The 72089-nt window shown below is 51.4% G+C and overlaps 3 protein-coding genes across 3 annotated transcripts; 1 reads left to right on the top strand and 2 right to left on the bottom strand.

Annotated features, from left to right (window-relative positions):
• Nucleotides 1-8824: 8824 nt before the first annotated feature.
• On the bottom strand, nucleotides 8825-10292 carry LOC123482106. Its single transcript, XM_045208417.1, has 2 exons — nucleotides 9715-10292; nucleotides 8825-9623 (listed from the first exon to the last, which is right to left on the bottom strand). Exons 1-2 carry the CDS (start codon nucleotides 10244-10246, stop codon nucleotides 8884-8886), a joined length of 1272 nt encoding a protein of 423 aa, XP_045064352.1. The 5' UTR covers nucleotides 10247-10292; the 3' UTR covers nucleotides 8825-8883.
• A 79-nt stretch (nucleotides 10293-10371) lies between these two features.
• On the bottom strand, nucleotides 10372-12269 carry LOC121561456 (uncharacterized protein DDB_G0271670-like). The gene is made up of 3 exons (XM_045208347.1): nucleotides 12133-12269; nucleotides 11012-11965; nucleotides 10372-10546 (listed from the first exon to the last, which is right to left on the bottom strand). The coding sequence occupies exons 1-3, from the start codon at nucleotides 12267-12269 to the stop codon at nucleotides 10372-10374; spliced, it is 1266 nt and encodes a 421-aa protein (XP_045064282.1).
• Nucleotides 12270-14791: 2522 nt separating this feature from the next.
• Nucleotides 14792-45425, top strand: LOC123482107. Its single transcript, XM_045208418.1, has 3 exons — nucleotides 14792-14880; nucleotides 42971-43552; nucleotides 44504-45425. Exons 2-3 carry the CDS (start codon nucleotides 43286-43288, stop codon nucleotides 45332-45334), a joined length of 1098 nt encoding a protein of 365 aa, XP_045064353.1. The 5' UTR covers nucleotides 14792-14880; nucleotides 42971-43285; the 3' UTR covers nucleotides 45335-45425.
• Nucleotides 45426-72089: the final 26664 nt, after the last annotated feature.

Consider the following 72089-nt stretch of genomic DNA (forward strand, 5'->3'; position numbering starts at 1 on the left):
AGTGTCTCTGGTAGACCTGACAGAGCTCAGCTTGGAACCTCTCTGGATGATCAAGGGGAGAGTCCAGCTGTACTCGAAACATCAGTGTGCCACGATTACCATTGACGATCACTTGATTGAGCACTGCTTCCTGGACACTCAGTCTAAGCTGCTCGTATCTCAGCCCAATAGAAACTGGACAGAGGAATTGCTGACATTGGCAAAGGAAGGTCTAACGGGTCATGATCAGGAGGAGAGAGACAGCGACAACAGTGATGATTACCAACAGGGTGGTGATGATGATCACCACTCAAACAATGATGAGCAAGAGGAACCGTGCAAGGATTACAACGAGGACAGGCTGCGAGCTATACGAAAGCGCAAGATGTGTAAAAGCAACGACGGAGACGTATCCAACACCTCGGTGTCACGTAAGAAACGTAAACCCCTGCCCAAGGATTCTCATGCGAGCCTAGGCTCTGAACCGGAGGAGCAAGGATACAAAGAAGAGGACAAAGAAAGATGCAATGTACACACAACTTTTAATCGTGGAATGCAAACAAGGATGCAATCGAGACAATGTCAACATGTCAAAAGAGGAATGAACACCATGTACAATAAAATGATGAGATCACGTCGTCACTACAGCAATCCAAACCCGGGCTCCCTTCACCTCAAAGACCAGGGACAATCGCCTCCGTATCATTCGTGTGTCCCCAGATGGCACCCGCAGCAAGCGCCGGCCGCTCATGAGGAGATCACGTCCCATGTAGAACCTTCTGCTGTTGCAGCTGCTTCTTCTTCTCCCGATCACCATCGGACTGAGCAACGGAGCCCCGATGAGTTGACGAGCCCTCGCGTCTCTGCTGTAGCGGAGCGTCGTGTCGGCCACCCCGACTCAGCGTCTGCCGCCGCGGTGATCCCGTCTGCAGAGATCTTGCCAATTGTAAACCCAATACCTCCTTTGAGATCTCAGGTCGGCGAGCCTCAACAGAACCCCGGTCCTCGCCGACAAACGGCCGAGGGCCAGATGAATCGGGGTTGCTCGCTGATGTAGCCGAGAGCATCTCAACATCCACCTGATCCTGCTCCTGGTCATTGTTTGCATCTTCACATTTAACATCGGAAGGCCTGAGACCTAGCTTGTTGGCCAATAGTAACCCATACGCCATGGGGTGCAGAGAGTCACGCGTGAGCATAATGTCATTGACCGTGAGCGAAGTGTCCGGCTTTCTCCCAGATAAGCTGTCTGCGAATGTTATCCCGGAAGTGTTCAAAAGTGTCACCAGCATACAGTGGAGAACGTGCACCGGGGACCCCGATTCTAGCTCTCTCACCGTATCCCTGTTGTTGTACTGGATGGTATTGTGTCTCCTATTGAACTGACTGAATCCAGACAGAGCGCTCCTCCAGAAATTGGTCCACATGCTCAACGTCTCCTCCAGGTGGGCCACGCTGACAGAGGACGGATAGTTGCACAGGACCTTAACGTCTGATCCGAGCTCTGTGACGGGCTCTGAGGAGTTGTTGTCACAGCCCTCTCTGAGTACGTGTTCCATCTGCCTCGTGACCCTCTCGGCCATCCGCAGCAGGCCCCGGTCCTTACAATCATTCTTGAGCCGTTCCAAGGCCAGGCTAGGGTGCCTGGTCACCTCCCCGATAAACTGCCTAACCAACAGAACCTCCTTGCCTTCGGATATCATCGAAGCCATCATTTTGCTTAGGCTGTGCGAGACGCTGGCGGACTTGTGCTCGGAAACCGTTGTCCCGACCCCGGATCTCAGAAACACATCTGGTAGCTCGGCAGTGTTCAAGCCAAACATATCGGGCTGCTGGTCGCTGGCCATGAATCGGGACAGGTTGTCGAGTAAAGGTTTGCCGAACGCGTTGCCCGCCACAGAAGGTCCGGCACGCTGCTGGTCGCCTCGGGATGAAACCATCACGTCGGCCAGGTGTGTCAAAGAGGAGCGGTCCACGCCTGTGCTGGTGTATATGTGTCTGGTAGAGGCCATGGTAAGCCCCTGAATGATCTTTCGAAAGAGAGTAGCCCAGCTCTTGACCGTAAGATGAGCTCTCTTGGACAAGGACGAAAGATCGGAACCCCCTGACCAGCAACTGTCCCACATGGAGATGTGCCTGTAGAGGACCCCGTCCACGGCGGTGGTAACAAGGTCCGTTTCCGTGTCGTAGAAGGCAAGACAGGTCGAAGCTCTGCACTCGGGTATGACTGGGCACCGGCCGTGCTCGAAGGTCTTCATCACACCCCACAGGGCCACGGTTGCCATTTTCAGCTCTGTTTCCTTGATTGGATCTCGCTTGAGCGCCACATCTCGGTCGACCCAGTCTCTGATGATCTTGCACACCACGGCAACCTGCGTCTCAGGGACAGAACGGCTCATCAGCAGTTTCAGCGTGTCGGCAAGTTGATCGAGCGGCACTTCCAACAGCGAAGGCAGAGCCCTCTCGTGAGCCTCTCGTTCCTGCACGGCTTCTGACGCGGCGTCCGGAGGAGTGAGACCGTCCCGCACAGTCCTGAGGCAAGGTTCGCCGTGTTGCTTGCGGCTGCTACCCTTGCCACAGCCGACGTGATCCCCTAGGGCTACGTGACCAGACCTCCGTTGTCTCTCGGGCCTCTCAGTTCTCCTCACTTTACTTGGGTTATACCTATCATCATCATGCTCACAATAATCATTGTCATCCCAATGCTTCTTGTGAGCCTCCCTGTGGACCGCGGGGTTTGAAGATACTAGGTTGGTTACGGTTGCTTTCCCCGATAAGCCCAGGCCGAGAAGTCTGACTTTCTTCCAAGGCAAGAAAACGCAGGGCACAAAGCCCGCCAACACAGTCCAGCGGATCATGTTCCTCAGGGTTGTCTTGATGTGTTTGCACACGTGGTTGGAGGTGTAGTAGTTGATGAGGTACCGCACCAAGCAAGTGGCACTCTCGCTGTTGCTCCCCAATACGTTGTAAAGGAGCAGCTCCACAGAGAGAGCCGGGCTGAATGTGTTGACAATCTCCTCTATCACTATGGCCAGCTGTGGATCGTCACTCACATACACCCAGGAGTCTACATCCCGGTGGATAGGGATCAGGCCGTAACGCTCGTAGTCGACATTGTCTGACCGATCCCACCTTTCGCGATGACAGCACTCTCTTTTTCTGAACATCTCTACTCCGTAGGAGCTCACTCGGTCTTCCAAAGCAGCCTCAGCCAGCTCCTTTTCGCAGCGGACCAGATGCTCTCTGGACGCGCTAGTCACAGCTCTCTTCATCTCCCTTATGTGGTCAGATCGGGCAGCGCAAAGACTCTATCCTATCAGGCGTTGACGTCTGGTTAACGATACCAACGCGCTTTCTCTTATACTTACAACGTTCCCAGCCGCATACGGGATGAGTCTCGGAGATGTTGTGGATGATGTTTAGAACATTCTGTTGTCTGTGTAGCAACAGACAGAGCCTGAGTAACCTGAACCGAGGCGGTGGTTATTACCACTACTACCAGGACGACAGCGACAACGACAGCAGCAATGACGAAGACGACACGGACGGCAAGGTCCGGGCACGTGTGGTAAAGGCCTCCAATCTCAAACGCAACGCCATTGACGTGACCACAGATGTGATTGTCGCGGAAAACCTGCTGAGAAGACACGGCGACCACCCGAGTTTACTAATGTACCACGAAAGGTGCTCCAACGAGATGCAGCGAGCTCTCGATAAGCTTCCGGGAAAGTCGAACAGAGCTCAGGTCAAGAGGCCTCCTAGGCTGTGCCACAAGGATATGCATTACACTGCAGACATTGTGTAACTCTAAAAAATAATAATCTTAACACTGCACTCTGTGTGTGTTTTTGTCTTGAGATTTGCTCTATCTCGGCTATAATTCAATTTACTGGAAAGGTCCCGACATTGGCAGCATCATGAGTGTGGTAACCATGGACCCGAGCAGCTACACGCTGAAACCACTAGAGACGGTCGCGCGTTTGGTGAAAGCTCCCAACTTCCTGGTCGCTCCGAACAGCACATTCGCTGAGTACATGACAGATAACATAATCAGAGCCTCAGCCACCAACAGTTCCATCTCAGCCGACGCCACGGTCGTGATATCCCAGGCTCACATGGGAGTTACCCTGTTTAGACAACAGAGAGAGACGAGTCGCCTACTCGCTGGCTTTGTGTACAAGATGCTGGTCCCCGACGAAGCGGTTCCCAGTGGGGCGAGATTCTGCAGGCGCTACAGGATCACGGACCAGCGCGAGGCTCAGCAGGGCACGTACGACACAATCAGCAATGGAGTGCAGACCAGGGAATACAGCCAAGTGTTCCAGCATACATCCAAGGTGGTCACGATGCAATTCGGAAGCCTCCTGAGTGTTACAGTGCCCTCGTTGGCAATGGATCTGATCAGAAGAGAGTTGGACAGGGTCAGCACTTCCTGGGAGCTAACTAGGACCATTGAGGTGCTCAGATATTGCGCCGCTCAACCCACATTGACAGACAGAGTCGCTCAAAGGACCAAGACCTCCAGTCGTGCAGAGAAATTGGACTCTGTATTGGTTATGGCTGAACTCATGTGCGGTATTATCAACATACAACCCGACTCCTTGGTCTGCGCACTAGAAAACTCTCGGAGGATACTGGGGAGCGATAAGCCCGAGGTACTGATCCTGGGTGACACTCTGTTCCGCGTTATCTCCCAGAGAAGCTCCAATGGCGTGATGTGGTCTCAGATCGGCAGCGAGGAGACCAAGATCACCCCCGGAGTTCTCTGTTTACACCATGGCCAACGAGAACGGTAGACCCGGGCTAGGCTACGAGTTCACCATGCAACAGGTCACCCGGAACGCTCTGGGTGACAAGGATCTACCCTTCACCAACGAATCCTGCTTCCAGGACAGCTCGATTGACATGATTGTGAGCTACATTAGACTCGGAGGAGGCCCCACCGATAAGATCCCCATTGTGCACGTGGACGGGGTGCAGATGGAGCATGGTAACACCAGAGACACGTCGACTGAAAACAAGGCATTCTGTAACTCTGAAGGGTTCAAGTGGGAGTACTTCACGGTTGGCTGCATGGCGCCTGCTCTGGGTCAGATCAACCCCTCGCATATCCTCTCCACCACAGACTCGGAAGAGATCAACTACAAGCAGCTCGCCCAGCGATCCCCCTCGGCCTCGTACCTCCACCAGTATGACGGTTCGGTCGCATGCGTCAGTCTTCGTAGCCTACACCCAGTGGGTAACCCCAAAGAGCTGTTCAGTCACGAGCGTAGGACGAAACTTCAAAATGATTTGAACGCATTGATGAGAAGCGATCCAAACTCAATTCCTGTAGAGAAACTGACTTGTCTTGGGAACTGTGAAGACTGGTACAGTAAGATAAAAAACCCAGCGTCCATACTCGAGTTCGACACCCGCAACATGGTTGTCCCTCGCCCACCCGAAGATTGTATTGGTGACAGAGGCAACGTGGTGCCGGAGCGCTGGGTTGTCAGGCCCCGGGTGGCTCTTTTCAACACCTCTCCTATGAACAACATAGACAAGGAAATGTCTCAGATCGGCAGCGAGTTAAAAACTCACTTCGGCGATACAGAACGCGCCAAACAGCTGACATATCACTTGGACTTCCTTGAACGAGCGCTCTGTTACACCCAGGGTATAGAGTCAATGCTTACATTGAGAATGGCTATCCTCAATGGAGGACGAACACAAGGACTGGACGATGGCAACTGGACCACGGGAAGGGTATTTTGGTCTTGGTTATTAGACCCCATCTGCGCCGTCCACATACGCCGTGTGCTCACCGCAAAGGAGACCGCGTCGACGATTACCAAAGAAGAACGTACCGTATTGCTACAATTGGAGGGATTGATGAACAGTGTCATGGGACTGTTTAAGTGCATAGTTGGGAAACGGAACAACTCTGTGATAGCCTCAATGCCTGTGTTCATCAATGTCGTGTCAGGTAGCGTTACCGAATATGGATACCCAAACGACTTCACCTTGGACAATGTGGACTATTGCAATGTCATGTACTGGATCATCCTCCCAGTCCTAGGAGCTCGAGTGTACCGCTTTGAGTCTAGTGAGAACCTAAATGGTGACACTGTCAGCACCCCTATCGCATACAGAGATCACGAATATAATCTCACCAACGAGTTACACCTTACCAACAATGGCGCTCTCACTGTGACACGTCTAAATGGCAACTGCTTTTTCTCAAAGGTAGAGCCGCTGAACGGGTTCGACGTAAGCGAACATTTCGAGCCTACCGCAGTGACACAAAAGCGTTGTACCGACACCGGGTTCAGCGATACGTCCGTCGTCACCTACATATGGGCCATGAGACTGCAAAAGCTGATGCGTATCAACAACATAGAGAAGGTGTTGTTGGGGATGCATTACAGTACCCTGTTGACGTACAATGTCATACAGGCCCACTACGACACAAGGTACTACTCGGGCCTATCCTACCTACTGTTCAGAGGTGTACGTTTCACGGGATGCGGGGCCTCCCTCATGCAGCAAAAGTCCGCTCTATACACTCTGGGCACTGAGATCGTCTGCAAGCCCACGTCTCACAATACGCACCAGGTGCACACTGTCAACCAATACTGCGAGTCTGTCGTGATACCAGAGACCCTAGAGTCCCCAGGAGTGTACATCCCCAACCTGTACATGAAAGACGTGCGAGGAGGAGACGTGCACATAAACACAGGTGGTCCATTCGACATGGTTGTGGCAGACGCATTCAACGGGTTCTGCCCAGAGTCGGACAGCGCAAGCGGCTACCGCAGACCTTACATCTTCACGACCGGACGCTCCGAACGACTAAACGGGTCCATTACACTCGACCCTATGATGCGGGCCGAAGCTTACACTTGTATGCCAACTCTACTCCACCCGTTCACCTCAGCGCTCAGGGTTAGGAACAGGCACCACAGTGTCAGACGTCGCAACAATGAGGACAGTAATCACAAGCTCTTCTGCAACACCCTTCACATTGCGGAGTTTGAGAAGGGTGTACTCGACCCCATAGGCGATCCCTTCAAGGATACGGTAGAGAGAGTGAACGGAGATAAGCGTACCACAGACATAATGCAGCCAATGCTCGGGGTGGCCTTCTGCGGTACTTACAGTATAGGGCTGACATCTGACAAGAAGCTCATGTGCGTCAGCGATCAGACTCGGGAAACCCTGGTCGATAGGCTAGCGCCTAGAATCAGCGGCACGGGTATATTTGCCTGCAACCCCATGCAGACAACCTCTCGCTTAATCAACCCCATATTTAACAGGATATTCGAGAGCACCCGGTACTCTCGTGTCCTCCAGTGCTAAATGGATACCTGTCGTGTCCAAGGATAGGAGTGAACATCTGGGTCCATTACAATTACGGTCCAATGCGCAATGCGCAACCGAAAACCACAAGATGCACAGTACCAGTGTCTCACACAACATAGTCCGGGGCGTGTGCGCCTTTACCGATTTCTTGCTCTCCTGCGGGGTAAACTTTTTCACCTCTTTGTACATGCACCCCATGGAACAAGAGAATAGCCTAACCCTGATGAGAAAGAAAGAAGAGGCTGAGGTTGATATAGCGATAACCACCGTATCGAGATCCATAGCAAGCTTAGATGTCAACATAGCTCTACTCAAGGAATCCATGAATACCATTGGTGACCAGAACAACTACACCAAGTTCAACAACGAACTGCTTTCCACTCAGATGCAAAGAGCTGACCTCCGTTACTTACTGGGAGCGCTCCGGGGAAGGCTCGACGTGCGTCGGTTGATTGGAGCAGTAAAGACTCTCTCTGACAACGTAGGACTGCAGCTTAACGCCTCAGCATACATCAACAGACAGGTGTTAACCCTGGCTGTTCAGAGAGACCTCGATGATGCCAGAGAACCTGTGACAAAAGTGAGCGTTGAAGACGCTTACCGAGAATACAGTAGAACAAACGCTGTAGAACATATTGTATAGTATATTGTTTGTGTGTGTGTAACTGCTTCTAACATTCTACATTCTACTCTGACTGTTTAATGTCAGCTCATGTGTAACCACTTATATCATCATATTAAATACATCTGTACGTGGTATACGTTATGTCTGTGTTTATTATTGTATGTCTTTGGGGTATATAAGCATATATAAACATATAGACACCAAACATTCATTGCTGCCACCTGAACACACACACACACCTCACTATACCTCAGTACCCAATGAGTATTCGGTATGAGGCAGAAGGCGACAAAATTAAGATATTAGGTACCCGCTGTGATTTCATATACTGAAAACATAATACAAACAGCCAAGACGTAGTACATATGTGACAGACAAGGTTTATTATATTGTTCAACATCAGTGTCACAACAGTTCAGATACCGTACATCCTGTGCACACATATACAATAATCTGTAAGGATGTATACAACGCATATATAATCATGTATATCAAAAGTATAAAAGCACGTATAAAAAAAAATTATAAAACCATTGAAGAAAAGTTATATATAGAAAGGTACCGGTACTACAGTATATATAGTCTACCAGTGGTTATAGGAAATGTAACACAGATAATGACATCTCGACCTGTATATACATCAAATCACGGTACCTACAATACATGATGTACAATATACATGGGATAGCATAGAGCAGCAGGAGAAGACAAATAGAATACAATAGCAGAGTAATCTAGAATAACTGAGCAAATAACACCATGTCCCTTCATATGTACACATTGAACAGTAACACTGAATAGACACATTTGTAGATGCAACCTCAACCAGCTGCAGCACCGCACCTTGCTCCAAAAAAAAACATGTAATGTATCCTGAGGTACTGATATACATTGTACAATGTACACGCACAGTGTCGCTACCATTTCCATGCTACCATTTAAATGAAACTGTAATGTTCTGTGGTAGTACATATACGTGTCAGACCAATACCATTATCCCCACTGTTGTTGTGGTAATAGTTAAACTCGTCAACAATGTTAATGGGAGTCCCTACTACATTGCCATCAGCAGGGCAAGTGAACAATGTGTTGGCATTGAGGAGGCTAAACCCGTAGTTCATATCATTTTTGGGACGCTGCTGGGAGAGTTGAAGGTTTACTGTGTTCATCCCACTCCTAGATGCCAAGAGAGCTATGATATGGACCACAGTAGACCCCTCAGAAGGTTTGCAATCCAATACCACATTGAGCTGCCTCTCTGTTGGTGACACGTATTGCGCTGTAAACCACCTAGATAGATAAAATACCATCCTTCTAAACGCCATGGTTGTGGTAATGTCTCTCACTGAGGTGTCAACAACTGGAACCACTGTATGTTGCCCTCTGCTGGACACACACGTGTACCACATAGCCAAGATGATCTGTTTCTTGTACACAAAACAGCACCAGTGAAATCTATATGAGCCAAGAAACACATTGAACAATTTCGGCAGGTGATCATCAGGACCGATCATCTTCTCTGTATTGGGAGGCTGACAGGTTCCCACGAGAACGTGATCCCAGAAGCCCGGTACATGTGGGATGCAGACATATCGGTAGGCTAAATCGTCTGGCATAGCTTCGTTTACCCAGTACTTGAAGGACATACTGTCCTTAGCGGTGAGGAGATGTTCGAATGCTGCGCGGAGGAAACAGAATAATAGACTGTCAGGTGAATGTGTTCACAATGATAGTACTACGACAACATAGATATATAGTAATACACCTACCGGTTCGCAACTGCACCAGATCAGGGGCTTGCGCCTCACACAACATCTTCAGCACATGTCCGTTGGCTTCTTCATAAGTCTTGAAACGGTCATGGATATCGAGTTCGAGATCCCAGACTCCTAGACTCTCCAGATCAGGGCAACTGGCTAGGGTGTTGACTGTTGCGTTGACAAGGCCTCGTTTGGATGATACCTTGTGAAAGTGGCACCCTCCTTGACCACGATAACAGAGTGTGCAAAGTACACAGCCGCACGCGCATTGGATAGGTCTGTTGAGCTGAATCAAGTAGTCATGACAGATCACGGCCCTGTTGAAGGTGTTATTGCAACCGGAACATAAGATCGATTGTCTCACAATATCCAGCAGTGGTTTGTTCATGGATGTCACGGCAGCCCCGTGCAATTGCCGTTGTGGGGTGACATCCGGGGTGATGTCCTGACAGGTGACGGCTAGCTCAGATTGAGGTGGTGTGGGGAATAATGACTGTTGTGACTGCGACCTCAAAGATGTTAGTGACTGAAGGCTGTACATACTGATTCCCTGGTGGTCATTGTTATGCAGATGGAGTTTGTTACGCACATGATGCAGTGCAGGGTGGGGTTCTAGGAACACCGGTGTCTGGGGCTCTGGGAACACCGAATGCTGCACCTGGGGCTCTAGGAACTCTGGCTGGGGCTGAGGCGGTGGTATAGGCTGCTGCTGGGGTGGCGTGGACATTTGGTGTTGTTGCCATTCCTGATGAACTTGGAACGGTGGCTCGTGGTGGCGCGGCGGTGTAGGCTGCTGCTGTGGGGATGTGGACACCTGTTGTTGTTGGTATTCCGGATGAACCTGGAATGGTGGCTGGGCGTCACATAGAGGCTGTACAGACTGGTTTCTTTGCAGAATATACTCACAGACGCTCTCCACATCAAATGTTCCGTTGTGGTCAGGGTAAACAGGACTAGATACGTCTAAGATACAGGATTCTATTGTCATCTCTGTAGGTTGAGACGCAGCGCTTGGAGTGGGTATAAGGCTGGGACCATGCTCGGTTGCAGCAGAAATCAAGGGATCTAGACAAGGTTCAACGGTCATCACAGTTGCGTTAGTTACATGTGGCTCGGATACCTCCTGTACGTGAGACACCTTGCAGTCTTCGAAACCGTTTGTGTAATTGGCATCAGTCAGCATTTCTTCGTCCAGAGAGCTCTGGCTACACCTGTAACAACAGATACATTGCACTAGTATAGTATTCAATTACTAGAAAGTACTATTGGTTATGTGCACAGGATATGTGTGATGTAGTGTACATACGCTTCTTGATATGGGTTGGTAACCGGAGCTGCTACAAACCCCTCTGAGGTATCACACATGGAACTGGTCATGATACCAATCACAGCAGATACAGACTCTGGGTCCGCTGTAGATCCAGGCACATCGGTAGACATCGCACACTCTGTGGCAGCTGCAGATGGAGCATTCGTCTCCACAGAATCGACCTGCTTGTCTTTAGCCACAGGATCGGACTCAGCCTCAGTGTAAGCAACCTCAGCATTTGTATATGGTGCATGGGTTGCAGCAGATACAGACTCAGGGTCAGCTGTAGATCCAGGCACATCGGTAGACATCGCACACTCTGTGGCAGCTGTAGATGGGAAATTGGTTACAGAGGAGACAGTCTCAGTCTCAGAAGACTCAGCTGCATTCTCTACGCACCGGGTCTCAGGCTTGGCAGATACACATGGTTCAGTGTACGCCTCTGGTATGACCCCAGTCACTCTGCTAGAGTCACTAGAGCTGCTACTTGATCCACTGGAACTGCTGGAGGTGCTGCCTGAACCGCTGGAGGTGTCGCTGTCATCACCGCTATCATCTTCACGAGTTACGTTAGGAACATAGCCCTCCTCATTGGGTTCCCTGACAGGTTCAAGGGTCTCTGATGTGACCTTGTCTACATCTTCACTGCCTTTCAGTCTCCTTTTGTTTATCCAGGACCACGTTCTGTAACTACCTTTAGGGGCTGAGTGTGAGCCAGGTGGCTTGTAGGAATTGTCAACCGAGGTATTCTTGACACGGTCATTCGCCACCCCTTTCGTATGTGTGCCAATGAACGGGTTATGCGATCTAGGCTTAATGGCGCTCTGTGAAGCAACCTTGTTGCCATCAGACCTGGCCACCTTTCCTGGTAAGGAGCTGCTGTCAGCACCACCCCTGAAGCTGCTGCAGACTACGGGCCTGACCTCTGTTGTATTGTTTTCTTGCTGTGTCCTAGGGGTTACACATATCTCGTGGTTGGCTCTACCTCTGCTAGGACTCGCAAAGCCCCTGGAAATGTAATGAGGTCTGTATCTCGCACCACGCCTGCTTTGCTTGTTGACCGGTTGACCGGTGGATGGTTGCAGTATCCATTCTTGAGGTATACGACGACGTTTCACCTTTGCAGCAGAACTAGCAGGAGAAACTGCTGTGGGCATCCTACTATAAACGGGTTGCGCGCGGTTCTGCGGGCGCGGTTGTGGGCGTGGTTGTGGGCGCGGTTGCCTGCCGGGATGCTGCCATGGGCGTTGCCCATTGTAACTCTTGTTATTACCTGATGGTCCTATTAGATGCTGAGGCCTATGGCCAAAATACCTAGATGGAGATCTACCATCAACCGCTTGGGGGTGTCTCCGGTAAGCAAGTACATCGCGTTCAACTGGAGTGTCTCGTCCGTTGTTGCATGGCCTGTCATTTGTGGCTCTTTCATGCCACCTTCTCTGCCGTATGTTGCGCAAGGGAGAGGGTGTGGAGTCTCTCATCTCTGTATACACTTCAGGTCTGAAAGCCATACCGTTATAGCGGTAATTAACAACTCACACTTGTTGTGTGTAGAGAGATATCATTAGGACATACAATATTGCTTTGAGTTTCCAATCCTGTTGTTGTACGGCATAGACGGCGTACGGCATGCTATTGGTACATCTTCAGGTTTCAGTTACATCTTCACGCTTCAGTTGCAATGTGTACACTGAGTTTAAGTGTAACTAATCCTGTATATATAGCCGACGGCACCGCCCAGACTGATTTGCATAGGGTTTTTTCAACAACCCTACTCCCCAACTCACCCCCCACACCCCCACCTCCCGCACCCCTCCAAGCCCCCATTCACCTCCCCTCACCTCCTTTTATCATCTATTGATGTTCCATTGTACAGCACATAAAGGCTAGCCAAGTGTATCCTTTTCATCTTTGACTGTACGTAAACATCATGGGACTTCACAAAACTCCAACCATAGCTCCGTAGTCCACACACCTCTGGAAGGGCAGACCAACTGTTAGTTATATGGCTTACTAGACATAAAAGATCCAACCAAAATTAATGTCATATGACCACCCTTTATCCCACAATAGCTAAACCAGGCACACAGTACTACATTGTCCGACATATAGCACATCAACAGAACTGTTGTGTGTACGGCAGTCTACTACAGGCATTATCCAACCACAAATACTGTTATATGCCCTCACAACAAGTCTAGGATTCTACAAGTCTAGTCCCCAAACAGTGCTAAAGGGCCTGTACGCTTACACCCCCCGCCAAAAACCCCCGCCACCCCACCACCTCCGCAAACAAAGGGAATGCAAATTGTTCAGCACATAAAGGCTGTCTTACTACATATTCATGCTTCAGGTGCGATATGATGCTCCTACTACAAACCTTTCCATGCTGTTTGAACTATGGAAGACGAAGAATTTGAATCCTGGTGTGTGGATGTTCAAACAGCATGGAACGCTTTGATGTTCCATTGTACGGCACATAAAGGCTGGCCGGGTGTATTCTGTTTTCAGTTGACTGTACGTAAACATCATGGGACTTCACAAAACTCCAACCATAGCTCCGTAGTCCACACACCTCTGGAAGGGCAGACCAACTGTTAGTTATATGGCTTACTAGACATAAAAGATCCAACCAAAATTAATGTCATATGACCACCCTTTATCCCACAATAGCTAAACCAGGCACACAGTACTACATTGTCCGACATATAGCACATCAACAGAACTGTTGTGTGTACGGCAGTCTACTACAGGCATTATCCAACCACAAATACTGTTATATGCCCTCACAACAAGTCTAGGATTCTACAAGTCTAGTCCCCAAACAGTGCTAAAGGGCCTGTACGCTTACACCCCCCGCCAAAAACCCCCGCCACCCCACCACCTCCGCAAACAAAGGGAATGCAAATTGTTCAGCACATAAAGGCTGTCTTACTACATATTCATGCTTCAGGTGCGATATGATGCTCCTACTACAAACCTTTCCATGCTGTTTGAACTATGGAAGACGAAGAATTTGAATCCTGGTGTGTGGATGTTCAAACAGCATGGAACGCTTTGATGTTCCATTGTACGGCACATAAAGGCTGGCCGGGTGTATTCTGTTTTCAGTTGACTGTACGTAAACATCATGGGACTTCACAAAACTCCAACCATAGCTCCGTAGTCCACACACCTCTGGAAGGGCAGACCAACTGTTAGTTATATGGCTTACTAGACATAAAAGATCCAACCAAAATTAATGTCATATGACCACCCTTTATCCCACAATAGCTAAACCAGGCACACAGTACTACATTGTCCGACATATAGCACATCAACAGAACTGTTGTGTGTACGGCAGTCTACTACAGGCATTATCCAACCACAAATACTGTTATATGCCCTCACAACAAGTCTAGGATTCTACAAGTCTAGTCCCCAAACAGTGCTAAAGGGCCTGTACGCTTACACCCCCCGCAAAAAACCCCCGCCACCCCACCACCTCCGCAAACAAAGGGAATGCAAATTGTTCAGCACATAAAGGCTGTCTTACTACATATTCATGCTTCAGGTGCGATATGATGCTCCTACTACAAACCTTTCCATGCTGTTTGAACTATGGAAGACGAAGAATTTGAATCCTGGTGTGTGGATGTTCAAACAGCATGGAACGCTTTGATGTTCCATTGTACGGCACATAAAGGCTGGCCGGGTGTATCCTGTTTTCAGTTGACTGTACGTAAAGTATCCAAACAGTGGTTGTAGCTCCACCTCCGAAATTACACTGTTGCGGAATCATTGAGCGGTATAAAGCCTTGACAGATACTTAATACCTCACATGTCAGCACAGTTGTCTACAGGAGACTACACCAGACAGCACTCAGGTAAGGCATAACAATATTATTATCTGGGAATGACTGTGTAAGATCATCTATGTTCAACCTAGGGGCTTGTAATGCCACTCAGCACATGATTCACTTTCAAATGTCAGGGTGTGTATTTCATTATACCTTAACCGTCTTGTTGTGTTGAACCAAATTCATTTAATTTTTATATTTTGGGGATCATTTGTTAGGAGGCTGTGACCCCTAGGACAACAGGACATTTAAGGCAAACATGTATGGGTTGTGTGTGTGTCTGCTAAATGTTGTGTGTGGGGCTTATATTGCCACTCAGCACATGCTTCGCTTTCAAATGTCAGGGTGTGTATTTCATTTCAGTATCCTCAAACTCTGACAGTAACACACAGCTGCCTAGACAATGTTGGATAAATTAACCAATTCTATAACACAGCGTATGTTCTGTTTTAAGGACTACTGACAGTGTGATAACTCATACAGACATTGGCAGAGGCCACAGGATAGCAATGGAGTTAATTGAGAATTAAACACACACACACACACACACACACACACACACACACACACACACACACACACACACACACACACACACACACACACACACACACACACACACACACACACACACTCTCACACACACACACAAAACATCCTCACTGGGGTAACATTTATGGCAGGGCCTTTGTGTGTGTGTCTGTGTCTGTGTCTGTGTCTGTGTGTGATTACTGCTATCATTACCCCTGTCAATACCCACATGTCCACATATTGATCAAGGCATCGATGAGGCAACCTGCGGTGTGTGTATGTGTGTGTGAGAGTGTGTGTGTGTGAGTGTGTGTGTGTGTGTGTGTGTGTGTGTGTGTGTGTGTGTGTGTGTGTGTGTTGGGATATGGATCTGTTTAGGCCTTCGCTCAGTGCTTAGACCACACGTGGAGCTCAGCTAAAGATCAGATCCATGGCTCTACTAATCCAGCAGCTCTGACGTGAGGGCAGGCCATGGAATCCATACATCACAGTATCTACCATAGTTGCATAAAATGCATAAAGTTCTGGCAATAATGTCCAATAGGTGTGTAGTCACTGACCGTTGTGAAAATTGTCTTAATTTGTGACGAGGTCTTTCATGCCAGTTGAGACCACGTCACAGTCGCTCTGTAGGTGTACAGTGGCTCTAGGTCATGATACAGCCCTGCAGACACTCAGAGCAGGGGAAACATGCAGCAAGTAATTACTGTTAATTGCTTCATTGACAGATAGAGCGGTCATCTTACTTTCTAATCCTGACTGAGTCACTTGTCCTTTGGGCTTGTGGATGCCCCTTGAGAAATATCTTCAGAACCAAATTCAACAAGCTCTTATTCCTCCACACTGCTAGCATGTCAAGGGAAACATTAGTGTTCTATTGTATTTCAAACAGCATGTTCATGGAGATTCTCAACAACAGAAGATTGAATAGAGTCAGACTATAGTTTGTGTGTTTGAATATAAACTGCTATACCAAGCCTAGAGGCCTCAATTCCTCCCTCCCTGCCCACAAATTCTGACACCCCTGCCCATCCCCCTGGGGGTGTCCTGAGTCCCCTCATTACTGTTGCTATGGAAACCACTCAAAGGTTTTACAGCGCCCCAATGCACCATTGGAACGTACCATTCATATGCAAATTCGAAAACATGATAAATGTGGCCCCAATGCACCATTGATTATATTGGTATGTGACATATGACAGATTACAACATTGGATAGTGTATTCTTTATGCATAACCTGTCTTTATTTGTGGCTTTATATGGGATTAGTATGGAATTATTATAACATCCAATGGAGTACAGACCACCATTCTGTGCAATGGTAATAAGCAGTCTATCTAGATAGCTTAGAGCATAATAGCCTATGGACACACGCACACACACACACGCACACACACACACACACACACACACACACGCACACACACACACGCACGCACACACACGCACGCACACACACACGCACACACACACACACACACACACACACACACACACACACACACACACACACACACACACACACACACACACACACACACACACACACACACACACACACACACACACACACACACACACACACTATCAATATCAATTCATATTAGCAGTGTTAAGTCAGACACAGACATGGAGACACTGAGCCAGGCAGTGACATTCAAATACTATTGGTATAACAACCATGCATGCACAGGTAAAGGAACAGGTAAGTCAATGTAGCTAAGGCAGTGTAGCTAATGCCTTGATGACATTATGTCATTGACTAAGACATTACAAAAACATAACAAGCATAAGAGCACAATACATAATAAAGCGTATTGAATCGGGCTAAACTCTCTGCCACTGCTGATTATTCACATATCCACAGGGCCTGGCCTGGCCTGGCCTACGAACACACGCGCATTATCATCAGCATTAAGCATTATGTCAGACACTAAGGCCAAGAATATAGTCTTTCAATTGTATAGCCAAGTAGTGTTGTCGACTCATACGCAGTGTTTGGTAGATGATCTCCAAGAAAATGAGCATCTCGTGGCCCACATGTTCCATGAGTACCTTGACCACGTCTATGGCAGTCTTGATACGTTCAGACATGCAATGTGGTAGGCGTAATCCCCATATGAAGGATTTCAGGCCTGCTCCACTTAGGTCCGACAGTATATCCAGCACCTTCGCTTTCACTGCAGCCTTGTTTACGTCGATAGCATTGCTATATCCAGCAAAGTTCACAGGTTCTGGGTGACTTAAGGGCTTGCTATGGGTGCCGTTCGCCACCTCTTTTGCTAGGTCATTGCGATGGATTTGTTTAAGCAGTCTGGTAAACACCGCTTTGGCCTCTACACCGTAGTGTGACGCTATAGCGTATGCTATCTGGATTCTGTCAGTCATACAATCCAACTCAGCCTCACTGATGGGCTGTTGACTGTGGACTTGTATCTCGCCCATGAGAAACTTGAGGCCCTCAATATCTTCTCTGCTCAAATAGTCCAAGGTGTTAAGTATTTCCTTAGGCGACATACCATTATCATGACGTGATGCCGCTGAGGAGTCACTGCTGACAGTTTCTTCACTTGGGTAATTATCCCAGGTTGCCATAAACATATTAGAGGTAACATCTCCCTTGTTCATAACATAATCAATCAAGGTCCGGGCCTTTTCATGGGTGCCTTGTATACACCGGACAGTCTCCATCTCTTCGTTTGATATCATCCCATGTGAAAAGAGGACATCTGCAACATGGTTCGATCTGTTCACGTTGCCAAAGGCCTCCTGTATGAAGCTACATCTTCGTCCGCGAAGGGTATTCATGGTATTGGAGACTGGGTGTACACAGGCCAAGGTTCAGGCTGTTGTAATCTGTAACTGAGATGTGAAGCTGTCCTGGTTAACATTTGAATGCTCTTGGTGGAATGGACACGTAACAGGTGACTAAGTGGTCACATGTACTAGTATTACACTTGGTCTTGTGTACACATTCTAAGGTTGGATGAACACGTACCTGTTGAATACACAGTCTACTGGTGTAGGAACGGGGTGAACAACATAGATATAACAGTCCACGGATAAGGTTGGACAGTTGAGCCCTGGTAGGACAATAGGGTTGGCTTTGGATGAACTACGCATGGGTCCATGATTAAGGCCGCTGTGGTTGGAAGGAACTGTAGAGGCTGTGATTATGAGCTCCCATGTACAACAGTGATTAGATACATGGACTGGACAGTTGAGCCCTGGTAGGACAATAGGGTTGGCTTTGGATGAACTACGCATGGGTCCATGATTAAGGCCGCTGTGGTTGGAAGGAACTGTAGAGGCTGTGATTATGAGCTCCCATGTACAACAGTGATTAGATACATGGACCGTCCCCTGTTCGGATAACCTCTGAAAGAGTGGAGTTTCAGTTACAGTGCAATCGACGTGTAGGCACTCTGATCAGTGTTTTTGGTAACAGGACACCAGTAGGATCACATAGCCCTGGAGTGTGCTCCTCTGCTTGTCATTGTAAAGGCGAGAATGTTAGTGTCCCACTGTCATCTATGTGTAACACCTTGAGCATGTCTCTCCAATTGTAGTAGAATGTGGGCTTGTAGCTACCCACTGAGCCTTGAAAGTTAACAAGGTAGCCTTGATACTCATCCATGCACACCTCCGGTACCCCCACATCCGGGGAGAGTTTCACATTGAAGTAGTAAACGGGCCCGGTTGGATGAGGCTCTAGGTGTTGACTGTCCGGGCTGAACATCTGCGCCACTGCAGCGGACTGGTTGAAAAGGAGACAGACGATACAACGACAAGGGTCGATCTGCTGGACCTCTCCGTTCTTTTCTCTGCTCAAAACAAAGCGGCTGTAAGACTCGGGTGAGATCAGCGAGGGTAGAGGCTTCGGATTGTGCTGACCGTTCACCAGCATACCCTTACACGAGGGCCCATTGGCGCACAACGGCAGGTCCCGCTCATTTAGTATGCTAGTCAGCAGGGCTCTGTCGTACACGTTGCGAGCCAGAGACCTGCCTGGTATAGCGCGCTCGGCCAGGGAGGCTACCAGTGGACGCGGGTTCTTGGTCAGCAGCTGCATCACAGTCAGCACTGGAGTGCAGCTGGCGCACATGGGGTTTGTGTCGCCGTTGGACCTGCACGTGCACACTTGAGGTGCAAAACACTCATGGAACAGGGCTCTGATATCTGAAGCGGCCAAGTGTCTGCTCTGTGAAACCTTGTCGAACACACGCGATCTGATGAGATCCCTGTAGTCCGCTGTCTTCTCCTCAGCGCACGCCACTTTGCTGCTGTTGTCTGTTTCCTCGAACCCGGACGACGAACCATTAGACCTGCACCATAAGGTACGGGTCTCGCGTCGTGTACGGTGGTCGAAGCTCCCGGAACACTTTGAACACAACCACTGCTTGTGTTGGATCTCTGAGGAGCACCTGGAGCACATCCACACGCAGCACACTTTCACCTTGACGCCTTCGAAGCAGGCGCAGACTTTGCAGATGAACCCCCGTACAGTTGGGCACTTTGTGAAGTGAGGCTTGGTTAAGTACCACTCCGGGTTCTTGTTGAAGCAGGTTGTGCACACCCTGACATTACACTGACAGCGGAGTTTAATGCCTGACCTTTGCCTGTCTTTGCTGCTTTTAACCAATGTGACCAGGCACACAAGACATTTGGACCCGGCCGGCTTGAGATGCTTGTTGGTCTCTACGACTCTCCCACTTTTTCTATAATGGACTGTGGATACTCTCCTGTACAAATTAGTTGCCTTTCTGACTGAGTACACCACTGTGTCTTTACGCTTCTTCTCGCAATCACTAAGCAGGCCCTGAGGAACGTCGCCGGTGAAAAAGGGGTTGCCGTCTTCCATGGAGCCTGCAGTAGGGCTGTGCTGCCCGCTATACAAGGCGCTGACTCTTGACCCTGTCCCTGTGATGGGAGACATGATATATGTACCTGGAGCAGAGGGTTTAGGTCTGAGCGATCTCACGGAAGAGACCGTGAAACCGTGCCCCGCTCACAGATACAACTTTAAACACACCGTTGGGATGTTGCTTCGGCAAGCTTCAAGGAATAAGCAGTGTTCCTGTGAGTCGTCCGCAGAGTCTTGTTGTTCAGCAGACCAGGGAAAGGAAATGTCGGACGAAGCCAGAGTCTCTCCTTTTGTAGACAAGGACTCGGAGAAATCTCTAGGTAAAAGGCAAAGACGGGGCGGAGCGAAAGCCAGGAAGAAAGGTTGTTCCGGGCCTACCACGAGAACCCTGTGGGCCTACGAAATCGACAGCGTGGTCACGGCGTACAGGTGGCTGATGCACAATCGAAGCCGCAAGTACCCAAAGTGCTGTGACGCGGTGATCGTGTATCAGCTTGACAAGTCGCAGAGTCTCCCGCCTGGTCTGTACGTATACAGGACTCGCCCGTCTCACTTTGGATGTACAGCCGAGAGACCCTTGACGGTCGTGGATCAGTTCAACTTTGTCAGTCAGGCAAACCAGTTGAGAATATGGGAAGGCCTGCCCAGATCCATTACCATCGAGATGTTCCCAGGGCGTGAGAATTACAGCGCCCTGTACGTGATCAGCCGCAAGCTTGCCATCCCCATACCCGAGTACGGGAACAGGATGTTTGGAGAGGCTAGAGCATTGGGGATCATCGAGTCTTGCTCACCGATGAACGCAATAGCGTGCGAGCACCACGAGGTATCCATGCGGACAGACCGGGTGTGCGTTATAGACCTTAGGTGGAAGGGGTTCAACACTAAAACCGCGTGCATCACCGCAATCCCCAGGGTGCGAGGACTGCAGGCAGTAGTGTGGTCCAACCACAGCTCCTCCTTTCAGGAGATCGAGTGTAACGTTTTGACGTGGCTCTTCGGGCTCACCAACGAACTACCGAAAGAGGTGCAGTTGATAGACTACAAATGCGAAGCGCTCGGAGTAAGGTACATACGAATGGACATGGAGACGTTCCCTGGGGTTCTGCCGAAGCCCCCTAGTAGGACTACATCTTGTTTCATACACACGCACTTTGTGGGTGATGTTACATTGGCGACAAAGGCAATGGGCGATGTGTCAGGAGCCAGGATTAGAATAGGCTCCCCGTGTCGTGAGACATTTGCTTTCTGGTACACGTTACCCGCTTTGGGAGACTCTCAACCCACACCGTTCAGCTGCGGTGTCAGGCACGGGTGCGACTCTAAGATCACAGAGGAGTTTAGGAGGTCGCTGTTAGATTGGACTCTCGAGAAAGATGGAACTAGTTGCCTTGCAATCGCAGTGCAGCATACCCTGTACTATCATGCAGGGGAGATGAAATACAAGATGATGGTGTGTCACACGGTCATGGACAACGACACGTCACTCAACATGTTCAAACTCTGAAGGTCTGAAGGCTCTAGCACGTCCCATGTACGTTCAATAGACTGGTGGTACAACACAGAGCACACAGAGCACACAGAGCACACAGAGCACACAGAGCACACAGAGCACACAGAGCACACAGAGCACACACACACACACACACACACACACACACACACACACACACACACACACACACACACACACACACACACACACACACACACACACACACACACACACACACACACACACACACACACACACACACACACACACACACACACACACACCCAAGAGGCTGTCCGTTTCGCTATCATATATATCTATCATATTTACAGATCTTTAGGCCACATAGGACCACACTCAAGGAGGTTGTTGCTGCAAAACCTGTTATGTTCTGTTACCCGATGTGTCCTGTACGTTTTGGTAACCCGGCAACCTTCTTGTCACATTTATTGTTTTAGCATCTATTGCTGCTGCCACTGCAATGGATCTGGGGGGCGATGTGGCCAAGTGGAAAACTATTGCTGCGGCTCTCCACGGGGGAGCTCTCAACCATTGTGAAACGTTCGAATACACAGAAGACGCAATCGGATACTTGTACAGCTACCAGGGTCGTTTGGGTCTGGTGCGGGCTGCAAGCAAGGCGAGTGTCACACGCCAGCATCACGACTTCTACTACCACCCGGATAACATACCGGGCCCCCTAGGCCTCACTAGGTTTTTCAGTACGGGAGTAGCTGATTGTTGCATACTGTGCAGGCACATACGAATGACATTACATGCCGGCAGTTGCAAGTATAAGAACATAGTCACTGGCAATGATACCCAGATGACTGTTCCGGTCATGGACTTGAACCTGAGGCGCTTGGAGCACCTGGCTGTTATGCATACGCCTTACTTTGTGATGTTGTTTTTGGAACTGGTGCAGAACAAACGCTACGGGTTTCACAAAAGCGAGGGCGCTAGACACAGTATCGCTAGATACGTTTTTGCCCAGCTGAAGGACGATGACAGTGGTATATTCGGTAACACCGATGATTCATTCAGGTTCCTAAAGCTATGGTGGAGATTTCAAGACAGAAGAGGTTCCAGGGAATTGAGAGTGTCTATCCCTTCATACCTCGAGTTGCACTCAGAGCTGAACGTATGGAACCCCAGGAGTGACACCTTTGCCGACAGAAAACCTGACCCTCTGTACACCTTCCTGGGCAAATATTGCCTATGCCACGAAGTAGTAGTGGGGCCTAGTGGCTCGTTCACCGACTGTGAGGATGATGTAGCTCTGTCACCTGCAATGGATACACTGACTGAAGGGCAAGTGTCTACTTTCTCGTTGAGAGTCTTGGTCCCCAGTGTGCACGTGGAAGACATTATGCATTCAGCTGTAAGAGCGTGCAACGCCAGACAATCTATGCTCAGTGACACCAACTCCAAGGCCAGTGCTACCTCTTCCCAGCACATGGACTGTAGCAGGCTGCTGGCCCCTAGGCTCGATTGCCTGGTTTTGCAGGACGTTGGTAGTGCGAACGCGGTGATGATGCACGTCGTGACAACTCTGGATGCCCGATGGCAGACATTGAGCTCTTGGATGAGAAGCGTGCGAGGTAAAGCTCTCGAAGAGCAGCTCGAGTTTAAAATCAACAAGGTCTTTCTGGGGGTACTTGGGTCTCTTAGAGCCATGTGCCTGATGGGCATGATGCCTCCCAGACACTTGTATGCCAAGACAGCGGTCCGAGAACCTAAACTCTCCACAGTGTTCTTTGTCCACAGTGAGACCGGAGACGTACTATCCCTGTTGCCATTCGTGTCGCTGCCCACTATGTACAGGTCTTCCAACATTGCAAAGGACATGGACTCATTCCGCATGGCATGCGCTAATCTGGCACTGTGTACCTTGTGCGCACATGTCGAGAGTGACGCTTCTATCATCGAACGTTGGAATGAAATGAAGGCCCAATGGGAAACGGGAGGATCTGCCGCAATAGCTAACCGTCCAGGGATGCAACACGAGCCTTCTTACCGTGAGTCGGACAAGGTGGATATATGCGGCTCGCCAGACCGGCTCAAGACTCTCGTCAACGCCTTAGCGTTTTGCAGGGCCGGGCTGGTGAATGACAATATATGGCGTAGACTGGGACCAAAGCAGGCCGGAACTAGGGACATGAGCAGAGTCGACGTGCCTCATGTGTGGTTGGGTGAAAGGTCAAGGACACCAGAATCTCTGAAGGGTAGGCTGCTGGCTCTGGGCTTCAAGGAACCCATTCGTGTCAGCATTATAGAATCGCTTAGGGAACACGAATCGTCTGCCATTCGAAGTGTACAGCGTGGCTTCACTACACCCAAACCCGAGATTTACCAGGCCTTGCTTAGCGCACTCACGGCTGACAAGAGCACCCTGGGATGGAACACATTGTCTTCTAATGATTCCACAGTCATCAGCTACACAACCTCGAGCCGTGGTACAGGACGTGTCCACAAGCACAAGAGCACCAACGACTTGCCGGGTCCCCCAGAACTGGCAAAAAAGATATACCACAAGGGTATCATTGGGGCTCTGAAACACTTTCACGAGTTAAGCGGATCGGTGAGTCTGGAACTTGCGGGTCCCTCGGGTTCATCAGCTACCGTGGCAGAGGTACACCTGGACGCTCAGGCTTCTTCTAATCACGTAGACACCATCCAGGTCGAATGTGATACTACGGAGACTGTGAACCATACTCGGGGCGACATCTCTACCGACTTACACCTCACTGCGGACACCACAACAACCATTGCACCTTTCTACCCTGAACTAGCCAGAGGAGTGACGCCGACAACATTCGGCAGCACTGGTGACAAAAGTTGGCACTTCACGCAGAACCGACACACTGTCAATTCCAAGGGTTGCTACAGCAGCAGGAACCACTTTTACATCCAGGATGAGACTGATGATTACAGCTCCAGACAGGTTCCGGACTTGCCTGTCATCCTGCTTGATTGTTTCAAGGATCAGTACCTGGATGATCCTAATAAACTCAAATCCCTTGTAAACCAAGTCCTCAATCCTGGTACCTCGGACAATGTCAGTCACGAGCCCCAACTCCACATGCAGTTTCATCGGCAGAGTGACCACGTTGCCGATGAACCTGCGGAGACTGTCATTGTTGGGCCCCAAATCCAGATACAGTCTCATCGGCAGAGTGACCACGTTGCTGAAGAACCAGCAAATGATTTCGTGGTACAGCTATACCCACAACCTTGGGTCAGACAGCCCAGTACTACTACTGATCAACAGATGATCCATCAGTGGGACCAAGGGGTATTATACAATGCCACAGGTTATCATTGTCCTATACCAAATTATGTCGTGCCGATACCACCTTTGCAAGTAAACGCAGAAGGGTCTGACCCCACTAGGGAGGCACCCCCTGACACTCACTTGGTTCCCCGCCTTACCACACATTGGAAATCTACATGGTTTGACTGGGTTGGGTTTTTAAAACAAAACAAACGTTGGAGGTCTATAGGGTTTACCACCGCCAGCATGGAGTCAATTGGATACACACCATACCATATGATGGTGTATGTCAGTTGTTGCACAGTCTCTATATGTAGGTTGAAGGATATGACAATTCAACAACTTCCCCGCGTTGCCTTTCCTATAACGGAACCTTGTGTTCTGTTGCCCAAGCCGCCATCGCATTCCAAAGGTTGGAGGATACCGAACACTCTGACCCCAACAGTAGTAGGCGTGCTACGCAAAGATCCCAGCAATCATAAGCTAAGCTGGCTGATGGGAGTTGAATCTGCTTTACAGCACTATTGCCTACTGCACTACCCTAAGGACATGGTCTACAACAAACAGATTCCTTGCACTACACTCAGCTGCGAGGCAGGCCCCCAGACGTACCACAATGTGAATCTAGGGACACCTCCCCAGAACGGCTTTAAACACGTGGAGCTCATAATCAATGACTTCCCCACGTTGACTAAGGACGACGTACCTAAACTGCTGATGGTTAAAAGCTCGGAGACCTTGTATATGGGAGCTGTTAACACCATTCAAAATGTTTCAGGGTTGTTGGTACACAGGGTATTTGCTGAAAATGACGTTTTACAGGACATCTTGGACATGCACACCGCTCTTCAGGTTCACTCCTTCGTCCCCAGGACGTTCACACTGCAGCTGATGACAACCCCATATGTACACAGTTCTGTGGTAGGGATGTTTGTAGGTGAGGCAGCAGGAAAGTGGAACCTAGGCTGTGTGTACGGAATTGAAAGTGCCTCAGAGACTGACAATGTCACCATGGCCTATCATGTCATGCAGTGCCTTTTACGAGCACAGATCGTAGCTATCCGGGTCCTGGGCTTCACTATGAAGTGTATACAACCGTCAAGGGTATGGAGATGGGGTACTGGATTCAGAGTGGACTTCATTGGATGCCTGATCGACACCATATACACTTGGAAAGTCGGGGATCCGGTGTGGGGAGGATCACACGCTTTAGCTACCATTCACATGACAATGAAACAGTTGGGACTGCTCAACCATTTGCCGGATTTGGTGAGAACCACGTTGCTTGAAAGCTACGTAGCTAACGGCTGTATGGAAGAAAGCAAGAGAGGGAGAAGACAACCCCATCGTGATCAGTCCCGGACCCTGTCTGTCCCAGCCGAAGAGCACCTACTCCACCGTGTGTACAACCTGTGCGGATTCACACACCAAGACACGTCTGTGGACAGTAGCTGGGACACTTTACTAGGCTCTGAGCAGTACAAAGACATCGATCTGCACACTGTGGGTGCTGTCATTCGACCCTTCGGTCCTTTCTACATACAGATACACAACCAGTGTTTCAGGTGGAACAAAGCCCTTATCGTGGAGCCCGTTCTCTATAAAAGTCCAGAACTGGCTAATGTATTAACTGTGTTCAAGGGTGACACTGGCAACGTGAATGCATCGGGTAACCGAGTTGGCCGAGTTGCAAATTCGAGAGGAAGAGTGAGTGTAGTGTCAAGTACTACCAACAGCGTTGGTCACCAGAACAGAGACCCAGCATCAGCTGACGATTACCCAGGTCCAGGGGTGGAAGAGGATGCTGCTACAGCTGATGATGATGATAGTATATCTACTAGGCGCGCCCATGGCAAACATCTCGATACAGCCTCTGGGATGCCTGTCCACAGCTTCTATTACCCTATGGAGTGACATGTATAGACCGTACCTTTTCTGATAGCCGTTTGTAATACCCGTGTCCTTGTGTATTTGTTTGCATGCATATAGTTTATTGCTTATATTGTCTTCATACATTACACTTCCTTGTGTGACTTAAACATCAGCAATTATGTCTACTTATGATGTCTACTTATAGCTACAACATAATACCATTATTATACATTTTTGTGATTTGGTAGTCCATGGTTTGTATGTATTTGTGTATAGATAATAATAAAAACCCAGCAAACTGAGTATTCGTCTCCATGTGTTTTTATTGTATATCAAACAAATAGAAAACAATGTGGACAATGATACATATATACAACTATAAAATTACAGGACATCCCCAAAACTACACATGCAGTACAGGTTCATAGTGGTGGGACTTGATAACGAAATGACTAATGTCTGTGTTGTAGATGGGATATGAATGCTCTGTGATCATTGCCGACCTCTTTCCGTGAGCCAAGAGCATGAGGGTGACTTCATCTACGCTCAACCACCTATTGCTCTCCATCAACACATCTTTCAGACCCTGTCGGGTGTTAGTGTTATGCGTGTTTACATACACTTGGAATCCCGGGACATTGATATTATCTATCACGTAGTCTACAGTGGTACAGACCAAACTATTGCGGACATCGCGGTCACACTTGCCAGATTTGCCCAATAGCACAGCCACTGTGTGGAATCCACAATAGTTGTCAGATGGCACTTGGCAAACCTTAAGATCGTTCAGCCTGAGGTATGCTCCTAATGTTCCCGTGTGATAGTGGGTTAGGGTAAGCTGCTCTTGGGGTATCCGGACGGGTAGGTTGAGGCCTTCTACAATCACAGACCAGACACCGCTATGGTAGCAGATCGATCCGGGAGCCCACAGGCCGTGGTAGTGGTCGTTGACGATGTAATATTTGCGACCGTCGACAGTCAGCTCCACGTTGACTCCGAACAGGCCTCCTACAATTGCTGTGATGGGTACAAATTCCGATTCCAGATTGCACGTTCTATTGTAAATGGTATGTATGTCGTTGCAGACTCCAAGCGGAGTGACAGTCTGGAGGTTGAAACTTTTGACTGCTAAGTGTACCATCACGGCCAGAGCTTCAGGCGTGGAGGGTTCCGCAGTTGATACGGTGACAGTCGAGGATGCTCCTGCTGTTGTTACAGGGAGACTGTTGGCGTGCATGAAGAGAACCCACAGTGCCTCTATGAGTTTATTGTGAGATATCGGAGATCCTCTCACGTTTACCCTAACATGGGTTTTGCTGTACACCGTGGATGCAATGTTTGCCATGCAAGGGCTTTTCACGACCGGAGCTGCCACGTGTTGCCGTTTGTCTAACGCTTGGGACATATGTGCTATAGATAGGAATGTGTGTCTTTCGTCAAACCCTAGGTTGTCTACATTCTCCACCAATAGGCCTTTGCATATACGACGATAGACTATCGCCACGGGCTGTTCCGGTGCCGCAGGCGCATCGTCTTGACTTGCGCCTTCACTTGCTTGCAAGTGGAGATCGGGCGAAAGGGGGCACTGGGACACACAGGTCCAGTTGTCGTCTGGCTGCTGATCATCTACCAGATCTAAAGAGACAAAGGTTTCCTCTGACTCCTCTTGCATTGCCATGCGTAAAGTATCATCGAGTCTGACACCATCCTGGTCGACATCGTTGAAAACCCAGAGTGAGTCGCACCACGGGTCAAACTCTCCGTCAGGCCCACGGAGGGCCTGTGCGATAGGTCTAGCGTGACGCATAGTCAGCGTACCCTGGATGCTACTGTGAAGCCCGTGGGCAAGATTGCCAAGGTACACGAAGGGAGGTTCCTTGTTTTGTAGGTAAGATTCTTCGTCCCCGTGCTCTTTGGTGAACCACATGTCTCGGCTCTCTATTGAGCTCTTGACAGTGCCCGGAATCCAGTTCAGCTTCTTCCTGTAAGGCAGCTGAGCCATAAGCTCTGGGACGTATAGCTCCGCGATGCGTAGGATGGTGCCTGTGTCGAGCAGAGCACCGAACACTATACTTAGAGCGTTTACTAGCTCTCTTCCGTAAAGGACATAGTAATTGTCAGAACCCTCTGTCACCCGCTCGAGGTTCAGAGCTGAGCATAGGTGTTTGTCAGCATCGGAACCTGTTCTGGACAATCGGTCCTTCAACATGGGTTGCATGTGTAACGTCCCCATGTACACGAGTACGTACCAGGCCGCGTAGTACAACAAGCCCGCTGAGGTAACTGTGAGGTGTGCGCCGTTGTCGTCGAGGTCGTCATCCTTCGCGAACCCAAACACCCGTAGTCCGCAAGCCGCGAACGTTAGAGCTATGGTGGAGCTCACAAGTCGGTCAGGTGAGCTGTCACCCTCTCCCGTGAAGCACGGTAGAACCCCTTTGCTCAACACTTTGACCATCAGAGCCCTTTCCGAGTCGCTTATCAGACTAAGATTGGCTAGGGTGTTGATGGGCCCGGTAAGGTGCTTCGTGTAATGCTCGCAGCTAACTTGGACAACTCCCCCGGTGCTCATGGGTATGAAACGTTCCAAAACTTCTGTCGCTATGCCTCTCCACCCTCTCGCCAGCAGCTCAAGTGTGTAAATGGGGCTGGGCGACACAGGTAGAGCCAGAGCTTTGAACAGCTTGTAACACGCCCTGGTTGAGTTCACAAACAAGGGCCATATTCTACCTGCGAGCTTGCGCGTGTTAGGCGCCTTCAGCGTAAGATGGTCCAGAGCTGATGCGGCCACTCTAGGGAAGCACGACACAAAAGCCCTCGCTATCACGTCTACCTCTTGGGCCCTGGCTTCCATGGCGACTGGGGCTTTGGTCAGGACGTCGACTGCGGTCGAAATGTTGAAGTCATCATCCCTTGTAATCGGGTAAACGACAGGCTCCCGCTTAGGGGAGAACCTGGGGTTTTGCACAATCACCTCTATCAGCCCGGGGTCAGGGTCCTGTGAGCCGTTGTCATACGTGTGCTTGGCCGTTGAGCTGCTCCGGGTTTCAGATACCACTGGTATGTGATCGTTTGCGAATATGACAACCATGGCCTCTAAGTCAGACAAGGAGGGGGCCTTAGCTTTGTACTCCTGGAACCTTATCGAGTGTATCATAATGGACTCTGTCCAGGCTTCTAGCAAGTTATAAACATCACACCCCTGAGGCTTGTGTATTCGATATAGGAGCCAGCATAGCTGAATCACTGCTTCGTTTCGCACCAGCCAATCGCGCTGACGAGACGCCTCCACTGCGGCGCACTCCATGAGAAACACGCAGGAGGCCAGGAGACGACTCCTACATTCGACACAAGCGATCTCCTTAATGCCACCCTCCGAGCAGCGCACTGCCTGCACAGCGGACCAAGGCGTGTATCCGCACCGTCGCATCTTGTCCAAGATGAGCGTTACGATTCTGTAGCTATGCGCATTGTTGAGTGTAATGGGACACTGTAGATGGTGAGCAAATACCATGGAGCCGGTCCTGTTTTTCATGACACACTTCCAATTGTAAAACTCCTGGGCCCATCCTAGCTTCAGCTCGTTGTTTGTCTCCCCGAGTTCCTTGCGCTCTTCGATCCAGTCCGAACGAAGGATTTCGTGGAGCACGGGAGCGAGCATTGCGTCGCAGACAAACGGTCCGAATAACTCTATGCCTTCGCTCATGTTTCGTTTGTTCAACAGCCACTTGTTTGCCAGATACAATAACCCGTCATCGTTCTTCTGTTCAAGGACTATTCTGTTTAGGTCTGGCAGATGTGTGCACATCAGACACGCGAGTCTCAACCTGAATAGCGATTTTATACACTCTGTCTTTTCAGACAGCCAGGTGCCGTTTGGGGACACGTCCTGCATGTGTATCGCGCCTTGGAGCGATATAATGTCTCCATCTTTCACATAGCGTAGCGGGGTCTGGAATTTGTGAAAAGATTTGCATTCGGTCCGGGTTGACAGGTCGCTTGCTTCAAACACCTCGACGTAAGGCGCCATGCGCCCGGTCAGCGCTCGATCAAAAGACACTGTGGGTGTGCTATGTACTGAGGTGGATCGTATTGCCTTCTCCTGAACTGGGTAATCGGAACAGTGTAGACACGGTTTGTCCTCCACGTCGGCATCTTCAGAGGTCCGGTCACATTTGCTGTAGAGCAGGTAATCGCAATCCGAATCCATGGTGTAGACGCACTATCCATGATACAACCGCTAGATTAGTACCCACACGCTCCACCGGGGGCCAGTCAACCGGCAAGGTCAACTGCTCACTGCAGCGCGCTCATCTCCGCGTACCGGCACCGAGACACCGATTGTCTCAGCTTGGATCGCGTCTGAGCCACCTGAAGCTCGAGAGAGCCCTCGTTCCTAGTCATCTTTCTCACTTGCGAGACGAGCATAGACCTCTCATACAGCAGAGTCTTCACGGATATCTCTCCCACGCCGACCAGGGCCTCCAGCACCGTGAGGTCGCTGCGGATATCAAAGTGCAGGTCGTTCATGCATGAGTCCCAACTCCACTTTCGCGATGTCCTTTCCAGAAGGCTGCGGATTTCCTCTATCGAGGCGCCGAGGACACCTTTGCGTTTATCAAAATCCGTAGGAGCTGACGAGAGGTTGAAATCTATGTTTTTCAGCGCACGGGCGCAAGCTTCCCCTACGGCCCTGGGGGTAATGGAGGCCACCTTGTGGAGCATGCGAGCAACGTAGGCTTTTGCCTCCGACCAAGGCTCCCCGTGGCTCACGCCCGGCCTGTCCTGAGTCAGGGTGATAAACTCCATCACCGTGATGTCCCTGGATACCTTGGAACACATCTCTCTCCACACCTCTATGTATCTAATGTACAGATTGGTGTAGCGCTGGAGGATCATCCTGAGTGTCTCGCTGTCGGTGTAGCACGTGTTTAGGGCTTCTTGGACAGAAACGACTGCATGGTCACACTTAGCGTCTTCCTCGTTGGCCTCCGTTTTGAAAGCCTCTCGCACCTGTCTCTTTGCAGCCAGGCGAACCATCTCCTGCACGAGGTTGTTGCGCCCTAGTGCGGCCTGAACCATGTAGTGGAGATGGTCGTCGCTCGAGTCGACCCTAAGCTCGGGGTACCTCTCTAGAACCTTCTTGAAGCCTATCATAAGCTCAGAAACGGTCTTGGTGTAGCTGGTCAGGATCCGTCTGTAATTCTCCGCTGCGGACTTACAGTGAGCGTCGTAGGCCTCACATCGCACGCATCTACGCTTGGAGCGTGTCGATCGGTCCCCAACACGCGCCCCCCTGGGCGACTTATCTCCATCTAGGTCTCCTGTGGTCCATTTTTCAACTGTCCATGACCGAGGGTGTCTCTGGTCGGTCCAGGGAGCGTCTTCATCATCATCATGGGGGTGGTAATCTTCGTCATCGTAGTCAATGCCAGAGTTGGCTATTGACATACTCTCTTCACTGTCACTGTCTTCAAAATGTATGACTTTAAGCTGCTCCGTATGTAACTCATCGAAGGAATATTCAGAACACATACTGATATCATGACTGTCCATGCTGTTGTTGGTTTTCCCCCTGTCATATTCATAGTATACGGACCCCTCTTCCATTGATTCCGCTGTGTCTCCTGTGTCCCCGTTGAGAGCTGCAAGGCGACATGCAGGCTGAACCGAGCCTTGGTTCACAAAGGGCATCGCTTCATTGGTGAAGACATTGTCGTATTTTGAGAAGATATCTTTAACCACCCTGGTCAAGTTGTCCCTCAGGGAGAGAGAATGATCAAACCCTGGGTCTCTCTTCCAGAGCGAAAGGGGCCAATTCGGGCTGTCCATAGCCTCGATACAAGCTTGCCCGTTCATCGGGTACGAGGCAACCCTCTCTGTACTGTGAGCTCCAAGAGGTATAGCTGGGGATCTCTCGTTCGCATGTGTGATAAGTACATGTTCTACGTCTACACTTGCCTCAGATTGGGAAAGGTACAGCTCACGGACGATGAACGCAGGTGCCTGTTCGGCGGCCGCAGCGATGTATTCGCAGAGTTAGATCCGGAATGGGTATCTAGGTTCAAGATGAGGTGCCGGCTCTTGTACAATGGGGAACTGAAGAGGTGTCTTTCTTTGTCACCCCTCCTCGGCATGTCCAATAACGTGTACAGGGTGAGGACCGGCGAGGGTGCGTTCACAACGTTCGACAGCAGAGGTCGTGTGGTGCAAATCGAAAATTTCACCGAACCCCCTCTCCCAAGGAAACTAGCCGTTGGGGATAGCGCATTCGCAGTTTTCAATGAGACCCTGTCCGTGTTCTCAGACGTGGCTTTTAGGATACAAGGAGGCTGCCGCCGAGCTGGAGCGCCACCTTCGCTGGTGATCTGTAGACGCTCGGACTCGCATGATGCGTTGGCAGGCTCGTCGTGTTCAAAGTGGCCGACGTGTTACACGGTCAAGGAGCTCGACATTCGAGGCCTGAAGGTGGAATCGGGCTACATCTACACGACGGACGGCCTATCTCTGTACAGCTTGGTCGCGTCGTGGAAGACCGATATGTGTATGATCTTCGACGAAGGGTGTCGAGAGGATATAGTTCGCACGCTATGCGCTCTGGCTATGGGGGATTGCAATTTGGGGATTGCGTTCAAACTGAAATGCGTTCTGCCTGATCTAGGGAAAGATTTGGACCTGCGAGACCTGGACCCTCTACAGCCAGGTTCGATGCTGAGATACATCGGCACCCCGAAGGAGGTTAAACCCGACGAACATCTCGTCGACGAGCATCTTGCGGACGAACACTCGAGCGTCCTCAGCTGCTGCCGTGATCGTGATGGCTTGGCTTCTCTCAGAGACATGACTAGACTCCCCTCGGGGTTCTCTGTTCTTTCCGAGAATGAGAACGTTGTGGTCTTGAGACACATATTGAGAGACGCTGTGGTGATTGTACCCAAGAGGAGGGCTGCCATGACAAGGGGAGCCCGGGGGACGGTTCAGCTGAGGAACAGTAAGACGTCGGCTCCGAGTGGCTATATAACGGAATGGTTCCCGCTCGGTTGCTCTACGTTTAGAGTCGAAAGGGGTATCCCGGGCGTGCCTCCTGCCGTGATATGTTGCGGCCTCGACGACGGAGATGACGAACACGGGCGCCTGCCGAAAGCTCGCTCCTCCGGAGAGATGCCGACTCTGGACGTCCTAAGGAGCGCCGAGTATCACAGGGTCCTACCGAGAGGGTTCAGGTCGAGCGGGCACATCTTCAATCAATCCGTGTGCCTGTTACCGGGGACCATGGACATTGTCGCACCGCGGGTGTTACGTTTTGCGGGCTGTGTAGCTATCATGTACGCCTTTGATGTTTTCAGGCAGCTAAGTGTGGAGGAATCGGAGCTCACTAGCAGCCCCGTCCAGCTGTCGTTCCTATCAACCCTGAGCCTGAGAGAGGCTCAGGCTCTGCTCTTGTCGTACCTGTGTCTGAAGGAAGCCTTTGTCGCCTCGGAGAAGAGCCGTGTCAAGGTGACGGTGAAATCTCATTTGATTTTATCTGAACTCAGAAAGATCGTCTCGGCCAACCCGAGGGTACACTCGGGGCTCGCGGGCTTGGAGCTTTCGGGTGGAGAGCAGGTAATGAGCGAGGAGCTGGAAGATGAGATATTGTGAAATCCGACACCGGGTATCCGGTGAGGAGAGGGAGGAAAACACCCAAGGGGAGGAAGGTGAGGAAAGCCAGGACTCCAGCGAGGAAAGCCAGGACTCCAGCGAGGGAGAGGCTGAATACGACCACTGTGAGGAGACTAAGGGAGATGACAAGGGAGATGACGATGACACCGAAGGGGAGCAAGGTGAGGAAAGCCAGGACTCCAGCGAGGAAAGCCAGGACTCCAGCGAGGAAAGCCAGGACTCCAGCCAGGGAGAGGCTGAATATGACCACTGTGAGGACACTAAGGGAGGTGACAAGGGAGATGACAATGAGGAAAGCAAAGACACATGTGAGGATGATCACGACGGTGGCGAAGCAAGTCAGAGCTGTAGCTCTGATTGCGAATCTGAGGATGACACCGATTACGAAGAACAAGTCATTGCAAACCTATCCAGAGTGATCTCCACCGTGCCAAGGTTTGGACATAGAACGGGACATTTGGTCCTGTTTGGGCGGGGGAGAGGATGCGATTCAAGTTTCAAGTGGATCACGATGGGGATACGGACGCTGGGGCTGGTTAACTTGAACATATTGAGAGCTTGCGGCGTGTTTCACTCCAAGCACGGGTACAGCAGAGCTATGTTGAAGATCCCGAACACAGACGGAGTTGTACCCGAACCACGCTGGTTAGGGAAACCCACATTGCTCACCGATGACCTGTGCGTCCTCGGACCAAACAATAGAGGCAAGTCACTGCCTAGTCCATTGATCGATTGTAGTGACTGCTTCTTTCAGCTCAATTACTCTCCCAAGACAGCGGCCACGAAAAGCAATTCGGGAGCCGTCGCAGAGCCGGATGGGGGTATAGTTGTAGAGATGTCGAGGACAGAGCAGGCGATATGTAGCGAGAACGCAAGAGGCTACGAGGAACATAAACTATGTCGTCTCTTCAAGACCTGTCGCAGGAAGATGCAGCAGGGCCTGTTCGATGTTGCGGTCGAAACCCCCTCGATCGGAGACCCTGGATTCAAGGAGCCTCTGTATAAGAGATCTTGGCTTGAGTTGCAAAGGCGAAAGCCTGCCTCCTCTACGGTTCCCTCAGCCATAGGAGACGGAGAGTTCTTCCCTTCAATAGAGATAGCCAGAGAAACCGATTTGGAGGAGAGTGAAGAAGACATGCTGTCCTACCCCTTGTCTGAATACAATCTCAACCTCACAATAAAAACTTCCCCGAATCGGTACTCCATGGTTAGGGCTGACAGGCCCAGGGGGGAATGCGGCTCCGTATACGAGGCGTGCTTAGACGAGGCCGTGCTACTCGGACACTGCGCCAGGGTCTCTGTCACACGGGGTGCCAAGAAGAACTTTGACGTGAGCGCTTGTCTGACATGGTTCTACAGAGCCGTACACCCATGTGTGCCGGACATGACCGTGGGAGACTTGATGCTCGACTACGAGTTCACCCTGCATGGCAGGGGCCAGCTGTCGCCCGTCTACGCTCTCCTGAGCCATTTGGCGGAAAGCTGCAGGGTCAACTGCTTCCCTGTGTGCAAGTTGATCACCCTCAGTAGACACAGAGGCTCATCGGTGTGGACCAGGGGCATGGATGCTGCGTTCCACTCTCAGAGGCAGAGGACAAACACGATTGGGGCCTTCTTGTGCGCCCAGGATCACAGGCTAGCGCCTCTGCTGTCTAGGTGTTGCAACCCGAAGCCCGTACAGCCCTCCGAACTCTGGGAAGGCTGCGAGCTGTTGCCTCGCGGAGACGAAGAGGAGCTCCTCTTGCGAGCCTACTCTAGCACGCTCGGTCCCGTGTTCGAGTTTGAAAATGTACAGAGTTTCCCGAGTAACGTAAGGACCAGTCTGGGGGATTGGACTTTCATGCGGCTAGTGAGCAGGTCCTACGGTGTCAACCGCTACCCGGGCACCACTGTGATAGACGGTTACACTATAGCGTTCGCTTCAGAGTCCCCGCTCTTCTACCTGAGGGACAATGGACCCTTGGTGCAGAAGCTTGAATCGGTGGCGGTGGTTGTAGAGAGCAGCTCGCTGTACAGAACCGAAGTGTTGAAGAAAGAGGACCCCGAGTGGCCAGGCCCCGATCCGATAGACGGGCATGAACGCATCAAGTGTAAGAACAAGAGCTCCGTAATCGACGACATGTTCATGCGCAGCGGAGGCCGGGATCCCTTAGAGGGGTACGATGTGAACGACAGGTCTTGGACCAAACTCATAGGCACCCGGTGGACATTCAAAAAGGCCCCGGGTGATGAGTATCAAGAGCAAGACTGGGAGCTGGAATATCCTATCTCTGAGAGCCTGACCGCGATAGGGGGCCTGGGTTCTAGCAACGCTACTGCACAGTGGCTCTGTGCCGCTCCTCCTGTCAGTTTCTCTTTGCGACTAAAGAGTTCTGGAGGCCAACTGGTGAGTGAAAGGCTCGCACCGCTCGGACGTGTGGAGATAGACTCTAGGACGGCTCGAATCCAGGACCCCGTCGCATGGCGAGGCTTCGACTCCTTGTGCTCCCGGGCTCTGACGTGCCCTACCGAAAAGGTGTGGACCAGAGGCACTTGTAAGGTGGTGAACAAAGGACTGAACAAGTTCAAACGCAACGCTCTGGTGCCAATTGCAAACCTGATCGTGATAGTCCAGGCCGGAGATTGGTACGCTTCTCCGTGTCACCAGGTCCACAGCGATGAGTACACCAAGCGGGACGTTCCGGTTGACCAGAGTCTGATTGTCCACAACGAGGTGTGCTCAGCGTCTGAGTTTGTCCTGGCCCTAGCGTGTAGAATGCTCTCGGGAGAGGTGCACGAAGAGCTGGAGATAAAATGTCTAAGACGCGGCGTGTACAATTACCTGCAGCGGGCGCTGGCCTGGTTCGCTGGTGCTACGGGACCTTTCAGATCGCGGACTGTGACTGTTTTCACGCCTGAGGCGGACTCTGTGACAGAATGTTGGACTCACACTTTGCCCCCGGGTTTAGATGTTCTGAAAACATGTTGCATTGGGTACCTGGTCTCCTGCAAAGGGCCTTGTGGCACTAGGGAGGATGTGACTGCTCTGCTCTCCAAGTCTAAAGGGGTCATTCGCGTCAACTCCGGTGGCAACCTGGTGCTACATTCAAACCCAGGGACCTTGAAAGTGTCTGCAATGCAAGGGGATCCAGGGCTGCACGCTGTCATCAAGACTCCCGTGGACAGCGCCACAGGCGGGGAGAGTGACTGCAAAGAGGTGCACGTTCGTTGCAACCGTTCGCTTAGGGAGTTCTGCAAGCTGCTCTGTCTACCCAAGGGAATCCGAGGACCCGAAACCTGGCAGAGACCCTTACCGTGGTCAAAGACGGACCCGAGTTCATTTTGCTCGAAGGTGTCAAAGTTAAAGTACAGATGGGAGTCGGGGAGGACTGATTTCACCGAGGCGCTCGCTCGAGACTCTACGGGGTGTTTTTGGTACAGCAAGCGGTTGCAAGACTGGAAGAGGTGCTCTGATGGGAAACTGATACCTAGGAGAGAGAGGTTTTGGTACCTGATAGACTACAAGGAGTCCTTGGCTAGACAGAATCAAAGTGAAGTCGTGAGCTCCGATGAAAGTGAACCCGAGTTGTCTGACAGCGATGGAGAGTCCTCGGGTGGGGATGTTGACGAAGAAAGTGGATCTGAGGGGACTGCTGATCATGAACAAAGTGGATCGGATGTGAGTGATGATGAACAACAAAGTGAAGTAGAAGGGAGCGAATTACAAGGGAGCGAAGGACAAAGGAGTGACGATGAACAAGAAAGTGAAGGAGAAGCGAGGGAAAGAAGAAGAAGAAGAAGAAGAAGAAGAAGAAGAAGAAGAAGAAGAAGAAGAAGAAGAAGAAGAAGAAGAAGAAGAAGAAACTCCAGAACCCATTACTGTGAACTGCGAGTGGCATGAGAGGGGAGTTTCGGGTTTCGGGCTCGTACTCGATTCCCGTCTTGAGGTTGAATTTGTCCCCTGTCTCCCTTTGAACGAAGGGCATGTGTTCTTCGAACCTGTCCACAATGACGACTACAGGACCAGGGTGAGATTGGACAACGACGGCAGGCTTGTCAAGTATTACAAACCTCACAAGTTCCTCTCTCTCACGTACGATGTGTGCACCGTGCTGATGTACGGGTGTGGACTGAGACCGGTGTTTGTACACGGCTCGTCAGACGCTGCGGGCGAGAGGGTTCTTAACCTGGTCATGGGAACGCTTGCCCTGGCTGACAGAGTCTCCCCCGATGTGTATCCTATCCACCCGAAGATTGTAATTGTGGTGAGTGAGGGGAGAGAGGAGATGCTGAAACTTGCTCGTGAGATCAGCCGCTGTATTGTGGTGACCACGGGACGAAGGAACAGAGTGGGCGCCCTGGCATACGCCTTCAGGGAGTTACCGCACAACCTAGCGATAGAGGCCTGCTTGCCTTGGACAGGGAATGGCAAGCTTGCCTCACACTACGCCATGCCCGAGAACTTTATCAGCGACACTGGCATATCTGCATTTGCTCAACTAACGACACTCTGGCCCTCTGTTTCTGAGAGAGGCGACGTGAAACACCCGGCGTGCTCACGAGACCCCAGATGGATAGGACTCATGGTGTGTCTAGCGGAATGGCAGGGTCAGAGACGGATCACAGACGTGGTAGCCCCGGGAGCGCTAGAGGCTCTGAGATCGAGCCTCACCAAGGCCAGAGAATGACAATGAGCGTGATCAACCTGTACGACTTGGCGTGCAGAGCAAGGTTGCTGGGAGAGATAGACTCACAACTGCAAAACTTTGCAGACTCATTTCATGAGCCCAAGCGATCAGCCTCGACGCCCGAAGGACCTTCTAACAAACAGGTCAACGAATACACGGTGTGGCTCGCGATCCAAGGCGTGGAGAAGGGCGAAACCATAGTCAGAAGGCCAAATCAACCGCTGACACTGTCCGAAGCAGTTGGTGTCTACGCAAAGCTCAGCAGAGAGTTCATCACGTGCTCTCGCGAAGAGTCCCTGAACACCTTGGATTCTCTGCAGGACTTCCTTTCGCTCATGCTCCGGTACCCAATGGTGCCACAGCTGGCTATGGACACCAAGGAGTGTCCCGAGTGTTACTTCGAAGCAGAAATCACTGTCGACACCTGGGAAGAAGTGAAGAGGAATATTTCGTGCTACCACTTCACGCTCAGGCACGAGCAGTGTGCGTTTGGAAAGAATGTAAGTTCCACTCACGCGGAGGACTCGTGCGATCTCCGTATCGACGACAACGGCGAAATGGTGAGAGCCGGCCCTTGCGGTAGTGTCTTCATAACTGACGCCACGAAGGACGATCGAGGCGCGGGTGAAAGTCTGAAACCCATTAAGTTCCTGGAGCAGTTGGATTCGCTCAAGAGACGGGACGAGATAATCAAGCAAAAGACGTTGGGTAAAGAAATATTCCACCAACTCAAATCTCATTGCCACACACTGGAGGAGATAGAGGCTCCCAGGTATCTGAGCGCATACCCCTTGCGTTCACTCTACCAATTTTACGGTTCGCTCAATATGAGCCGCAACAGAGCCCAGGTCCTATCTGCGCAGTACCCTGATGAGGAGGGGGACAGGCGTCGGGCTCAGCTGAAAGTCGACGAGCTGAGAATGAACCTAAGGTCCACAGCCTCGACTGGCACCAACGACAAGCTGATCTCGTATATTTGCATGGCGATGATAGGCCCAGTACGTAGATACAATCCTAGGTACAATGTGACGGCTGAGAGAGTTGTGTTATTCAAGCACCTGATAGCATCGGGCTTTCCTATAGAGACTGCCTCGAGTCTAGTGAAAAACATAACCTCGTCTAAGACAGTCTCCATGATCGCATTACCCTTGGACAAGGGTGTTGAGCTACAGTTGACAAAAACAGTCGGACCTACCGCGTACAATATAAAGATAGCTTCTCTCATATGGTTATTCTCACACATCACTGCATATTGTACGCTTCGACAGCTGACTCATGGCTACGTACGAATGGGAGACTCACCCGACGACATGGCCTGCGATGGCATCTACGTGTTTGACCAAGATCATGTGGGATTCAGATTGTCCCGAGCGCCAGAGCGTTCAAACACAATCGACCCAGGGTCTACAAGAGCAGCAGCCTCGGCGTACATGCCCTTCTCACAAATTGTGGAACTGCTTGCACTGCGGGATAGCGTTCAGGAGAGACTTTGCTGATAGTGTAATCAGAGCCGGCCCTGAGCACTCTTACGACGCATTGGTGCAGTTTGGTAACGCTCCCATAACCAGCATAGTCAACCTACAGTGGAAACGGCAGGCTCTGGAGAAGCACAATGCTGATCGCAAAAACCACTCTGCTGCAAAGGCTGACCAACTACTCAAAGAGTATGTGGAAAAGAGGCAGAGTCAGCAGAAGGTGCGCCCTAAGCAGAAGCAGCAGACTACGTCTAAGGGCTCAATCAAGTGGAAAAGGCCTGTCTGCATGCAAAAGAAGAACAAGAAATCACCAAAGACAACCCCAACCATCACCTGTGCCAGTTTGAACCGATGTACACGATAACCGTTGGATCGTTTATTGTGTTCTATTGCCCTTGATATGTGTGCACGAATGTCTGAATAAAACACCTTGTTAAAGGAACTCGATTGTACAACTCAAGCCATTGTCTGTCTGTGTGTCTTTATTTCACTCATATGTCATTCATGTACAACACCGTTGTCATATTATGGATTGAGTATGGATGAATCAACCACGGACACATACCGGCATGGGAGAGATGCATTTTATTGTACAGGCATACAGAATATTACATGTCTTGCGTACCACCATACCAAAATGAACAACACAACATAGTGAAGATATTACACAGCGCAAATGTGGTGTGGCCGTAGCTTTGGCTACGAGTGCTGTAAACGCATCACTTTCTCCTCCAGTCTCCCCTCATGACTTTCGTAGTACCCCTTCGAGCAAGGAGTCCTCCTTTTCCCCATGTGTTTTTTATTTTCCTTGTTCTTTCGGTGTAGAGACGAGTCCAGTCGAGGTGCGGTCCGATGTCCAACCTCGCACTGTTCCAGGTTCTCGAAGCAGCGGTCTCGGAGAGTCTGACTGTGAGACATAGTACCAGACATAGTACTGTCGATGTCAGAGTAGCTAGCGTCGGCAATGTACTTTTCCAAGGTGGCCGTCACCACAGCGGGCAGGGAGCTGGCGAGATCGCTGTTGGAAAGCACCCCTTTTACAAACTCTGGCTGGTTCACGTGCATGTGGATATGCGTGGAGAGTGTAGACCACTGGTTGTGTCTGGTGCGTGTCTTGTCAAAGCACATAATCACCAATGTCCTGTTGTTAAATATGTCGCCTAGTACACGATGCTTTAAATATGGGAAAAGACATAACGCCAGCATTACCACCATGGTATAGAAGTCAGCTCTTTTGGAGTGCTTGTCGTTGTACTTGCAAGTCACTTTCTTCATGAAGCGGTTGATCTTCTTGTTGCATGAGCTGAACAGCGTTGATATGGCTACTGCGCTCTTCAACACGGCGTCCTGTAAAACCGAGGACATCTCTCGGCGGCAACACAGCTCGGACCTGTGCTTAAACTGTATCTCCTCAGCCAGTTCGAATATCTTTGCCATCCAGGAGAAAGACGTGGTGCTCGATGAAGTGTTTGCCCCTAGACTCTTGTGTACAATCCCATATTGACTCCCAAAGTCTTTGGTTAGAGATATCGAGAAGAGGGCGAGCATGACAGGCAGGCTGGCTTTCAGTATGAGATGGCGGCCTTCCACCTCCGTGCAGCAGTGACCCGTGTTCCCTGGGTGGTATTCCTTTGCACCATAACCCATTTCGATACAATCCCCTCTATCGGGCATGTAGTACGGACCTCTGAACTCCACCTGAGGTTTGTGAAATACAAGCAGAGCTGCGACGGGACATGAAGACTCTGATGAGGCCATCTGATATCGGCTCCGCGTCACCATGGTTTGTATCAAGGAGCAACTGGAACCTGAGCACACGTGCCTGCTGCAGTGTGTTCGGCACACGTATCCCTGAATGTGGTCTCTGAAAGAGCATTCATTCTCAACACAGTAGCTCACCCATTGGGGATCGTCTATTAACTCTATGTGGGAATGATTCATGCTTGGCCTGTTGACATGCGGTCTCCGTTGCTGCCCAACTATTCTTCTTCTTCTTCTTCTTCTTCTTCTTCTTCTTCTTCTTCTTCTTCTTCTTCTTCTTCTTCTTCTTCTTCTTCTTCGTCTTGCTACTTGCTGTTCCTCTGTCCTTCCACGTTCTGAGATCTCACCCTTCCAATCTCACCCTTCCTCTCCACTTGCTCTTCTCCTGTGGCTGTATTTTATGATATGACACTGTCCGTGACCACTGTGTGATTATGTAGTATGAGATATGTAGTATGCTAGGACTACTATCCAGGTTACCCCTGCTAACATGTCTCCTTCTCACTTTCTCTTCTCAGGCCAGCAGAGGGCAGAGCGCTGATCTCATTCTGGTGGACGAAGTGGGCTTTGTTAGTTCTAAGGTGCTGCTGGCTGTGCTGCCGAACATCGCGTTCAGAGGGCGAAAGCAAGTGCACATCACAAGTCATGTCAACAACACCCCGTGGCTGAACAAAGTGGCTGATATCCGTGGGGAAGATGGAGAGCCCGCGTACCACGTAGTGTCCCAGAGCTTCAAGTGTAGGTATCACGAGAGGGAGCCTGGGCTGACGTGCTTCTGCCTGGGAGTGTACTGTCCTCAACATATATCTGTAGACAACCATCTGAAGGAGCTGATGAACATGGTCACGCCGAAAGGATTCGAGAGCGAAGTCACGGGTAGCAGCAGCACTTCGTCCACCGACACCAAGACCGACCACACCACTCCCTTCGAGCCCTCGGTCATAAACAAGTTCCTGTCGAATAACAGCGTCACCCTGGAATATATGAATCGTGGGTCCGTGGTCAGAGCGTACCTGTGCCTCGACCCAACGTTCGGAGGAGGCTCTAGGTCCTGTGCCGGGGTGTGCTGTGCTGTGGAGTTGGCAGGTGGCAAGCTAGTGGTGAGTTGTCAAGTTTCATCCGAATCTAGACCTGTAATCAGAAGGTCGCTAAACATGTATTTGTAATCTAAGGGTCTGTGTTTGTCCCAAAGGTACGGTCCGTTTGTGGGAGCGGGGCTCAAGTCTAATAGTGTGCAAATGTAAGCGCTTATACGAGCCTCGTCTTGGATCGTCAACGTGGTCTCCGTGTCGGCTACGAAGCACGAGATCAGGTCTAGGGCCTGGGTCCAGGTGCCACATGTGCACTTTGCTTCGGAGAGTTTCACCAACCACCCTGTAACCGCTAGAGAGATGATTGTGTGAAGCGATTGTATATCCCGTACGCTCTCCTTGATGATAGCCATGTACTTTAGGGCTCCGCTGCGAATAGTGTCGGCTGAGGCGAACGCAGCGAGTACCATATCGTCGTACCCCTTCCAGTTGCAGCTTGAGATGCACTCGTGGACGAACTGCTCTGGGACCTGGTTGCCTATTGCAAGTGTTATAACCCTTGACAACTCGCAAGGAACATCGAACGAATCACATTGTACGTCTTTACCGAGTCCTCTTTTGTTGTAAACCGAGATCAATGTGTCTATCATGAGTATCCTAGCAGGCGAGAAGGACACGAGCTGGCTGTATAGGGTCCTGAGTTGCCCGTAATCCATGTTAGAGTAGAAGACAATGTTGCGCTGGAATGAAGTGAACACTATCATGAACTCGTAGTGTGATAAGAGGTACTCCCATGGAGTCCTCATCAATGTCTCCACGTCCTGTCGAGCAGCCTGACAAGCGGGACAGAACATGATTGTTTGTGGGCTAGCAGCAGCCTCTTTCTGTTCTCTCTGTGGGTGTTTAAATCCTCAGAGCGCTAACAATGTATTTATACCCCTTTCACTGACTAGTTGTATGGGTCTCTCTCTCTCTCTCTATATCTCTCTCTCTCTCTCTCGCTCTCTTTCACTCTCACAGGTTATGGCCCTGGAGGAACTGGAGATTCGCGATTTGGATCAGGTGACGCGAGTCTACGCTGCTCTGCTATGCGCTCACATTAGACTACTGAAACTGATTATGCCCAGAGTGATGTGGAAAGAAGTACCAGTGGTGATGGTATTTGAACAAAACACCTACGTGAACGCACTGGTCGATGTAAAAAATCTAATCGAGCAGTCCCTGCTACGCTCCGGGTTCAAGGTCCTGTTCTACAGCAAGTGGTCTCATATCAACAACAAGTACATGCTAGGGAAGCACGTAGGAGCAAAGACCAAACTCGCTATGGTTCTCAGTACGGTGTCAGCAATCAATAGGGAAACACTCTATTACTGTGACACCGTAATGTCCCTGGGATGGGCAGTGTTATCCGAGGTCACCAAGAAAACTCGGATGCTCGAGTCAACCATAGGAACCTCCAAGGGTGCGGGATCTAGCAACAAGATGGGCTCCAATATGGACGTGTTCATGTACAGGCGCTCTCGAAAGGGAGTCAATCTGGCCACTGATATCACGGCGAGTCTATTGGAGACGCGAGACATCATAGCTCTACCCGGAGACAGGCTCACTGACAAGGCTCACGCAGAACAAGGGAAACTGCTACTGGGGAAATTGAGAGAAGAAATGGCCATGGTCACTATCACAGAGGCTGTGAAATGTAGTACCGTGACTACTGGTGGCAAGAAGTCTGTAGACGGAGAGTACACCAGAGACGACATGCTCTCGGCGTTCTTACTTCTATGTCACACCAGAGACGAGATATACAGCGGGGAAAGGTCTATCAAACTAAGCGGTGAGGTGTATTACAAGTAGTAGCAGCAGCAGCATATCGTATGTATGTGCCTATCTGTATGTGCATATCGGTCCTGTAACTGTAAATGATGTCCTGTACGTGACGTAATAAAGAAATACACAGGTAGAGAAATGTATTGACTGTTTTTTATTGTCTTTTATTATGGACAATGTGTGGACACATGGAAAGTACACATGGAAAGTACACATGGAAAGTACACATGGAAAGTACACATGGGTATAGGGTGCAGAACCACCACTGTATAGACAGGTACGTATTATACACAGGTACTCATCCATTCTCTACTATAAGCTAAGTTATAATCACGCAATCAATAAACAACAAGCAAGAGGCTGGTAACAAGAGGTTGGTTAAGGGCTATACTGTGGAAGCATAAGGTTGACATCAATCAGTGTCAGTGTCCTCAAACACAACTCCTTTGACTCGTTGATCGACGTTGATATACCCCCCCGGTTTATGCCAAAAGCCTCCGTCTCCGCAGTCTTCGAAGTCTAGGCCTTTGTCGCGTAGATACGCTACATGGTCTTCGTGGTAATACCTGAGAGCTGGATCGCAATCTGGGTCTGACCAAGACAATTCATCATCATCATCATCATCATCATCATCATCATCATCATCATCGTCGTCGTAGAAGGGCCCCTCGTCCCTAAGGTCTGTACATTCGTTGTACGCCTTGTCAGATTCAGCTTTGTCTTCGTCTGTATCGCTGTACTCTTTGTTGTAAATTTGAAGGTCTTGATCATCAGCCTCCATGTCTATGACGTGCTTGAGGACCGGGTTGGAACAGCCTGGGTCCATGCTAAATTGCAAAGTGTGGTGTCTGAGTTCGGTCGTTCGGCCACTGGGTACAGTGAGTGTTGTTGCACCGTTCTCAGCTTGTGAAAAAGTAAGACTGGTAGTACTCCCCGTGGGCGAGGTGCTGGTATGGGGCTGGCTTGGAGCTGAGACTGGGGCTGTGGTATAGTCCATTTCAGCTGCCCGTAGCGGAGTCGTGTAGCTTAAGGTCTCGGCTTAGTGTGTGAGCGGCAAAGCACCTCTGGAATGGAATAGCTTTAACTCACATCAGGTAGATAGGTTGGCTGTGTGCTGCTAAAGGTCGAGTCTGAACCAAACAATTGTGACTTGAGTCCGCTCTCAAATCAGACATGGGGACTTCAATGTGTCAGTGAAGGTCTGGTTTGACATGGTACTCAACCCCTTTTTATCCAAGGACAAACCTCTGGTTGGATAACTGACGTCACTGCTAGTCTAACTAACCATGTCTCATACAACTCTTCTGAATGGTTTAGTGTGTCTGTACGATTAATATTCCCAGGGACTGTGACTCTGACCTTTACGTTTCGCATCAGACCTCAGCTGGCGCATGTCCTTACTTGAATGTGACATCAGCCGCATATCCATTCCCAAATCCACGCTCAGCTACTGTTGGCGTTGAGATTGCCTAGCACTGCGTGCTTGGGGACTCTGCTCCCTTACATGATGATGTTTAGATCTCTCATAGTTTCCGCAGCAATTCTCCCCGAGCTTGGGTTGATAGGTGGCATACACCGTGTCAGCAGGGACGGCTGGAGTGTGATACGCGAACTCCGGGCTTTTTGAGCGAGCGGTGACACCACTGTGCTGATGTGACTGTTGTGTATGGTCCTTCTGTCGTTGTTGCTGAATGTGTTGCGGCTGAAATTGATCTCTCCGCTGATGTTGCAGCTGCTGAAGATATGGACCCTTCCACCTTTGCCTAGTATTCTGTACCAGTTGTTTATGGTCGCATATGAATTTGGCAGTAACACCCATGGCGTGTAGAGCGTTTTCCGGCATAGCGACAAACACTATGAAGGGCATACCAAGGAATTTGGAACTCTCACTCATATGCTGGTACTGATCTAAGAATTGTTTGACACGCGTGTCCATGTTCTCCATAGTAGCTGTTTCAGGTGTGCGATATCAAGCACACCCTTGTACTGCTCCGGTTCAGCTTGTTCATAGTTAATATCAGAAAAGAATGGAGGCTGTGTAACGTGTGATGAGACACTATCCCTTGCCAACATCAGTAGTTAGGCAGGTAGTCTAATAAAAAACTAAGGTCCTGGGTGTCGTATGTTATGAGGTGGCAGGTCTTGGTACAGGTCTTCTTGAAGCCTCAACTCCATGATGTGTGCTGCGAGTTCATCATCATCAAACTCCTGGGCGTAGAACCTCTCCGGATCCTCACAATCGGACTCGTAAGCACCGGCTCCACGGATTGGACTGTTGTACGGTCTGCTGTTGAGCGAAGTGTGCTGTCTCGTATCCCCGACTCCAGCCATGACATTTATGGTGTTCACTGAGTCAGCGTACTTCATGAGGATCCTCATGATCAGCTGGCGGTGCCTTAAAGCGAACTCTGCACCATAACCTTGAGCTTCCCGGGATGACATGAGTAGAAATGCCTCAAGAGACATGTCCAAGGTGGCAGGGGTGTGCCCTATCCAAGCTTTAACCAACCTTTTGACGTTGATATCACTGATGTTCCAAGTGCAGCTCCCGTATAAGCCTGGCTGAAGTACATTGCGAATCCTGCTGGCCATTATATCTCTCAAGTACTCCTCGGTCCTATAGAAGCTGCAGTTTCAGTAGGTAGCTTCAAGTAGTTAATGTGTGGATCTATACATTCGTTCAAACTATCACACAATAACAGGATCATGAACAGTTGCAGGGAAGAGCCACCTGCTTCAGTATAGGACCGTAAAGGTTTGCGGTCGGAGCCAGGTGAGCCAGGACCGTGAGCTTCTCCTACACAAACGTAGAACGTCAGAGCCCCGTGAGCCTGTAGGAGAGCCTCACAGGCCATGCTCACGGGGCTCTGAAATTCTACGTTTGTGTTTTGTCTAACAACCTGTTGTCAGAGTGTCACAGGGCAGGCTCACGGGGCTGTGAAATTGTAAGGCTGTGTAGGAGAGGCTCACAGGCCAGGCTCTCTGTTTGTCAGAGTTGGATTGCCTCACAGGGATTGTTTGTCCACACAGGGGCTGATGTGTGGACTCATGGATAGGAAGCCCAACCAAATACAGGATAGGCTCACAGGGCTCTGAAATTCCATAGCTGTGTAGGAGAGGCTCCCATGCCAGGCTCTCTGTTTGTCAGAGTTGAATTGCCTCTCAGGGATGGTTTGTCCGCACATGGGCTGATGTGTGAACTCATGGATGGGAAGGCCAACCAACAACAGGACTCAGAGTTTGTTTAGGTGCGGTCTGAAAGTCAGAGCACCTTTAGCCTCTCACAAACCTAGAATGTCAGAGTACCATGACCCTCACCTACAGTCCCAGTGAGCCTATCCTGTTTGCCGTTGGAGATTTGTGGTTGGACAAACCATCCATGAGGATGTGATACAGCTGCCCTGGGCTGACAACCCAGGGGTTCTGGGTGGGGGTGAAACACCCTCATTGGGATAACCCACCCTTGGCTGGATACACAGAGGTGTGTATAAAGAGCTCCACACTCTAGACACACCTTTTCACCGGGACTCAGTGTGCTATGGGAGCAGGGAGCAGTGGATATATAACAGGAGCTTTACATGTGTAGACACACCTTTCCGCCCGATTACCCCATGGGAGCCTTGTTCTGGGGATAACTCGGATAAACAGCCCTTGGAGCCGGAGCCTGATCCGGAGCCGTGGTGTAAGCCTTCATACTTGGTGTGATGTACATCTGATACCCAGCCCAGCCCAGCCCTTGTAGGTATGATAAACAGCAGTGCATGGGTGGCCCAAACGCTAGCCTCACAGAGTTAGGGTGAATCATTACTGGTTAGAGTAACTGTTAGGTTACAAGAACTGGACAAGTGGAAATACTGACATTGTAGAGATTGTGACGACATTGACATTGGTCATAGTAGTTGCTTTTTTTTTCGTACAGTATACCTCTACCTTGGTATTGTGCCCTTTGACAGTAAGTGTATCGGACAATAGAACCGTGACGGTGCTCGTTGATGGACTATTGGAACATCCTGAATGACGTAGATCGTAAGCTGGAAGTCCTTATACATAACACGGACACTATCATCACCAACTGTGATAGCTGTGGAATACCAGATGCTATGGAGACAGTAGAAGAGCAGGGCTATATGTTACAACAAGACAATAACGGGCTGATGAACCCAGCTGATGACGTCCTTATACTTAACACAAACACTATCATCACCAACTGTGATAGCTGTGGAATACCAGATGCTGTGGAGACAGTAGAAGCGCATAGCTATATGTTACAACAAGGCAATAACAGGCTGATGATCCTAGCTGAGGAGGCTGTGAAACGATTGAACGCACTGAGCGAAGTTCAAATACTCTCTATGACACCCTAAACAAAGTAGCTGCTGTAAATGATGCACACATGGCAGGTACCTATGATGTTGTCAAGGTGATCCCGGAATATGCATCTTATAATACTATACCATGGATACACTGGACACTATACTCTGGACTCTGTACTGTACTATTGGAAAGAGGAAAGACAGGACTGTTGTTGACAGTTGTGGACATGGAGTTTTTTTTCTTCTCTGGTGTGATTTGACCTGACCTAACGGCTCGATCCAATTCCAAGCATGATATCATCTTGTGTGTTTCATAATAAAGACCCGAAAACATAAACCACGGTTCCACATGTTCATTTCTTTATTTTATTTCCCATTTTACACATTGAGTAAGGTGCACACCGATATCGAGTAAACGCAACACCACCACCACCACCACCACCACCACAGGTACATACAAGTACATTTTCTTTCAAACACCCAATCAAACACCCAACACCCAAGACATTGGAGCTATCTGAGCCCCCTTGTATACTTCTTCACCATAACCATCATCGTCTAATTCTGCCAATCGCTGCAAAATCAACCTCAGGCTGGATCACATTGTTGGTCTTGTCTTCGTAGTACTTCCCCTGGTGGGCTGTGTCCTCCTCTTTGTTGTTGGTACCTTCACCCCTGTTATGTGTTAAGGGATAGGCTGATGTCCCTTCGTTCAGCTGAAGAGGAGCCTCGTTCCTGTACATATACAGACGGTCCTTACGGCTTCTGTGGATACTGGGGGGTCTGGGTCGATCCGACAGGTTCACGGTCCCTAGCAAACTGTACACTTCGTCATCTAGATCTAGGCTGCTGCCCTGAGTCTGTGTTCCTGGTCCAACTTGAGCACCCTTGGGCGTATCCCTCACATTGCACGTGTCCTCAGTAACCCTGGGAGTAGTAACCCTGGGAGTGGCGTTTTGGTAATAACGTTGCTTACGGCTCCTGTGGATACTGGGGCATTGTGTGGAATTGGGCGGTTTCGCATCCCCTAACAAGGTGTAATGGTCATCATCTAAGCTGATGCCGCGGGGACCCTGTGCTTGTTTGCCCCTGGATGCATCCAGGCTGCGGCTGCACTGTGCTCCTGCAGACATCGCCTCCATCTCCATTTCTCTGATCATCTCGTAGTCGGTGCGGCTGTCGCTTTCTTCACATTGGCATAGCGGACCTAGAAGCTCTGATATACTACTGTAACATCTCTCTCCTCCATCCAGCGTGGACATGATGTATGTGCTGTAGTCTTCGTTGGGGCGAATGTTGTAGCGAACCGTCTTATTGTGGTCTCGCACCAGCACCGCAAACCTGTCACTTTCAGTACTCTTAGGTCTAATGAAAACGTAACAACCAACGGGTTTGTCAAGCATGTATTGCAGAGCATCCTCTAGACCCTGCCTGGGCAGATAATTCCGAGAGAGCATCTGTGAGGCCCACGCGTTTGCCAGGTCTTGCTTTTCAGCGTTGTCACCAACATATATCTTTGTCCTGATGCCTCCTCTCCTGACCTTGTTGTGAGTCATTATCCTAGTAGTTCTCGTAGTAGGTCCAATGTAGTAGCCAAGGGAAATGCGTCCAAGTGGTACCCTGAACAGATACATGTGATAGTTAATAACCAATATGTCCTTGACACTGTGACACTCTGGATCACACTGTGAGCACTCTGCACATCACCTTATAAAGGCCTGTGGCAGTACTCTCCTATTGGGAGCAATTTCTCGGACAAGGTGACAATTGTGGAGACATTCCGAAGGGAGCTCTGAGGATCTGTGGCAAGGGTTTTTTTTTCCAACTGTGAAGGACAAACGTGGGACATATGCAGGATGATGGCCGTTTATGCCAACGCCAGATATATGGTCACTATGATGACCATTCTTGTAAACCAGTTCCTTTCCAGGTTCAGTGAAAACTGCAACTCCGAACAGTCTTCTTGGACCAGCCACTGAGCACCCAGAAGAGACACCCTCTCCCTCAGTTCATTGGACGTAGAGTTGTCGGTGATGAAGCTGAAATAAGCAGTGTAAAGAGACTGCAGCTCCAGGAGTAACTCCCCTCCGTTCCGTATCTCCTTGGCGCCGATGTCCTTATGGTCTACCCAGGCTCTTATGTCCTTATGGTCTACCCGAAGTAACTCTAGCGACACGTCCCGGTCCCAGTCCGTGTTGTTGTTGATTGGGAGAGGGTAATTTGCGTACAGGTTGTAGAACCTGCCTTGGCTCAAGCTCGCTGCCTCTCCGCATATTGTGATCAGGTTATCGTGGGCAGACTCGGAGGCTCGCATCATTTGCCCGCACAGTTCGGGGTTGGTAGTCCACAGGGACAACGCCACGTGCAGGTTCTGCTGTCTGAGGCGTCGGAACTTGATGTCTTCAGATAGTCGATCTACGTAGACAAGGCGCCCGTCTGTGGTCAACCAGAAAGCTTTCATGTCTTGCTCGCAGGCTATCCTGTCGCAACTCACCTGGCTGCACAGCTCGTGGTCCTCGCCTGTCATCAGCATGCGGTTGACGCAGAGCAGTTCGCGATCGGTTAACGGCTCCGCTCTGTTTCCCAGGCGCTTGGTGTTGTGCCAGGGCACCCCAGAGAAAAGCCAACAGTATCTGAAGTGAATCTTCAGTGGTAACACAAATTCTATTAAGGTAGATCTCGAGGGGCTCGATTGCTCCTTATCTGTGTGACACATAGAAAAGTTGTCTGTGATGCATTCACTGGGGCACAGTATGACACAATCCTCTTCGATGGAGGTCCAGCTAAGCTCCGGGTGTAACACGTCAACAGGGTTGCGATTTCGCCATCGAGCGCTGTCCTCGAACCCTGAGGAGACCTTGTGGCTGCTCAGCGAGTTGGTGAGAGACCCCATTGATAACTCTACGTGTGCACCTGTTGGGGTGGCTGCCGACTGCGTGAGAACCAGGCTCTCCAAGGACGACAGCAACAGAGAAAGGGAGCAGATGGAGAACGATAGAATGACCGAGTATAATCGCCTGATACAGGACCGCCTAGCACAAGCCACACTGATACGAGAGCTCGGACTGGAGGGAGCTAAGGTTAGGATGCGCAATCTACATCTTCACGGTGCCTCGGCCAAGGATAAAACCAGCTCTGTCATGTACCGCTTTGAACGTCTGATATATAGGGTGTTTGAATATTTCCAATTCAAAGGCATGAGGATGGAACCCTTTCAGCTAGAGCTTTTCAGAGGGGTGGTTTTGGGTGTCACTAGGAACCAATTTGGCGACGCTCTCTTCAAGTATAAGCACGCTCTACTTGACAAGCTGGGCTTATCCCCTCTGGGCTCGGAGAACTACGACTATGTAAACCCTGCACTCAGTCACTTCTACCAGGTGGAGAGAGCATTCTCTCACTACGCAAACCCTTACACTCTGTGCCTTGCCCCGAGACAGTGTGGGAAAAGCTTGATGATGAGGCTGTTACTAGCTGCAGTGCTTCTACACTTAGATATCAATGTCATGGTGCAGGCTCAGAATAAACACATGTGCACCACCTTGAGATTGGGCGTGGAGAGCGCTATGCAGGAACTGCAGCAACTGCCATCATTCAGACACACGGAGAAACCCGTAAACATATGCGGTAACCCGGAGAATAGGATCTACAGATTCGACCCTGGTTATAAGAGCTCTTCATTTGCACACTTCTTGTCTTCTAGTAATGATGTGAGTATAAGTCAAGGTATCCCACCCCCTTGACAAAGGGTATCTAGCATATTCCCTATTCTATTCTATCCTATCCTATCCTATCCTGTCCTATCCTATCCTATCCTATCTATTCTAACCGGGGTAAGGGAGGATACCCAAGCATGCACGCACAGTTAGGTGTATGTACGGTAAGTATTGAACAAGTGGTGGTTAGGTAGCAGTTGAAGCGCAGAAGGACAAACGTGGGACGACGACGACGAGATGAGCGCAGATGGAGGCGGCGTGGGTCGACGACGAGGACGAGATAGATGAGCGCAGATGGAGGCGGCGTGGGTCGACGACGACGAGATGAGCGCAGATGGAGGCGGCGTGGGTCGACGACGACGAGATGAGCGCAGATGGAGGCGGCGTGGGTCGACGACGACGAGATGAGCGCAGATGGAGGCGGCGTGGGTCGACGACGAGGACGAGATAGATGAGCGCAGATGGAGGCGGCGTGGGTCGACGACGACGAGATGATCGCAGATGGAGGCGGCGTGGGACGACGACGACGAGATGAGCGCAGATGGAGGCGGCGTGGGATGACGACGACGAGATGAGCGCAGATGGAGGCGGCGTGGGTCGACGACGACGAGATGATCGCAGATGGAGGCGGCGTGGGACGACGACGAGATAGATGAGCGCAGATGGAGGCGGCGTGGGTCGACGACGACGAGATGAGCGCAGATGGAGGCGGCGTGGGTCGACGACGACGAGATGAGCGCAGATGGAGGCGGCGTGGGTCGACGACGACGAGATGAGCGCAGATGGAGGCGGCGTGGGACGACGACGAGATAGATGAGCGCAGATGGAGGCGGCGTGGGACGACGACGACGAGATGAGCGCAGATGGAGGCGGCGTGGGTCGACGACGACGAGATGAGCGCAGATGGAGGCGGCGTGGGGTCGACGACGACGAGATGAGCGCAGATGGAGGCGGCGTGGGACGACGACGACCGAGATAGATGAGCGCAGATGGAGGCGGCGTGGGTCGACGACGACGAGATGATCGCAGATGGAGGCGGCGTGGGACGACGACGACGAGATGAGCGCAGATGGAGGCGGCGTGGGTCGACGATGACGAGATGAGCGCAGATGGAGGCGGCGTGGGTCGACGACGAGGACGAGATAGATGAGCGCAGATGGAGGCGGCGTGGGTCGACGACGACGAGATGAGCGCAGATGGAGGCGGCGTGGGTCGACGACGAGGACGAGATAGATGAGCGCAGATGGAGGCGGCGTGGGTCGACGACGACGAGATGATCGCAGATGGAGGCGGGCGTCGGCGACGGCACGAGATGAGCGCAGATGGAGGCGGCGTGGGTCGACGATGACGAGATGAGCGCAGATGGAGGCGGCGTGGGTCGACGACGAGGACGGAGATAGATGAGCGCAGATGGAGGCGGCGTGGGTCGACGACGACGAGATGAGCGCAGATGGAGGCGGCGTGGGTCGACGACGAGGACGAGATAGATGAGCGCAGATGGAGGCAGCGTGGGATGACGACGCACGCAGATGATGCGCAGATGGAGGCGGCGGTGGTCGACGACGCACGAGATGAGCGCAGATGGAGGCGGCGTGGGTCGACGATGACGAGATGAGCGCAGATGGAGGCGGCGTGGGCGCACGACGAGGACCAGATAGATGAGCGCAGATGGAGGCGGCGTGGGCCGACGACGACGCAGATGAGCGCAGATGGAGGCGGCGTGGGTCGACGACCACGAGATGAGCGCAGATGGAGGCGGCGGGGCGGCGCCAGGATAGATGAGCGCAGATGGAGGCGGCGTGGGTCGACAGCACGCAGATGAGCGCAGATGGAGGCGGCGTGGGACGACGACGACGAGATGAGCGCAGATGGAGGCGGCGTGGGTCGACGACGACGAGATGAGCGCAGATGGAGGCGGCGTGGGTCGACGACGAGGACGATAGATGAGCGCAGATGGAGGCGGCGTGGGTCGACGAGCTACGCCCGAGATGATCGCAGATGGAGGCGGCGTGGGACGACGACGACGAGATGAGCGCAGATGGAGGCGGCGTGGGTCGACGATGACGAGATGAGCGCAGATGGAGGCGGCGTGGGACGACGAGACGAGATAGATGAGCGCAGATGGAGGCGGCGTGGGACGACGACTCACGACGAGATGAGCGCAGATGGAGGCGGCGTGGGTCGACGACGAGGACGGAGATAGATGAGCGCAGATGGAGGCGGCGTGGTCGACGGCGACGAGATGAGCGCAGATGGAGGCGGCGTGGACGACGCACGACGAGATGAGCGCAGATGGAGGCGGCGTGCGTCGACGACGACGAGATGAGCGCAGATGGAGGCGGCGTGGGTCGACGACGCAGGACGAGATAGATGAGCGCAGATGGAGGCGGCGTGGGTCGACGGCGACGAGATGAGCGCAGATGGAGGCGCGTGGGTCGCAGACGAGGACGAGATAGATGAGCGCAGATGGAGGCAGCGTGGGATGACGACGACGAGATGATCGCAGATGGAGGCGGCGTGGGTCGACGACGACGAGATGAGCGCAGATGGAGGCGGCGTGGGTCGACGATGACGAGATGAGCGCAGATGGAGGCGGCGTGGGACGACGACGAGATAGATGAGCGCAGATGGAGGCGGCGTGGGTCGACGACGACGAGATGAGCGCAGATGGACGGCGTGCGGTCGACGGCACGCGAGATGAGCGCAGATGGAGGCGTGCGTGGGACGACGACGATGAGATGAGCGCAGATGGAGGCGGCGTGGGTCGACGAGCACGAGATGAGCGCAGATGGAGGCGGCGTGGGTCGAACGACGACGAGATGAGCGCAGATGGAGGCGGCGTGGGTCGACGACGACGAGATGAGCGCAGATGGAGGCGGCGTGGGTCGACGACGACGAGATGAGCGCAGATGGAGGCGGCGTGGGTCGACGACGAGGACGAGATAGATGAGCGCAGATGGAGGCGGCGTGGTCGACGACGACGAGATGATCGCAGATGGAGGCGGCGTGGGACCGACGACGCGAGATGAGCGCAGATGGAGGCGGCGTGGGTCGACGACGACGAGAGATGAGCGCAGATGGAGGCGGCGTGGGTCGACGACGAGGACGAGATAGATGAGCGCAGATGGAGGCGGCGTGGGTCGACGACGACGAGATGAGCGCAGATGGAGGCGGCGTGGGTCGACGACGAGGACGAGATAGATGAGCGCAGATGGAGGCAGCGTGGGATGACGACGACGAGATGATCGCAGATGGAGGCGGCGTGGGTCGACGACGACGAGATGAGCGCAGATGGAGGCGGCGTGGGTCGACGATGACGAGATGAGCGCAGATGGAGGCGGGCGGCAGGACGAGATAGATGAGCGCAGATGGAGGCGGCGTGGGTCGACGACGACGAGATGAGCGCAGATGGAGGCGGCGTGGGTCGACGACGAGGACGAGAGATGAGCGCAGATGGAGGCGGCGAAGTCGGTCGACGAGCGAGATGAGCGCAGATGGAGGCGGCGTGGCCGACGACCACGAGATGATCGGAGATGGAGGCGGCGTGGGTCGACGACGACGATAGATGAGCGCAGATGGAGGCGGCGGTGGGCGACGACGCGAGATGAGCGCAGATGGAGGCGGCGTGGGTCGACGACGACGAAGATGAGCGCAGATGGAGGCGGCGTGGGCCGACGCGACGAGATGAGCGCAGATGGAGGCGGCGTGGGTCGACGACGACGAGATGAGCGCAGATGGAGGCGGCGTGGGACGTCGCGACAGACGAGATGAGCGCAGATGGAGAGCAATGGGTTGACGCGAAGAAGAAAGTGGAGGGGGGGTAACGACGACGATGAGAATAAGAATGAAATGATAAGAAAGAAGATGAGGAGAATAGATGGCAGATGAGGGGGACGCAGGACGAGTAGATAGGGAGCGAGAGGCGGCGCCGACCAGATGAGCGCAGATGGAGGGGGCGACGACGACGAGATGAGGAGGCCACGAGACGAAAGCCAGATGGAGGCGCGAAAGATGAGCGTGATGAGCGGATGACCCGAGATGGATGCGAAGATAGCGCAGATGAGCGACGAGACGGATGCCGAGATGGAGGGGCGGCCCGCAGAGGAGATGAGCCCGACACGAGACAGATAGATGAGCGCAGATGGAGGCGGCGTGGGCCGACGAAGATGAGCGCAGATGGAGGCGGCGTGGGTCGACGAGGACGAGATAGATGAGCGCGAGATGGAGGCGGCGTGGGTGGACGACGACGAGATGAGCGCAGATGGAGGCGGCGTGGGTCGACGACGACGAGATGAGCGCAGATGGAGGCGGCGTGGGTCGACGACGACGAGATGAGCGCAGATGGAGGCGGGCGTCGACGCACGAGTGATGAGCGCAGATGGAGGCGGCGTTGGTCGACGACGACGAGATGAGCGCAGATGGAGGCGGCGTGGTCGACGCACGAGGACGAGATAGATGAGCGCAGATGGAGGCGGCGTGGCACGACGACGAGATGATCGCAGATGGAGGCGGCGTGGGACGACGAGGACGAGCGAGATGAGCGCAGATGGAGGCGGCGTCGACGACGAGCGAGATGAGCGCAGATGGAGGCGGCGTGGGTCGACGACGACGAGATGAGCGCAGATGGAGGCGGCGTGGGTCGACGACGAGGACGAGATAGATGAGCGCAGATGGAGGCGGCGTGGGTCGACGACGACGAGATGAGCGCAGATGGAGGCGGCGTGGGTCGACGACGACGAGATGAGCGCAGATGGAGGCGGCGTGGGACGACGACGAGATAGATGAGCGCAGATGGAGGCGGCGTGGGGGCACGACGAGGACGCAGATAGATGAGCGCAGATGGAGGCGGCGTGGGTCGACGACGACGCAGATGATCGCAGATGGAGGCGGCGGTGGCGACGCACGACGAGATGAGCGCAGATGGAGGCGGCGTGGGTCGGACGGCGACGAGATGAGCGCAGATGGAGGCGGCGTGGGTCGACGACGAGGACGAGATAGATGAGCGCAGATGGAGGCGGCGTGGGTCGACGACGACGAGATGAGCGCAGATGGAGGCGGCGTGGACGACGACGAGATGAGCGCAGATGGAGGCGGCGTGGGACGGCAGTCGAGACGAGATGAGCGCAGATGGAGGCGGCGGCGGTCGACGACGACGAGATGAGCGCAGATGGAGGCGGCGTGGGTCGACGACGGACGAGATGAGCGCAGATGGAGGCGGCGTGGGTACGGCACGACGAGATGAGCGCAGATGGAGGCGGCGTGGGACGACGACGACGAGATGAGCGCAGATGGAGGCGGCGTGGGTCGACGATGACGAGATGAGCGCAGATGGAGGCGGCGTGGGTCGACGACGAGGACGAGATGAGCGCAGATGGAGGCGGCGTGGGTCGACGATGACGAGATGAGCGCAGATGGAGGCGGCGTGGGTCGACGACGACGAGATGAGCGCAGATGGAGGCGGCGTGGGACGACGACGAGATAGATGAGCGCAGATGGAGGCGGCGTGGGTCGACGACGAGGACGAGATAGATGATCGCAGATGGAGGCGGCGTGGGACGACGACGAGATAGATGAGCGCAGATGGAGGCGGCGTGGGTCGACGACGACGAGATGATCGCAGAAGGAGACGGCGTGGGACGACGACGACGAGATGAGCGCAGAAGGACAACGATTTTCATTCCACTATTAAAATATGTGTCTAGAATTTGTGTTGGCCTTCATTTTATCCTTGTCTTTTCCTCATCTTCTTTTCAGGTTGCCTAGTAATAACGACACAGATGCTTTGGACATATATTTTGTTTGTACTGTGTTTAATATGTATGGAGCAGTAATAATGAAAGGTAACAAACATAGTACCAATAACAAACACAAAAACTATTCGGAAAGGGTTAGGTAAAGCTGTGATGAGCGCTGAAGGACAACGTGGGACGACGACGAGATGAGCGCAAAAGGACAACAATTTGCATTCCACTATTAAAATATGTGTCTAGAACATGTGTCGGTCTTTATTTTATCCTTGGTTTTCCTCATCTTCTCTTCCGGTTCATCTTCCAGTAACGATGTGAGTATTTGTAGACACATATTATACCATGTTACCCTCTTTTCCTCAGTGATATTGTCTGTTCTGATCTGACATGGGTCTCTATCCTTATCCTTACCTATCCTTACCGGTTCTGCCCGAAATGAGCTGTATGCGATCCCTGGGCATGGCAGTCACAATCACACATCCAAATACCACACATCCCACACATCAAACCCAATGTAAGGACCCCCAATGTAAGGACCGAAATATCCGAAAGAGTTGGTATTCTTCCAATATAGGTAAAGGGAGTAAAGGGAGCATAATAAACGGAGCATAAAGGGAGCATCGGAGGGGGATCGTCATATGGACGGAGTCATATGGATGTTGGGGAAGCTTTAAGTGGGTCAACCCAGACCTATGTCCCCTCATGAACTACATACAGCCTAATGTCCCTTGTGCCTAGTAATAACGAAACAGATACTTTGGACATATATTTTGTTTGTACTGTGTTTAATATGTATGGAGCAGTAATAATGAAAGGTAACAAACATAGTACCAATAACAAACACAAAACTATTCGGAAAGGGTTAGGTAAAGCCGTGATGAGGTACTGTGTTATCCGGTGGCTTCTGTCAAGGTCTGTTTGATTGATGACCCGGTCATTAGTCCCGCCCCATGACTCATTCTGTCATTCTGCCAAGACTGCCAGAAAGACTCCTCTTGTGGTGAGTAGGCCTAGAGTTTGAAAGGTAGATATAGATGGATCGGTATTTAATTACCTGTTGACAATATATATTACAAGAAGAGAAGTCCCATCAATATATATACACTCACCCGGACTTGGTAGTGTAAAATCACTGCCTAGACATCTGACCTAGGTAGGTGTGGATGTGTGGTTGATTTCAAAACATTGATAGTGAGAAGGGGCGGGGCGTGTATCAAATGAGGTGAACCTCCAACCAAAGGTAGCCCAATGTAAATGTACATTAAGAATTTCCCAGTCCAAAGTCGACTTTCGTTTAATCTAGCTCTATTATTCCTGGGTCTCGGCAACCATGACATCTAAGGTGAACAAGGCACATGGACTGAAACGGAGTCAAGTGATGACCTCAAGTGACAACAAGGCATCTTCAAAGCCTCGGAAGCCTCAAGATAACTGCTGCTACTTCACCCGAGGGAGCCTTGAAGACCAGTGGCACATGTGGAACACGTCACCTGGTTCTCTAACTCTGCGAGCAGGAGACTTGCTACGCGCCTGCATAGTAGCCTCAGACTTTGAAGACACGATGAGCCTCTTCACTCGGGTGCTCGAGGATGTTACCATCCCGGGATCTGGGGAAACAACCTGCGTACTGGGGCTAGACATACGTTTCGAATACGATGGTCTGGAGCCTATTGTAGACCTGCGAGCCGTGGCTACGCAGGTTGATTTTGTCGAAATGTGTATGTCAAAGGGTGTCAAGTGTGCTATATTTTTAGAGCATCACACACAGAACTCTAATGACGAGGAACTACAGCTCGGCTCCCGAGTGTGCTCGCTCTTTTGCCACACGGTAGGTGAGATGCTCAACAGAAAGTATGACATCATGCACCACTACCCTCTATTCAACCGAGCTCTCGGCCTGTACTACTCCGATAAGGTTAGCTTGGAACCCCCCGAACCGGTCGCCATGATAGCTACAGGGGGACTACTGGACAGAAGTGTTGCGGACCATCAGTCTCTCCATGGGATCCCGTTGGTAGGAGTAGATCATATCTCGTTTTCACATTGGAACTACCCTGACAACAACAGAGAGAAAGGTGAAGAGGATCAAGAACACCAAGGGCTAGATGAAAAGGGAGAGGATGAGCCCTTGTCTAATGGTGACATAGACAAAGACACACAAGGTGATAACAATCTCAATGATGTAGACTACGACTCAGACTCAGCTGAAAGCCAGATGCCGGGTGAACGGAGCTCAGGCAATCCGATTCGCCCTGTTTCACCTTGCCTAAGGGAAGACACAAGCGAACTATACACCGTGAACACCATACAAAGGTTCAACAACCTCCCGGGGACTCTAACGGACAGACAGAGGGCTTTCCCTTACATCTTCACGGTGCACCTGAGCGATGATCTAAGGTTTGACGACTTGGTAGAGTACTGTATAACGCGCACCCTCAAGCCCTTGGGGATTCTACCGTCACGTGAAAAGTGGGGCTCTGTCAACCCCGTGCTGCTCATGGAAGACCCCGTCGACCCTGCGACGGGTAAGACAGTGCGTAGGTACACGGTCACTTCAAGAGGACACTTGAGTACCATGGTGGTGGACCGAGATACGGAGCGCTCTCGTCTGTGCTACAACGAGGTGTTTCTACCCGGCAGGCCTGTGAGCAGGTTGAACCTGGACGTGGACCTCCAGTGTTGTCAGACATGCAACAAGAAATTCGCTACCCATGCGGATCGCTCCACCAAGCGTAAAGTCTCAGAGGCCTTGACCAGGAGTATGATCTTGGTGATAGTGGAGTCTCTATTGAGAGTTGTGAAAGTGAAACTCTGCGAGCTGGAGAGTGACCCATCTCTCAGAGATCTGGCCAATGTGGTGGGTAAGATCGCCGTGTACATCAGGGCTTCCTCGGCCAAGTCAGCCAAGTCTAAGCTGAGTCTGAGGATGCTCTGGTATCTGCCGGTGGAACTGTGCAGCTATGAGGGGATAGAGGCGTACAAGCCTTTACTCGACGAAATGGAGAAGGTCTCTCTCAACTACGTTCTACTGTCCTTCCCGGCCATAGCCGAATCTTGCGGACTATGCGACCTGGGAGATGCGATGAGAAGGGGAGGGTGTAACTCTTCGGGATCTAGGTATCTTAGGCTGAACTCTGATCATGCGGAGAAAAGGAGGTCTTCTATCGACAAGGCGCCGTATTCGTTTAGGAAGTCCGTACGGCTGCCCAACTGCTATAAGGAGGACTCAGGGTTCGAGTATGTGGACACGTTCAACATTCAAGACATAGAAGACCCTGGCTTCGATGACCCGCTGTCCCTGTCGGTGGGACTGTCCTCGAACCACATACTAGTCGATGTAACATCACTGGGGAGTCGTTTCGCGGTGTCTTGAAATCCCAGAGATGCTGTCAACCCTTGGTAGTCTCCGGCCTCGAGGAAGTGTCGGATCAAGCTCGGGTGGAAAGCGAAGCTCGGAGACTGGCGTTGCTCTGGGGTGTCCCTGTGACTATCAGGAAGACGGGATCTGGACTGTTTTGTGTCCAGGCAAATGAACGGTCTACAACTTACCCTTGTCCTATACACAATAGAGTGCACTCAAAGTCCAAGTTGGGTGCTCTGGTCTTTGCTACGCACACTAAACCAAAATGTTTCGTACCCTGACATGTAGTATGTACACACACACACACACACACACACACACACACACACACACACACACACACACACAACGTAGATGGTGAACATCCCCATGGCCTTTGTTGAAATAATAAAAACACAAATGTGACACCCTCGAATGGTTGCAAGTGGTTTATTTTACATTTCAATGGCAACAATGTCATCACGGTCTGTCTGTCATCACTGTCTACTGTATCACAACAACAAACTCACTATATCACTATATGAATCTCTGGACTTTGGCATATTTGGTATATGGCTAGGTATAATATGGCTAGTACATACCCAATTCGGTAAAGGTATAGTGTACATGTATCACAAGACGACAACACACAAACAACACAGGCAAGGCAATGTGGTGGTATACATCAAGTAGTCATTAGTGGAGTCAACACGGGCTCCGGTTGTGTAGGGCCAGGACCCTGTCTCTCGCAGCAGGAGAGGCCTCTGTTGACATGCTTGAATATGGTGGTCACTAGACCGGCTGGGTACGCATGTAGCTCATCCATGGTGTGCGTACGCTTTCCGAAGTGTCACTCTGTTGGAGTACAAGCGCGGTCCGCGTTGCGCTACCTCGATGTGCTTACCGGTCCCTGATGTTGCCACAGTTCTTTTTGCACATTACGCCTTGGAATGGGTTGTTGGTCATCAACCGGGTCCTCTTTCTGTACTTGGTGCCGTATCGACAGTAGTCGAGTCTAACAACGTGCTTGTCCTTAGAAGGCATCCTGAACCCCTGGCTCTTGGCATGCATGACATTCTGACAGGTTTTTTTCCTTCACCCACATTCATCAGCTTGACAAAGACGCTCATGGGGTGATTCTCTGTATCGTCATAAAGCCTGTGCGAAACCCATCTCCCCCAGAGCATACTGGAGTCTGGGTTTTCCACAAAGTACTGCATGGCAGGGTTGGCGTTATGGAAGTACTCTATGATGTCTATAGTCTTTCTCACCAGAGAGTCGGCGAGCGTCAGGTCCCTTGGTGTCTTAGCGTGAGTCCTGGCCGAGCTGTAGTTTTCACAAGGCGGGCCGGCAAATATAACGTCGGGAGCTGGCCCTGACCACTCTGTGGCAGGGTCCCAGTTTCTTATGTCTACAACGATATTAGCACCGTGGCTACCGTCGATGTCTAGCCTTTGCACGTTCCAGCCGGCTTTGACGAATGGCCTGCAAATACTGCCTGTGCCGTCAAAGAGACTCAGGAGGGTTTTCTGCGTGGGATGTTCCATCGTTACCTGTAGATCCTAGCCCCGGAGAGCCTCGGGTGTATTCCTGTGACTTTCCTTAAAATTAACTGTAACCGATTTGTTAATCGGACGATAATATCACGCGTGATGACAATGACCATGACGACCCTGCTTACCATTAAATACCTGCTAACAGCGCTGTGGGTCTCGGGCTGTATAGGCCGCAGGAAACTGGGGAATCTTGTAGACAACAGCAATCTACGCAACTGCCGGACCGATGTAGACTACTGCTCCGAAAATAACAACCCGCCGTACACACTACTTGGGTGCACGGACAAAGGCAAGGGACTATGTCTGTACCGGTGTCCTCTGGGGCAACCATCTTTGGTTTACCGCATCATCTCAGGACGAAGATGTGCCTCCGTGTGCCCAAGGGGGTATTTCGTGGGGACGTTTCAAGGTCGCGAGATGTGTTGGCTGCACAGGGTCTCGTGTCCTGACGGTCAGAGTGTGATACTAGCCGGCACAACCTGGCATGACACGGTTTGCGGACATTCAGAACATTACAAGGTACCGAACCTCCTGACCAATGTACAGTCTACCCCACTTCTTGATACTCTCAGGGAGCTGACTGCAAGCTGGGTGCGGGACATACCGGGTGCCGAGGTCGTAATGCTGTGCAGCGAGATGACCCAGTATGAAGAACTGACCGCGTGTATGTTCAACTTTGAAAATATGTTGAATGACATTCAGTACCCAGCTGAACACTTGTACTACAGACTGAACACACTCTCCCTTTACTACACCGCGAAGAAACTGTATGACATGGTGGCAAAGCCGTTTGTTACTCTTAAAGATGGCAGAGATGTGGAGCCCACAACATCCATTCAGTTCCTACACCCGAATCCGTGGTGGGTAGGGGAACAGGACACACTCATAGTACAGACTAGAGTCACAATTCCCAAGGGCATGTCGCACAGGTACACACCCAACATGCTCAAATGGTACACAGGTAGGTCGGGTGATAGGTTGGTGTTGGGGGCCTCCACCATGGGTATTGTCTCATCCGAATGGCGATACAACATCACCAGAGGCCTCGACTGGACCAAACGGGAATCGAGCGGCTTCTTCGTGTACGTGCTGGACATCTCTCTGGTTGTGGAAGTGTTCCACTGCGGTCTGTTCGACTATGTGTCCGTCAAGGTTGACATCTATGACAAGCATCATGGAGTCACAGTAGGGTTACACCAGGGTCTCAACATCAACTGCTTGTGGAAACCCAAGCTGCACCCGGTCTGTAATTGCACCCATGCACTGCTACACTACACCAACCCCAAAGGCCTGTGCTCACCTACCTGCATCAGGACCCCGTTCACACATCTGTTAAAGGGAGTCGAGGATAGCAATAACGACTGGACGCTAGAAATTACACACGAGGACCCCCGACACCTCGATCGAGGGCCAGGGTCGGGTTCTGTACGGCACGGTCACACCTAAAACCGAACGATTCTGTCTAGTCACGAAGGATGTTTTCGACCTCTCGCCTGGGCCGAGCCGAGATGCCCCATCCGCACCTCTAGACGTGAGGCGATGTGATGTCGTACTCGTGGAGTTTGACGTCTGGCTAGAAGAACCCCCCCAGGGTCTGGATGATGAGCCGTACTTGCCAATAGCCGTGCGATCCCTATCGAAGAAGGATGAGACCGTGTTGAAAAGGCCTGCGTTATACATACCGCTATCGGGCCAGGATACTCTGAAAACTATCATCCTCAAGGGCTGGGGGGCTAAGATTGGCGTGAAGCTCAGATTCTTGCACTCTAGCCGAGCCGCAGCACCTTACCATGAAGAACTTGCTGCTGTACTCGACTGGATAGCGACCTTCAAGTCTAAGCAGCGGCGGAACCGAGCTCCACGAGTGGTAGTAATCGACGTCAACGTTTGGACCGTAAAGTCGTCAGACTTTGATATGTTCAACAACCTATACGGGTCAAAGTTAGAGTTGATCCCCGGACTTTCAGCAGACACGCTCGCGGACGTCATACGGACCCTAAGGTACACCGAGTACAATTACTTTCAATGCAGTAGTGACAAGGAGCGATGTTCTAGACTGGTAACAGTGTATGACCGGGATGCCAAGCCCCTGTACCAGCGAACTATCGATGATCCCATTCGAGAGTGTCATGATGTTCCACTATCGTCGCAGAACTGCATCGTGTGCCGGCACGGAGATGTTGTCGTCATCATCTGCCCAAACACCATTCAACCGGCGGACATGGAGGACAGCCTAGGAAAAGCGCTAACTTGTCAACGTTACACTCCTCCTCAATCTCACAATCGTACACAACCCCACCCTTTGACACCTCAGCAGGAGCAGGCTGAGACTGTGTTACGGCAGCTAGGCCTGCTCGTGTCGTCACACGGAGCCTTTCTGAACCTGGACACCATATCCGTGTTCGCTCATACCGATACAAGTTGCAACCAAGTTAGACCTGGTCGCTGGACCATGGGAGAGTACACCCTGGAGGACCCTTATGTGATCAGGATATCCCGAGACGAACAATACCCGGAGAGGACAGGGTTGTTGCTCTTCGAGGAGCTATGCAAGAGATCTAACAACCGTGCAGGGGATAGTGGTTTCCGTGCCCACCACAGACTACGTACCCAGGGCCGGCTGCGATGGGGTGAGGTTCCTCAACAGACATGTCAAAACGGACCCTGGGGGAGCTGATGACAATAGGGTCCATTACTCTATGCGTGACCTCGCCGGAATCATCAGGGATATGGCCAAGTGGGGAGTGAGTAGATACTCGCTGGGATATCTTGACTACACCTTTGGTACCTCGGAAGGATTGCCAACGTTCACGGAGCTCTCGCATATAATCAACTCGGCCACCACCAGGATCCGGACTTTACATTACCGGTACACGAGGACCTCCACGTTCGGAGACGGAGGATACTCTTACGCTAAGGTGGATGGACTGTACAAACTGGAAGGTGGTATGTTTTTCCAGCACGCGGCCCAAGGGACGCCGCTGACCAAAAGCTTTGTCCTGGTTCCTGACATGCCGAACTTGAGATTGGGATTGTCCTCAGACATGAACGTAGGTGCTCCGTTGACTGTCAGTGAACTCCTCATCCGGGGACTCCATCGACACGGTCAAGTTTATACCGTACGGAGCGCATGTTATCAACTTGAATTACAAGGACCTGGTAGCTTTTGTAGATCAGGACAGGGACAGGATCTGCATACATTCTCCCTCTACGGTTGTAACGGAGCAACGGTCTCAGGTTCCCTTCCTTTGGTATACAGACAAGGGAAGAAGACCGCAACAGCCTTGCAAAGTGTTGCGACAGCTACATTAGCCGGGCTGCGCATCGCGCTAGGGTATTGGTGTCATTGTCGACCGCCAGAGAATCGAGCGAGGCTGTTCTCCAGAGTGTATTGGACTCCGGGTCGCTGGCTCGGGACCCCTGTGCTGACAACAGAGGAAGAAGACTGGCTTTCTAGCAACAACAGTGTGATGACAAATGGCACAGCACTTCCCTATCCCCAAGGCTCACTGGGGTTGGCGTCAATTATTGACAGCATGTACTTGATATCCAAAACGGTAGAGTGCATCAGAGGCTCCAGTTCCTGCATGGAGTTGGGTGACTACGCTGATAACAATTGGCCCCAAGGAGGCACAGGGTACCCAATTGCAATCTCCAGGGTCTCGGTCTCTGCCGATACTATATTGGTTAAAATGATCATCCATGTCAACCACGGCGCAATCCACGGTACGATCCCGTGTGACCTAAAACCGTTCTCGTTCGGATCGGAGCAACCTTTGTCCCCTCAGTACATTCCGGGCTACTACATGGACACGGAAGAGCCTGTGTTCTCCAAGGTGAAGAGTTACGTGACAACCTTGGGGCCTCTCACAGCCTGGATCCTGCAACACATAGCGTTACTCTATTGCCCTGACATGGACCGGAGTGTCGCTGATCGCATATCCTACTCAGACAAGGACATTCAAAACACCTACGATTGTGTGAGCAGGATGAACGAGTCTCTCGGGGATCTGAGTGATGTGTTCTCTCGACTCGGTTCACTGCTTGTAGGGAATGAGAAGAGGTCGGATCTGGCAGTGATGCGTGTAGGGTGTATGTCGACTCGCACCTCAGCTCTATCGCTGATCGCTACTGTACTTGCTATACTAATCAATATTACCTTAATCGCGATACTTTGCTGCTTGCTTAAAGGGAGTAAATGTAGAGAACAACAACGCTATAGGAAACTACAATAATGAAGAACCCAGTGGCCTTTACGTACAACATCACTGCAGCACCCTCACTCAAATCCATGTATCTGCTCCTACTGTTGTCAGCTCTGGGTCTTATTCGTTACCCCATAAGCGCCGGCGAACCCTCGGCTCCCGCTCTAGATTCAGTACCGGATCGTCTGATCAGAACCGGTGACACAGCTGCTGCCTCAGACTCCATGGATCCCAGGGTGATACTCCACCCCGGCAGATGGAAGATACGCACACCCAAGAAAGGCAGCTCCTACTTCGCGTACCATTTCTTCCTAGGGCTGAACTGGACTGAGCTCAAGGTAGATTATCCCGAGTGTTCTCACGTGGCCTGCAGAGGCTTACCCAAGTCTCATCAAGGGTGCGATCACTTGTGCTCTTCTGGCACCTGGCTCGATGCGACTGTGGCATTGAGAACGGCCACGCTCGCTTACACAAGGGCCATGGCGTCACTCGACGCGGCCTTCAACGACCTAGCTGCTCTCATGGACACGCATATCATCAACCACCACTGGAACGTATCAGACCCGGTATCCAAACTCTTGTCGTACAACGGCAAGGTGTCAACTTCAGATCCTCACGTCGTGGATGTTATGCGATACTACAGGACGTTGATCGACGACGCCCTGACAGACGTAGTGGATCATTTTCCCAGCACGTTTTCATATGATCCCCTGCACGCGGACCCTGTCGCAGACAACCAGCTGGTCTCCAATTCCAAGGGTGTGAGTAAGTTCCACGAGTTGCTGGAGACCTGGAAGAGCGGTGCGTTCAAGTTGTCTGTCCAGCTCAACTCCGTCACGTTCGCCTTCCAGGGAGCTCACCAGCGCTTGCTCTCGTGTGCTCAGGGTGTACATAGAGCGGATATGACGGGGTGTGAACCCTACTTCATCACGGAGCTGTACACCGATATACCTCTGGCGAGCAGTTCGCTGTCATCCTCTAGGCTCGTGATGGTCGTCAAGCGGGAGAGCTGGAACCCGGTCGTGCTCTCCCACTGGTACATGCCCTTCATAGACTCCTCTAATGGTAACAGGACTTGTTGGCTGGACCGGCCGATGGTGAACAACACTCACTCCAACTACAGGGTGCCCCAGTGTGACTCCAGGGGGATATGTGAACCTCTGGAAGTCGACGATGAGACGGTGTCAGCCTGTGAGGTGAACGAGAACGGTGAGATAGGCTTGGAGTGCCCCGTTGTGTGTGGAGACCCGTGCTTCGGCCCTATCTGCTACCAGGCCGAATCGGACACGTATACGCTGAGGACCGCGTCTGGCGGACAACATGGCATCGACGCAAGGAACAACCAGAGTCCGGTCCGGGTGACCAATAGGCCCAGGATGATCTCGAACGTGTACTCTCTGTCCGAGGCCGACATACACACGTCTCTGGCTAGCGTTCGGAACCGATCCGCTCAGTCTTCTGAGTTGCTGCGGCGAGGAGAGGCCGTGTTAGAGGATATAATCGCCATGGACTCCACCGCACGGAAATACATTGCCAAAGTGTACGCTGAGACAGCGGCGCAATCTCAGGGGATCAAATGTGTGGACTGTGAGCGCATGATAGGCCGCAGCCGGTTCATGGCCGCTGCTTCAATCACCCTATCCGCTCTAACATGCCCTTTATTGATTGTTGTAGTCATAAAACTCAGGTCTAGTACAAAGAACCAATATGTGCCGATGAGGATGATGAGCCTGAGCAGTGTAGACAATTTCTTGTGAGGTTACATGGGGGTGGGGTAGGTAGTGATGGGGCCCGTGTTGCACTGTGATGACAACAACCTCCTCTAGGACTCCTCATTCCAACCAAGGCTGATTTACCCTACACATGTCAGGTCTATGTCCTGTCCTATATATAACGGTGTTTAGAGGAAGGTGTTCATTGTCAGACTCAGCCTATTAAGTGTATGTGGTATCCACATCATTCTCCAGTCCAGTCTTACTTGTGACAAGCCATGGCATTTTCAACTACACCCTTTAGCTATCTACTTGTTACACTATCCACTGTCACCCTCCTGTCTGCAGAGGGCCAGTTTCAAAACTCTACTACGCAGGCACCCTCTGCGTATGTGCATCGGAACAGTAGGCCTAGTAGCACAGCTGCCACAGATGCAGGAGGCTTGATCGCAATCGCAAGACCTGAGGATGTGATCGGTACAGCCCCGACCGCGGACGCTGCCACCGAGCCTCCTTCTACTGAGCCTCGTTTCGAGCCTGGGTCTACCACTGTAGCTCCTGGTGGTGGTGGTGGTGGTGGTGGTGGTGGTGAGATGGTCACAGAGCCTAATGATGTTAGACAACTCACTGCAGCAGCCCGGAGCGTGGATGTGACAGTTGAAGCTCCTGCCATCGGGGAGCGTATGTTCCCCATTCCTGCAACTGTGAAACTGGTGTGTCCGAGCTCGAATCCTGACCGATTTATGTCCACTAGCTGGTTTGTGTTGACTGAGAGCGATACAAGGGTCGGGTTGTATCACATCAACGAACACGGACGCTCCTCCAAATACATTGACCGGCAGAATATACTCTCGGGGTTCACCGTGTCGCACAACGTAACTAGCACCAAGGCTCTAATGATCTATGGTGACACGTGCAACCACACTGCAACCTACCAGTGTACGAGGTCGGCTAGAGTGGGGTACGTGAACGAAGTGCACACTTTCTCTGTCGCAAACTGCTCCGTGTTGAGGAAAGTAGACCTAGGAGCCACTATTAAGGCTGTGATTCCTGGAAACGCATCACCAAGGCCTATGTCCTCGAGTCTCATACTCGCTATAGGACCTATAGTTTGGTTCATCTCTATTTATTAACGGTGCTCGAGTCAACCCTCCCCGCCCTTGTTCAGCACAGATATCACCTTCAATCCGTGCTTGCATATGTCAATCTTGTCACCACGAAGCCAGCCTTGAGAACCACAATGGCCTCTGCAAAACCTACTACTACCACCAGAACCAGAGCCTCTGCTAAAGACACTGGTGGGCTGCCACTGAAACCAGCACCGCTGATCCCCGATCACAACGTGTATGTCTACAAGCCAGCTGTGATGAATCAGGCCGTCCAAGACATCTTAAAGAGTGCAAGCTCCAAAAAAGTGAAGATCGACGTCCCTCAAACCCCGTACTCTACTATCAAACTGGTTCATGCCCTGTGCTCCGCTACAAAGGCCAACGTCTGGGGCCCCGAGTGTGAGAAAGCATTGGTGGATAGTCTCCCCACAAGGGAGCATCATAAGGCCTTCCTGTCGCACAACACGTTTGTGACCGTCATCGGTGCTGTGGTTGCCAGAGCTCTAGAACAAGCCACCAGGGGTTGCGAAGACACCCTGGACCTGCTGGCCGATCGTTACTACGTGAGAAGCATCGTGTGTCACGACTCTAGCAAGACCAGTACAATTGAAGCTGCTGCGTACGCGGGTATCATGGCCGTACACATGGAGAAAGAGGCCCTGGCCGTGAACGGGAAGAAACGGTACCAGCTCAGCAAACGTTACGGAGCGGACCAGACCGAAGAGGAGGCAAAATCCAGCTCACTGGATAGGTTGTACACTGACACAGAGTCTCACACGACAGCCATGGCCAACATTGGATTCAAGCACCATTACGAGAAGAACCCCCATCACCCTGAGCACTTTGCCGAGGGTGAGATGGACGACATTAACCTGGTTGAAGCCATCGTGGACGGATTGGCCTGTATATTCGAAAGAAACAAGACTCACACAGATGTGCACTCCTGGCTGAAGATGTACTACATAGATAGATTTAAGGGTCGCAATAAGGCCCTTGCCCAAAACATCATAGCGGCTCTCAAGCTCTATATAACGGACGCTGATTACAAAGCCCTAGATGCCTTCCGTAGGTCCATCTTCTCTATCAT

Source organism: Coregonus clupeaformis, chromosome 28 (genome assembly GCF_020615455.1).
Source record: "Coregonus clupeaformis isolate EN_2021a chromosome 28, ASM2061545v1, whole genome shotgun sequence".
NCBI lineage: Eukaryota > Metazoa > Chordata > Actinopteri > Salmoniformes > Salmonidae > Coregonus > Coregonus clupeaformis.

What these genes read in the sequence shown, in the direction of transcription:
- LOC123482107 (XM_045208418.1), top strand. Translation starts at nt 43,286, where the DNA reads ATGAACATGGTCACGCCGAAAGGATTCGAGAGCGAAGTCACGGGTAGC. An exon ending in TGGCAGGTGGCAAGCTAGTG is followed by an intron (nt 43,553 to 44,503) that starts GTGAGTTGTCAA and finishes TCACTCTCACAG; the next exon opens with GTTATGGCCCTGGAGGAACT.
- LOC123482106 (XM_045208417.1), bottom strand. Translation starts at nt 10,246, where the DNA reads ATGTACAGCCTTCAGTCACTAACATCTTTGAGGTCGCAGTCACAACAG. An exon ending in TCTGGTGCAGTTGCGAACCG is followed by an intron (nt 9,624 to 9,714) that starts GTAGGTGTATTA and finishes TCCTCCGCGCAG; the next exon opens with CATTCGAACATCTCCTCACC.
- LOC121561456 (XM_045208347.1), bottom strand. Translation starts at nt 12,269, where the DNA reads ATGGGCAACGCCCATGGCAGCATCCCGGCAGGCAACCGCGCCCACAAC. An exon ending in CTGCTAGTTCTGCTGCAAAG is followed by an intron (nt 11,966 to 12,132) that starts GTGAAACGTCGT and finishes TGTAACCCCTAG; the next exon opens with GACACAGCAAGAAAACAATA. An exon ending in ACCAACCCATATCAAGAAGC is followed by an intron (nt 10,547 to 11,011) that starts GTATGTACACTA and finishes CCACCATTCCAG; the next exon opens with GTTCATCCGGAATACCAACA.